Source organism: Amphibalanus amphitrite, unplaced genomic scaffold (genome assembly GCF_019059575.1).
Source record: "Amphibalanus amphitrite isolate SeventyFive unplaced genomic scaffold, NRLGWU_Aamphi_draft 000203F_arrow, whole genome shotgun sequence".
NCBI classification, from domain to species: Eukaryota; Metazoa; Arthropoda; class Thecostraca; order Balanomorpha; family Balanidae; genus Amphibalanus; species Amphibalanus amphitrite.
The window spans coordinates 422870-482386 of NW_024881698.1; the positions used below are offsets into that span (position 1 = coordinate 422870).

Genomic DNA, 59517 nt, shown 5'->3' on the forward strand with positions numbered 1-59517 from the left:
CCCTCCTCACCATGAAAGTAGGAAAAAGAGGAAGCTACGTGACGTACTTGAAGGATCTGTGGAAGACATCACCGGACAGAGTCTTGCACAACACCTACCTGCAACCGGACAAAAACCGACCGTGACAACTGGTGGCTGTGACACTCAGTTCCCAAGCAGGGAAACGGCATACCAGACTGACACCTGGAAGAGCTGCCGTCGGATGATGGAAACGGGACCACAACGATCCGTCAGCAGACTGCACCGCCACAACATTGAGCCTGACTAATCTGACGTCTCATCAAACTAGTCATACGGAGACTAGTAGCACGATTCATCTTTACCGACATTTTTCACAGCACTCGCCATTCACCACGGCATCACCACCAGCATATGCATCATGAGCACAAACTTCTTCTTGGCCTTATCTGCCTTTGTTATAGCCCCACGCTTACTACTGTGTGATCTGTGTGTTTGGTTGTGTGCGTGTGTGGATGTGTCTGTGCTCTGCCCGTACATCATACTCACGATGAATTTAACTCTGCCATCAGAACGTTGACCTCATCAACATTTTCAACCAAGAGATGGAGGAAACCCAGTCCTGGTTCCGCCGGATGGCGGTGAGGCGTCGGTGAGGACCCGCAGTACCGGCTCGCCAGACGCCGCCCGGTGTTCAGCGCCGACAGCCTGCGGTTCATCTCCGACTGGGCGACTCAGTGGCTTGAGACTCCCACATGAGCTTCCTCGCCAGTCGGGAGTAGGGTCGGCATTTTGAGCCGCCCTCGCCTTCCACTGGGGCTTCAGACTGCGAGCGCGCCGGTCATCTTCCAGTCGACGGTTTACCACGTCCCGACAATATGGGCGGCAACGAAACTTTGCGGTGCCGGCACATCAGATCAGACGCAACCGGCGCTCATTGTACCGACGACCTGCGGCGCGCCTCCTACCAAGCGACGCAGTGACCTAGTGGGGTTAAGACTGACAGTGATTTGTGTGATTGTGGACATCGGCGTTTCGAAAACAAATGCGATTTGTTTTCGAGTGGGGAGTATGTTAAGTTTGTATTTATGTTATAGTCGCAATTATATTTTGTTACCTTGCGTCGCGTCGTATTATGTTACCGTGTTGTATTTATCGAGCGGGTCGACGGCGTTGCCCGACCTGGCCGCCCGCCGCGGGCCGGCGTGACCGCTATGGCGCATGCGCGCTGACCTGGAGCCGGTCACGTGATCGACAGTGACCTCGGCGCGGCGGTGCCTGGACGGGGGCAGTAGGCGAGCGGGAGGCGGAGCGGACGGTGGCCGGTATTCCGGATCGGCCACGGCTGTCCGTATCTGTCTCTCGGTCCCTGCTCCCCTCGGCCTTCCTCGCCAGTCGGGGTGGGGGTGGCATCCAGAGCTGCCCTCACCTTCCGCTGGGCGGTCGGCACCTACCCACCTTTTGTGTGCGCCTACCCACCGACCATTACCTGTGTAGTGCCCTGCCTACCCACGACCATTGCCTGTGTGATTATGTACCACCATCGCCAATACAGCCGCTTAAACGTATTTTAACTCTTTGGTCCTTAATTCATTTTTTTATGCGCCTGATTCTCCACTCTTAAACCACCACTTTTAACAGGCTTTTGGGAGCGCCTAGTGGGCATAACAAAGAAGAGTCAAGATAACACTTCACATGTGTCGCCTTTCTGACGAGGAGCTCGCTGTGACTCTGTATGAGTTGGCGTACCACTTGAACCTGCGTCCACTTACAACAGCTGATGATGAAGTTCTTACACCGGCTCACCTCCTCTTCGGTGTGACCTCCATCAAGGGTGTCGTGTCACCTTCGGGACAGCACCTGGATGACATCAACCGGTGCTGGAAGCACAGAAAGAGGGTGTGCACGCACCTCATCAGGAGATGGACAAGGGAGTACATAGCGATGCTACGCTCCTGGACCGTGTCCCCTCGCGGTCGTCCGATTCGCACACCACAGGTCGGGGACGTAGTGCTAGTGCACGGAGAAGGCCCTCGCGGCCACTGGCCATTGGCGATCGTTGAAGAGCTGATTACCGGATGCGATGGACACAGCAGAGCTGCCATCATCAAGATGAGAGGGAAGCGGACACGACGGCCCATCAACCGACTATACCATCTTGAGACTGACTGATCTCTTCTGACATAAAACTAGTCATGCGGAGACTAGCAACATGACTCTCCTTACCCACCACCACACTCACCCATCTCGTTACCAACCCCTGAATGTACTTTTTTAACAGAAACCTCGATGTGGCCCCACACACTTGTTACCCTACCCTCTTGCGTATGTGTGTGTTTGTACTTTGCCCAATGCCCATAAATCATACTCACGATTAATGTAACTCTGCCATCAGAATGCCGACCTCTTCAACATGTTGAGTCAGGAGACGGAGGAGGCTGAGTCTTGGTTCCGCCAGTTCGACTGCGACGGGGCACCAGCCAAGCCCTGCGGTACCGCCCTGCCGGACGCCGCCGGTGTTCGGCACCGGCGGCCTGCGGTCGACTGCGACGGAGCACCAGCCAAGCCCTGCGGTACCGCCCTGCCGGACGCCGCCGGTGTTCGGCACCGGCGGCCTGCGGTCGACTGCGACGAGGTACCAGCGAAGCCCTGCCGTGCCGCCCTGCCGAGCGCCGCCGGTGTTCGGCACCGGCGGCCTGCGGTCCACCTACTGCTGGGTGACTCCGTCGCTCGAGACTCTCGCATGGACTCGCGTCTTCCTGGCGACTGGCTGATAAACCGCGCTCGAGGAGGTGCCACCTGGGCGTCAATTCTGCAGCACCTTGATGAGGACCTTCTGCGCTGGGAACAGGGAGCATCCGCCTTCGGACTGGCCAGGGGATCGATAATCCTGTGGCTCAGTGGGAACGATGTCCATAGTCGACTTACTGGGCTAGGCAACATCGACGACAACAAGCTGATCCAAATAGGCCTAGACGTACGGGCTACAAAGAAGATGATAGATAGCCTGAAGACAGTGACGGCATGTCCCTTGTACTTTGTGCCCCTGGGTCGCGCGTTGACTCGGAAGCTCTTTAACCGACATTCCGTACGAGACGAATGCCGCGAGTGGTATCTCCCTGATGGAGTACACCTCAATGAGGCTGGCTACCAGAAGTTGACCGACCTCATACCGATCTGGCTGCGGACCTGTGGGTAGATACGCGATGCGAACCCCAAGCCCTGAGGGGATGCGCTAATCGCCCATATGAAGTCACTTGCGTGTTTCGAAAACAAGTGCGATTTGTTTTCGAGTGGGGAGTGTGTTAAGTTTGTATTCAAGTATGCATTTATGTTATCGTCCCAAGTTATATTTGTTTGCGTCGCGTCGTGTTATGTTACCGCGCTGTGTTATTGAGCGGCGACGCTGCCCCGCCCGGCCGCTCGCCGCGGCCCAGCCGGCCGGCGTGACACGGGGGGCGCATGCGCGCTGACCTGGCGCCGGTCACGTGATCGGTGGCGACCTCGGCCCGGCGGCGCCTGGACGGGGGCAGTAGGCGATCGGGAGGCGGGGCGGACGGTGGTCGGTATTCTGGATCGGTCACTTGTCCGCCTCTGTCTCTCGGTCCCTGCTCCCCCAGTCCTCCCGCCAGTCTGGAGTGGAGTGGCATATTGAGCCGCTTCCACCTTCCGCCGGAGTTAGGGCCGTCAACGGGCCGTCAATTTCCGGCCATTACCTACCCACTGACTATTACCTACCTGTGTGATTGTGCCACCTTTGCCAAATACAGCCACTGAACCGTATTTTATCTCTTTGGTCCTTAATTCATTTTTTTATGCGCCTGATTCTCAACTCTTCAACATCAATTTTAACATAACATAAAAATGAAACTAAAAACTAAAAAAATGAATTAAGGACCAAAGAGTTAAAATACGTTTAAGCGGCTGTATTGGCGATGGTGGTACATAATCACACAGGCAATGGTCGTGGGTAGGCAGGGCACTACACAGGTAATGGTCGGTGGGTAGGCGCACACAAAAGGTGGGTAGGTGCCGACCGCCCAGCGGAAGGTGAGGGCAGCTCTGGATGCCACCCCCACCCCGACTGGCGAGGAAGGCCGAAGGGAGCAGGGACCGAGAGACAGATACGGACAGCCGTGGCCGATCCGGAATACCGGCCACCGTCCGCTCCGCCTCCCGCTCGCCTACTGCCCCCGTCCAGGCACCGCCGCGCCGAGGTCATTGTCGATCACGTGACCGGCTCCAGGTCAGCGCGCATGCGCCATAGCGGTCACGCCGGCCCGCGGCGGGCGGCCAGGTCGGGCAACGCCGTCGACCCGCTCGATAAATACAACGCGGTAACATAATACGACGCGACGCAAGGTAACAAAATATAATTGCGACTATAACATAAATACAAACTTAACATACTCCCCACTCGAAAACAAATCGCATTTGTTTTCGAAACGCCGATGTCCACAATCACACAAATCACTGTCAGTCTATGTTAAGTTTGTATTTATGTTATAGTCGCAATTATATTTTGTTACCTTGCGTCGCGTCGTATTATGTTACCGCGTTGTATTTATCGAGCGGGTCGACGGCGTTGCCCGACCTGGCCGCCCGCCGCGGGCCGGCGTGACCGCTATGGCGCATGCGCGCTGACCTGGAGCCGGTCACGTGATCGACAGTGACCTCGGCGCGGCGGTGCCTGGACGGGGGCAGTAGGCGAGCGGGAGGCGGAGCGGACGGTGGCCGGTATTCCGGATCGGCCACGGCTGTCCGTATCTGTCTCTCGGTCCCTGCTCCCCTCGGCCTTCCCCGCCAGTCGGGGGTGGGGGTGGCATCCAGAGCTGCCCTCACCTTCCGCTGGGCGGTCGGCACCTACCCACCTTTTGTGTGCGCCTACCCACCGACCATTACCTGTGTAGTGCCCTGCCTACCCACGACCATTGCCTGTGTGATTATGTACCACCATCGCCAATACAGCCGCTTAAACGTATTTTAACTCTTTGGTCCTTAATTCATTTTTTATGCGCCTGATTCTCCACTCTTAAACCACCACTTTTAACATAGTCCTCCGCGGGCCGGATGCGCCCTTTTGGCTGAAATTTTTCACTTACCCAGAGGCATCTTGAAGTTTGAACCATGGAGGATCAGGTTAAATTAAGGACCAAACTCAGGACCAAAACCACTAAACTAGTCAATGACACAAAGGCATACCGAGCCAAAGACCATAAAGACATTGACATTGACTACCTGGCATACAAAGTTCAACAACTGAATGAACTGCGAGACGATTTGAAGGCTGTTCAAATTCTTCTAGACAAAGAAGGCCATCCCGATGATTCCCCACACAGTGAAATGCTGTCTGAGGAGATATTTATGGCGTCTCGTCTGCTGGCCCGACTCGAGGGAGCGGCGAGGGGAGCGACGCAGGCCGGAGCGCTTGAACATGACGTCAGCCTGAGTAGCGACCTCCGGTCCTCACTCGTTGTTAAGATACCTACCTTCAGCGGAGACCTGATGAAGTGGCGCTCGTTCTGGGAGCTGTTCGCCGTCTCCATACACAGCAACAGCCGGTACAGCAACATCGAGAAGTTTGTGGTCCTGAAGTCGCACCTCAGCGGCTCAGCCCAGAAGGCCATCGACGGCATCCCTGTGACTGGAGACGGATATCTTGCCGCCATCGACATCCTCAAGAGGAGGTTCCAGAGAGAGGACATCGAGAGGGAGACTCTGATGAGACGTCTCTTTGATGCACCTGCCGTCCACAACGGGAACGACCTGAGCGCCATGCGGAACCTCGTAGACCACCTGTCTGCCCACACGCGTGCTCTGGCCACCCTCGGAGTGAACCCCGACAGCTGTTCCATTCTGCTTCTTCCAGTCATGAAGGAGAAGCTTCCTCAGGACTGGCGACTGGAGTGGGTTCGACAGGAACAGCCCAGCTACGAGCACCTGCTGCTGTTTCTGGAAAGGGAGCTGGCACTCCGAGAAACCGTCCGAGCCCCCAGCCCACCCCCCAAGTCCAGCGACACCATCCTCATCTCCTTCCACAGCTTCTGCCCTGTCCATCCAGCGGCAGACACCGGCGAAACAGGCCAAATCATGGACCTGTGAAGCGTGTGGCCGAGGACAGCATGGACTGAACCAATGCCTGGCATACAGAGCCATGACAGTCGTTGACCGATGGAGGACAGTGGGCAAAACTGGTGTTTGCTACCAGTGCCTGGGCCCTCACAGGGTTCGGTCCTGTATGAGCCATCCATGTTCGTCCTGTGGGGAGCCTCACCACACATCGCTTCACCATCCGACCCAGCACCAACCGACAAGGCCTGCACCTGAGGCACCGAATCTGCCACCACCATTTACCGCGTCGTCAGGATACCGACCTGACTACGTGGGGAGTGCCACCACGCAACGACCATCACTTACCACCACATCAGGATACCGACCTGATGATGTGCCGACCCACCACACATTCCACAGTCGCAGAAGTGATGACATGTGTAGCCTCAACCCGATGGAGGTCTCAGACCAAGAAGCTGTGAACCGAGACGGCCTCCCAGTGACCGAACCCTCCTGTAACGACACCGCACAGCGGTGCAAGACGAATCTTGTGCAGGAGTTGTACTGCCAATCAGTAGCCAGCTCTGCCAACCGGTCCACTCACCAGATGATGATGCCGAAACGGAAGCTTGAAACCAGCCAGCCACCCAAATCCGAGACGCGGAGCGATGCTGTCATCGAAGAAACAGCAACCAAACCACCGAAACCGACATCGAATGTGGAGGATACCGCCCTCCAACCCACCTCTGAACATGGTGGAGGAGACCGCTCCATTGGCACACCGGCCATTGGATACTCCACCAACCTGAATGATGATGCCGCCCTCTTCCCTCCTCACCATGAAAGTAGGAAAAAGAGGAAGCTACGTGACGTACTTGAAGGATCTGTGGAAGACATCACCGGACAGAGTCTTGCACAACACCTACCTGCAACCGGACAAAAACCGACCGTGACAACTGGTGGCTGTGACACTCAGTTCCCAAGCAGGGAAACGGCATACCAGACTGACACCTGGAAGAGCTGCCGTCGGATGATGGAAACGGGACCACAACGATCCGTCAGCAGACTGCACCGCCACAACATTGAGCCTGACTAATCTGACGTCTCATCAAACTAGTCATACGGAGACTAGTAGCACGATTCATCTTTACCGACATTTTTCACAGCACTCGCCATTCACCACGGCATCACCGCCAGCATATGCATCATGAGCACAAACTTCTTCTTGGCCTTATCTGCCTTTGTTATAGCCCCACGCTTACTACTGTGTGATCTGTGTGTTTGGTTGTGTGCGTGTGTGGATGTGTCTGTGCTCTGCCCGTACATCATACTCACGATGAATTTAACTCTGCCATCAGAACGTTGGCCTCATCAACATTTTCAACCAAGAGATGGAGGAAACCCAGTCCTGGTTCCGCCGGATGGCGGTGAGGCGTCGGTGAGGACCCGCAGTACCGGCTCGCCAGACGCCGCCCGGTGTTCAGCGCCGACAGCCTGCGGTTCATCTCCGACTGGGCGACTCAGTGGCTTGAGACTCCCACATGAGCTTCCTCGCCAGTCGGGAGTAGGGTCGGCATTTTGAGCCGCCCTCGCCTTCCACTGGGGCTTCAGACTGCGAGCGCGCCGGTCATCTTCCAGTCGACGGTTTACCACGTCCCGACAATATGGGCGGCAACGAAACTTTGCGGTGCCGGCACATCAGATCAGACGCAACCGGCGCTCATTGTACCGACGACCTGCGGCGCGCCTCCTACCAAGCGACGCAGTGACCTAGTGGGGTTAAGACTATCCTAGTGGGGTGACCTAGTGGGGTTAAGAGTTTCCGAGCATCCTCCACGTAGCCTGTGTTCCAAAGACACGAACCATATTCAATAACTGGTCTGACGTGGGTCTTGAAAAGGAATGTCATAAAATCAGGATTGCGACACACTGTGGATTTGAGGAAGCTGTGGCAGAGTCCTGATGCTTTGTGAGCGACGGATTCAATGTGTAGGTGGAACTTCAAGGATATGTCCACTGTAACCCCTAAGTCAGGATGTGAGCTGACAAAGGGTAGCGGGTTCCCATTAAGGACATAGGGGGTGGGGGGCACCCGTTCTAGGTTCCGGGAGGATCTGGAGAATCTTAGCACGGCGCATTTACTGGCGTTCAGATGCAGTCCCCAGGATTCAGAGGTGCGCACCAGAACGTCCACATCAGATCGCAATGACTGCACAGGGTTGGTATCGTCTGCGTCAGTCAACCTGCTAGTGCATGCATAAATTTTTAAAAGGATTCTCCCACCAACATTAGATTTGAGTTGAGATAGCCAAAATGGGGTCCCTGGCTCACAATTACCGGTTTCGGCACTCACAACATCGAGAAATGCCTTAAATAGGAAATATTGAATTTCAAAATTGCAGCATTTTGATATTTTGATTCAGAGGGGCTAATGCATAGGAATACCCCTCTGAATGTGTGACGTCAGCGCAGATATCTAACGATTTTTAAATGTTTGACTAGAACGTTTTGTAGCACGCGGTGGTATATGCTGCTTTGCGCGCAACAAGTGCCGCACTTTCAGCTGCCAAACTATTGCTTCCAAATAAAGTCGCTAGGAACAGCGGAGATCCCAAAAAGTAAACAAAAGTAAAAGTCTAATATCTTGAAAACCGGTGAATATTTTTCGGTGAAATTTGGTAGATATTCGTTTTCGCTCTTTCTGAACCGAGCGACATCACTTTCATGCCAATTCATAAACTTTTTTGAAGGTGGGAGGGTCCCTTTACGTCATCAGCGAACACCTTATGCTTACAAGACAGTTGAGAGGCTATGTGGTTGATATACACAAGAAAAAGGAGAGGGCCGAGGACCGATCCCTGAGGGACACCACTTAAAGGGACCCTCCCACCTTCAAAAAAGTTCATGAATTGGCATGAAAGTGATGTTGCTCGGTTCAGAAAGAGCGAAAACGAATATCTACCAAATTTCATCGAAAAATATTCACCGGTTTTCAAGATATTAGACTTTTACTTTTGTTTATTTTTTGGGATCTCCGCTGTTCCTAGCGACTTTATTTGAAAGTGCGGCACTTAATGCGCGGAAAGCAGCGTATACCACCGCGTGCTACAAAACGTTTTAGTCAAACATTTAAAAATCGCTAGATATCTGCGCTGACGTCACACATTCAGAGGGGTATTCCAATGCATTAGCCCCTCTGAATCAAAACGCTGCAATTTTGAAATTCAATATTTCCGATTTAAGGCATTTCTCGATGTTGTGAGTGCCGAAACCGGTAATTGTGAGCCAGGGACCCCATTTTTGCTATCTCAACTCAAATCTAATGTTAAGGTGGGAGGGTCCCTTTAATATAGCCTTAGAGCTACTCAATATGTCCATCACGCCGACCTGTAACGTTCTGTGAGAGAGAAACGATGAGATCCAGTCAAGCAGCAAGCCCATGGGTGGAGAACCTGCCCCGGCCACCCCGGCCGTGGCCGGGGTAACTTTCAGCCTACCCCGGCGCGGCCGGGGTAACTTTTCTACTCTTGTAAATCCTAAAAGCTGTCTCCATACGAGAAAAGAAAACTCACGCTCTTCGAATGTTGACTTCCATGGGCGTAATATTGCAAATCAGGTAGGTATTTACCATTTACTTAACTTGCCATAATCTCCAACCCTAAGACCCGCGTGTGGTCGCCAATGCCAAGATTGCTCTCACATCCTGTTCAGTTTCGAAATTTTGGCGCGCTTTCGGCGCACTTTTTCAAAACTACTGCTTGACCTCATTGCCTTCAACTGACCTGCCACCAACCGCAACCACATCCGTTTAAGAGCGTACCCGTCAGGGTGCTCATAAACACCGAGCGGCCATCATGCTTCGAACTCGGACTGTTGTAACCGGGCCGCGTGCTCTCGCCACGCGGAATCCAACGCTCTAGCAACTGAGCTACGAGACCGGGACCGGTCGATATTCCTTGATCGACTCCCTGTTTGTATTATAAGAGCCGCCCAACATTGAAAAAGGCTACGCCCGTGGACGTCAGTGACCTATTTTAGTGCTTTGCTTGGTTCGATCTGTCAATTTCTCTGTAAAGCTTCTACTATGGTGAGTTGTCTTTTTGTAGCTATTTTGAGACACAATAAAAAGCTGAAAACGCAACATTTAGATTTTAGGTACTCAAAATGGCATAAGGTTTGGTTTGGGTTCGGTGTGAAATTGGAAGTTTAAGTAAAAAGAAATAATAATTTAAAAGGAAATTGCCTTTTCGATCATTCCAAAAATGTTATGAATAATACGGTGTCGGATACAACGCTCATCCTTGAGCAAACAGCATCCTATTCCATGCGTCAGAATAGGGGTTTGATGATGACCGTTGAGAACAACGTGAGTATATCGTCTTCCCGCGACTATGTGTCGCCGGCCGGGGTAGCTTTTTCAAACATTCTCCACCCATGAGCAAGCCATCAATCCCGATGAGGCGAAGTTTGGTCAATAGTATGCTGTGGTTCACAACATCAAAGGCCTAGCTGTAGTCAAACAGGATTACAGGTCGAGGCGCAGGTCATGTCAAACAACCGCAACACATCGGTCGGTATCTTGCTTGACCCTCCTTTCATATGTCCCTTGCCTGCATGCACTTTTGTCCTCCACTGGAGTGAGTTCCTAACCGAATCTCTCCGCCTGGAAGGCCGAGGATGACTGGTTGTCACCAGTCGTCACTTCCACGAAACCGAAAAGAGAGGACGAGAGTTTCGTGGCTATGTGCTGTGGCAGAGATGCGCACTTGGAATGATTGATACTCGATGGTTTATTTGAATATCGGTTTGAGTAACTCAAAGTCCTGCTTTGCTCAATCATAAAGAATGATCAGCAATCGGCGGCCAATAATTATCAACTAGTTTCAATTCGGAGACGTGTGCTACCACTTAGCAAAACGTGTCAGTATGAGCAATGATACCATTTCCTAGTTTCAGCCGTACTTTTATGCCGGGGAAATTCCAGTTCATCAATCCAATGCACTCAGTCAGCCCAAGTGGCTTCCAGCAATTCATTTGGTAGAAATTGATTAGCAACATGTACAGAGACGGAAGAATTGTCAAAAGTTTCAATTTGAAGGCATATGGTAGCATTTGGCAGCACGTTCTAGTCCATGTTATACTAGATTCCGTTTCTATGTAGTACTAGGCAATGTCCAGCCCTGGTCATCAACTCATAAGTACGTATGAAAATAAATCATACATTGTGGACACGACACATTACCCAAACTGTGGATATAGCACATCACCTACCTACTCAGCAAATGTCGGGCCCAAGAAAAAAACAACACTGTTTAATTTTTGATTTAAAAATGCACGTCTCTAGACGAGCATTATTACAGAAAACCAATGCTGCCATTCGACCCCCCCCCCCCCCCCCAAGGCGGTTACCGGCCCGGCACCGCGACCGCCTGGTAGAAAAAAAAATTGACTTAGAAAAAGAGGCAATTTTTCGATTTTTATTTTTGACATAAAAATGCATTTTTCTAGATGAAGTTTGTCCCAGGAATCTTATGCTGCCATTTGTTTTCACATGCGATGTTCAGAAGTGCCTAAATATCCAGAAAATGCTTATGACGTCAACATGCCCTATACATGTTGTAGCTATTTTTTTACAATTTGGGGGTCAAAAATCAAGATAGAAAGTTGAAATTTGGCACATCAAATGTTCTAATCGAGGTCTATAACATATATTCCGTTTTTTAAATCTGGAAAATTTTGGATTTTGATTATTTGTCAAAAAACTACAGTTTGTTTGAAATTTTAAGGGTGAAAAACACATTTTTCGGAAAATCTGAGATAGCCATTTTAAAGACCTTCTTAATCCGCATCTTTTGGTTTCTTTGATTTACATTTTGCTTGAAACCTTGATTTTTAGCGATTTTTCAAACATTTACCATTTTTTGACGAAAAATGCCATGTAGTCTTATCAGTAAAATGGATATATCTAAAAAAAAATTGTCAAAAATGACCAAAATTTTCACACAAGACGTAAAATTGATGGGGCAGAAGGTATACGAAGATTTAAGGTGATAGCGTTAACGGTTCATGAGTTTTTCAAGAAAAACGGAGGGGGTCGGATCCGACCCCCCCAGGCGGTCGCGGGTCTTTGGTCGTCAAAATGTTTTTTAAAGTTGTAATCCAGACGATTTTAGCCATCAAATCGCTTATTTATTTACAAACAAGTCAATGTTCGGTTCTAGTAGCCCACCTTCCGACTATGAGGGATCAAATCAGCTTGCAGGCTGATTTGATAGTTATAGGATAGGGTAGGGTAGGCTATAGGGTAGGGTATATGGTATATAGTTGCCATGGCAACTATATACCCGGTTTCCGTTTCATCGGCCCGACGACGGAGCGAACGAGAGGGTGAGCCTTGCACGTGCGAAATTTCGAGCGGGTACCTCCAACTGACTTGTGCACGGTACCCTACTGACTGGTCTCTAGCGATGTGCCAAATTTGAGCACAATCGGCCCAGCCGTTCTCGAGATCTGGGAGCGGCACCCTGCACGTGCGCACGTGCAAAATGGGTCCCAACTGACTTCTGTACGGCACCCTACTAACTGGTCCCTAACCGTGTACAATTTTCAAAAAAGGCCATCGATCGATTTTGATAAAAATAACATTTTCGGATTCAACGCATCGTCAGCTTTCGAATGGTATGTATCGTTTCTTTTGAGCCTGAGATGACCTTCCGACGAACTGTGTATAAGCAGTTGCTCAATCATTATCAGTTTACTGTGCAAGAGAGTAAAATGAATGCTACACCTGCCAGCGTTGAGAGTGCAGAAATATGCCGCCAATTTCGAGCTACAGCGCTTCCTAAAAAAAAACGGCCAAATTACCCCATCCTCTCCTATAGTTCGTTTTTCTTAAGTTTGCCCCTCACTGTAAACGTCTTTTTGAACACAGCACGAGAATTGCTAGCTGAATTACTGAGAAAAATGGTTGGCGCACATTGATTTCACCAGATTTCACAGACGATCAATTTCATCAAATTTATTTTCTTTTTCACAGACTCTTAGCACGTATTTGCCAATACCTACAGCCCCACAGGGATAGACGGCTTCTCAGGAATTATGTCTGAACTAATAAATAAATTGCACGGCGCTTAACATAACGTTAAATCGTCGGTGTTCAAAACTTATTTTGAAAATATTATATGATTCATATCTACAATACAATGTGCGATAACCAGTTTTCTCAGTAATTCAGCTAGCAATCCTCGTGGCTCGTGCTGTGTTCAAAAAGACGTTTACAGTGAGGGGCAAACTTAAGAAAAAGAAACTATAGTCCTAGTCCATGATAGTTAAGTAATGGTGGCTATATGTTTTGGCCTATGATTAGGCCTATGTATCTGAAGACGAGCCGTGCTCGAAATATTATACAACTCTTCTCTAAAATATATATTTCATATAGCTTACTCATGAGCATCAGACTACTATATTTATCTAACTTCACCATAATCTTAATCATGCTCATTTGCCTGAAACAATCATTTGCCCGTTGCAAAGCCTTGCATTGCAAACACGCTCTAGAAATAACATGCAGAATAAAAAGCAGGAGTCTTCTGCCTTTTTCGCTGAAAACACTCACCCAAAACAGGCAGATGGCCTTTTTTTCGACAAAATCGGATTTCGAAAGGTAAACGTACCTAGTATCACCAAGCCAACAGGTGCAGGGCATGACATTGAGCCATGCAGTGTCATGTTCAACATGTATGCTCAACTCCAACTCCGGAATCGGCAAGATTTTGGCGACTTCGGCTCCGACTCTGGGCAGAACTGTCGACTTCGACCGACTCAGACTCCGACTCCGCAGCCTTGGTATAAACGCCGTGCCATTCATCATTCCTGTAGCATGCTTCATTAAATACACCGACTACCCACTTGCATCTTCCCTATCTACGTTTAGTAGGCGGCTCAGTTATCTATGGCCTGTCCGTTGCTGGTCCGTTGCGCCGCTGACATCCGGACCAGCGCCGCGGCGTACGGGATCTGGTCTGGCTGAGGGTCGTTCACTGGGGGCTCGGACGGCTCCGGCTGTCCGACGTCGGCGGGGGAACGCCGCCCATCGGGTGATGCCGTCCACCGCATTATTTCGTAAAATAAACATCCTTGATCATTTTACAAAGTCATTTCTTGGTGACTTGGTGACATCGGCGGCAATCGTCTGTGCAAGGTGATTTGGGTGATTTTGCGCGTCATCTCCTTGAGTTTGCACAATCTTGCTGGCAAACGACTTCTTGTCACTTTCTTTATTCACTATTGTTGGTTGTAGTGTCATTTACGAGGTCCAAATGTAATTACACATAATATAAGTAATTCATGACCGGCGCAACCACCCCGCTGTTTGTCTATGCATCCAGCGAATGATGCATTCCACTAGGGCCAGAGTGACGACATAGGTGTGCTCGCTCAGCTCATCACGGCGAACCACACGATCCTGCCAAGGCACTGGTCCTTCAGCTGTTGCGAAGAGATGCGAAATGATCTCTAAGCCCCTTGGCATCCGTCGAAGCGTTGTTTGTGCTGAACTGCCCAGCGTGCCCGAATGCGCCAGCTGCCTCGTGTTGAGCCCGCCGTGCGCCTCTTCGCAGATGATCGCCGTCCTGTACGTCCACGTCGTCCGGGTTGATGTATGCAGCTCGTTGGAGACGCCGTCTCGTCGTCGTAGGAAGTTGTGGAGCGCAGTGGCCGCCTTGTCGATGACGTCCACTGTTCCCATGTCGGCAATGATCGGCTGACGGAAAATTCGCCACTTGAGCACGAGGATGCCGAATGCATCCTCTCACGGCTGAGCGATAGTTAAATATTTGCTTCGTGTGACGATTGGCGTCCGTCATGATTCTTCCTGGATTCGGCCGCTGGCTCTTTTATTTCGGTCGGGCTCAGCTCCTACCACGAAGCAGAGCTTACCTTCTTTTTTATTTTGATGGTGGTGGCACGTCCCAAGATTCTTACAGATAAGGTTGGGACGCTTGTCACGCGATCCTTTTCCCAACCCTACTCACGATTTTCATAAGCCTTGATTTACTCTTGAAACGCTTTGCACAGAGGCGTTTGTAGTTAATTTATTTACAAAAACTAATTCAATGATATTTGAAATCAACACACATTTTTACTCGCAATCTCAAACAATCAGCCGGCAACCATCGGGGGCGACACGGCTATTCGCGCAATGTATTCGTTTATGGGCCGCGCGGGGCCTCACGATGACGCGGCTGGAGGCAACTGCTCAGCGCGCTAGGATACTTCTGGCGGGGCCGGGCGCTGAACGGTGTGCAATGAATGGGTTATGGTCGGGCAGACAGAGATGAGGCATTGAATTTGAATTGACATCAGCAATCGGGTGGGGAAGGAGAACGTTTCTAATCGAGCTTGGGATGGGGAAAGCCGAAAATATCACGATCGGCTCATAGCTCCGACAGGGCCGGGTGCTGTACCATGTGTAGTATATTTAGGCGGGCAGACAGAGATGAGTTATTGGATTTCAATTCACCTTACCATCGGTTTCTGGTGAGGTTTGAAGACGTCTTTAGTCAAGCTCGGAGTGGGGCAACGGCCACTGGCGGATCCAGGGGAAGGCATTTGGGGCAAATGTCTTCCCCAACAACCAGGGCAGCGCCCGAAATCGATTTTCGAGAGTAAATGAAAACTTCACAACTTTTCTGAGGAAATGTTGGTTAATCACACCGCACAGCAGTGCGCAAGGAATCGAAATCAGAGTTTTTTAAATTAATTCCGAGAAACCTTTTTGGGGTAAGCCCCCGCAGTGTCCAATACCGCTTCCTGGATCCGCCAGTTGTGAATAAGTCACGGTCGATACCGAGCTTCGGCGGGACCAGGCGCTGTACACGTTGTTCTTTGAATGAAGAGGTGGACAGACACCTAGCCCCACATCCTACTGCTATGCCCGTGCTTCTGTGGGTGAAGCACTAAAGCATCACGGAATCCCAGAGGACCTGCGAGTCGACGAGGTGGCCGCTTTGGCCGCCGGGTACTGCAGCTCCCTGGAGTTGCCTGGGACCGATGGCAAAACAACAGCTCCGGCGGTGCCCCTATGGGCCGTAGTAATTAGTGAATTCCCGTAATGTAGAGATCATATCCTCAATGATCTCCATTACCATTTTATATTCCTAAACAATATGACAGACCAATTATGCTTGCCTACGTTCAGGCATTACCTCTGATGGTCATACGCCCAGTACAACATGTGTTGTCTGTCAAACAACAATCGACGACGGGATCCCTTCTCATCATCTCTTAAGCCATCGGTTGTCAATTCACCCACCCCGTTTCTCTAAAAATAGACGGTCAGATTCGGCCTGGGTCCTTACGACCCCTCTAAATTCGCCAGAGACGGGATCGGATCGCCGTTATTGCACCCGTCTTAGTGTCTTAAAGCTTCGACCACGGACGTCGGACGGGGTGATCGTTCCACGAATGTACGCACCATCCAGGCCTAGGATGCATCGAGGTTTAAAAGGATGCAGTCTGTACATCAATCAACAAACAATGGTGGTGTGCAACCACTTTAAAATATCTCCCTGGCTCCCGCAACGCCCCTCCGTTATGCATTCGCCCTGTGTGTCCGCCGAGCCGGCTTGCCTCCAATGACGTCATCGGCCGGCCGGCGGCGTTCAAGGTCAAACGGCTGGTGTCCTTACCTGGAGTTCTATAGCCTTGGACTTCTTGTCACTTTCTTTATTCACTATTGTTGGTTGTAGTGTCATTTACGAGGTCCAAATGTAATTACACATAATATAAGTAATTCATGACCGGCGCAACCACCCCGCTGTTTGTCTATGCATCCAGCGAATGATGCATTCCACTAGGGCCAGAGTGACGACATAGGTGTGCTCGCTCAGCTCATCACGGCGAACCACACGATCCTGCCAAGGCACTGGTCCTTCAGCTGTTGCGAAGAGATGCGAAATGATCTCTCAGCCCCTTGGCATCCGTCGAAGCGTTGTTTGTGCTGAACTGCCACTGGCGGTCGCAGCCGCTAGCAAAAGGGGGGGCCAAAGTCACACTCGCGGGACATAACATTTATCCGTCACCGGGAGGGGGGGGGGGGTGATCGGCTAATGTTTTACGTCCACGAGGCGCCGCACAGTTGGCCTTACTTATGCTTCATCCATCTCATTCTTGCGTGAAATCTTTGAGCTCAATTTAAGGCAAAATCACCAGTTCCATTTACCGTCTCACGGTGTGCCCACCGGTCGGGCCGCTGCACCGTCCATGACGACGGATCGGTGTAGCATAGGTATACTGGAAAGTGGAAGGTCAGGCACGCGGATTCATGACCTTACCACTATAAAACAATTCGGAAAAGTACAGATACATCTTGCTAAAAAGTACAGATACCTCTTGCTTTGAACAAGCATGTGAAACCCAGAGAGCATTTTTAGACTATGACATTTACCCATATAGGTAGGTACCTAGTTGTGTGGCGGCGGGAGAGAGTAGGTACACCGGCCTCTGGAGACCCCCAGGCCCCACAGGTTCCGAGCTTTCAGAATTGGCATCTGAGGGTCGCGCGCGACTCCTGCGGGGCTTCGCAACGGCTCTGTTGGGGCTCACTCAACCTGCCTAGTCCTACTGCTAAAAAGACTGGCCCTGAGCCCTAAGGACTTCATCAGTCTCTGCCAGCCCCAGGACACACACCGGCTCATGGGGTCCCGACCTCGAAATATGAGGGAATCAGCGCGGGACCATCAGGACGTAAAGCAATCTCGATCAGGACCAACGTAAGGCTGTGCCGGAGACTGCGTGAGCCCTCTGATCTTCAGAAACCCACCCATGTATGTTTTCATATAGAGGCTAGTTTAGGGCCCTCAGAGACCAGTACAGGGCCTGCAAACTACAAAGGCCAGTAGTTTGAGACCATCAGAGACCGAGTTGGGCTCTCAGAGGCTAATGTGGGTCCTTACTCATTACAGGCCAGCATGGGCCCTCAGAGGTCAGCGTGGGGCCCTAAAAGACCGGCATGAGCCGTCGTTGGACCCCAGAGGCCAGCAGAGGGCCCTCAAAAGCCAAGATGGGCCCTCCTCAGAGGCCAATGCAGACCCTTAGAGGCCGGCATCGGGTCTTCAGCAGCCAGTGCGGGGCCCTTATCGGCACCTAAAGGTTCGTCGTAGGACACCAGAGACAGAAATAAGGCCACCAGAGACCGGTGTGAGACCCTCAGACGCCGGTTGGGACCCCTGAGGCCGGTTAGGGGCCCTCATAGGCCAGATATGGGGCCTCAGAGGTTGATGTAGGCTCTAAGCGGTCAGCGTGGGCGCTTGACCGCCACTGAAGTTCCCTCAGTCAGAGGTCAGTGTAGGACGTTCAAAGACCGGTGTGGGAGCTATATTAATAGCTGGGCGTGTTTTTTTTTTTTTAGCCTCGTGACGATCGAATAATTGCCAGGGCCCCATACACCTATATGGGGGCCCATTGGTTGTTTGAGGGGGGGGGCAAATGATATGATGACCCCCTTTATTGACCTTTAGGGGCATGACCCTGATGCCCCCCCCGGCCCCCCGCGACCGCCACTGTGTACACATTACACACATGCCTCTGAGCTTACACACAGAAAAATATTAACACCGTTAGCGGTGTAATTGCACAGTACATATCTGAGCACTTGAGGAAAGTTAATTTAGTCCCTTCCCCGCTTAAATTACTCGCGCTTCCAAATGAACACCAGGAAGAAGGTAATAGAACACTGTTAGGAGGGTTCGGTGTTTTGCTACATGTAGTAAAACACCCAACCCTCCTAACAGTGTTCTATTACCTTCTTCCTGGTGTTCATTTGGAAGCGCGAGTAATTTAAGCGGGGAAGGGACTAAATTAACTTTCCTCAAGTGCTCAGATATGTACTGTGCAATTACACCGCTAACGGTGTCAATATTTTTCTGTGTGTACATACTAGCTCATGCAAACTCTATGCAGGCCCCGGAGGTCCCACGCTAATCCTTAAGAAACCAAGCCGGCATACGGCGTCACCACCGGGCTTCTGAGGTGCACAGCACCAACCCATGAGGTCTTACTTTAGTGTCTTGGAGCCAATCTCCTTTAGCAGGGCCCACCCGCCACTGCCGAAGAGGGTCTCATGCCAGCCATTGCTGAATGCTGGGCCTACGAGAGCCTCAAGTAAACCCACGCTGATATTCCATATAAGATCCGGCCATACTCGTGAACCGGTGCCAGCGACGCTGACCGCCAAATTGACAGAATGCGAAACTGAGCCCACTCATGAGTGAAATTTACGTCCTTTGATGGCGCAAGAAAGAAAATGAAACATACGAAAAGCTTTTCTAGGACTTTTGTTCGATCTGAAAGGTGGGGCCAAAAGATAGTATGGCCCCACCTTTCAGCACCAAAGGGGGGGCCATGGCCCCCGTGGCCCCCCCCCTGCGACCGCCAGTGTGAACTGCCCAGCGTGCCCGAATGCGCCAGCTGCCTCGTGTTGAGCCCGCCGTGCGCCTCTTCGCAGATGATCGCCGTCCTGTACGTCCACGTCGTCCGGGTTGATGTATGCAGCTCGTTGGAGACGCCGTCTCGTCGTCGTAGGAAGTTGTGGAGCGCAGTGGCCGCCTTGTCGATGACGTCCACTGTTCCCATGTCGGCAATGATCGGCTGACGGAAAATTCGCCACTTGATCACGAGGATGCCGAATGCATCCTCTCACGGCTGAGCGATAGTTAAATATTTGCTTCGTGTGACGATTGGCGTCCGTCATGATTCTTCCTGGATTCGGCCGCTGGCTCTTTTATTTCGGTCGGGCTCAGCTCCTACCACGAAGCAGAGCTTACCTTCTTTTTTATTTTGATGGTGGTGGCACGTCCCAAGATTCTTACAGATAAGGTTGGGACGCTTGTCACGCGATCCTTTTCCCAACCCTACTCACGATTTTCATAAGCCTTGATTTACTCTTGAAACGCTTTGCACAGAGGCGTTTGTAGTTAATTTATTTACAAAAACTAATTCAATGATATTTGAAATCAACACACATTTTTACTCGCAATCTCAAACAATCAGCCGGCAACCATCACCCATCGTCCTCGGATGTAGTCGAACCTGGCGTACTCGGATAGTGTTCGAAATTTGTGACGCTTACTTGTTGCTATGGCGACCGCGCAGTACATACGCTTTTCATTCGTCAACAAGTGCTTGCGGAGCTGCCGCTCACACTTTTGAACAGTCTTTATTGCGTCAGTTTGTGTGACTCATATCTGAAACATGTTTCGTGAGGCTCCAAAACCGTTCAACTTATATTCTTCAAAAGAATTGTTTTGTAACATTTTCGATATGTTTTTTGGGCTTACCTAATTGCTAGTTTCATTCATCTTATCTTGCGTGAGGATAGTCATCACTCGGGGACCAGTCGTTGAAAGCAAGAACAACCAAGATTCCTTTACTACTCAGGTTGGTTCACTAGGGAAATATAGGCGCCGTGGTGACGTCATCCAAGGAAATCCTTCACGTTCAAATGAAGGGGTCATTTGAATTGCTGATTTTGGCTCGTTATAGTCCTATTTTTTATAGTTTCAGCCCCATTTATTGTAATGAGGCGAACTCATTGTTACATTGGTAGAACGTTTGATGACACATAATCCTTGTTTTTTTTTATCCAGTTCGCTCGAAAGATGATGAAATTTGCATGCATGCCTATGGGTGAAGGGAGATTCTACCACCGTGGTGACGTCACGATAAAGGAATTCTGGAGCTCGTGAACGGGGCTGAGAAACAACGACGAGGAGAAGGTCTTGTAAAAAGTCGGAGCGATTGCATTGAGCATTAAAGGAAATAGTTCACTTTCACGAAATTCAATCTTTCCAATTTCATAGCGTCAGGCTCCACTGAGCTTACCAACGCCTCCTACAAACTGTTAGAAGTAGCTGGAAGGGCACGGGCCGTAACCACATCTCCTAAAATACCGTTGCCTGTCACCAGTTTATCGTGCTTCTCTGGCTGCGGAGAAGGTCCAGTGTGCGCTGAGCGCGCCCGTTCCACCTGGCATGACAGCCGGCCACTCCACCGTGCGCCGTTCGCCGTTCAGCGGAGTGAGTCTGCTGCCGGGAGGTGGTTGCACCGTGAGCCGGCACCGGCCCGGGGGCGCCGCGCCGGTTCAGTGGCCGGCCGCCGCACCGCGAGACGACTGCCGCGCAGTGCATGCAGGGACGCTCCTCCCTCAGTGGTGGCTGTGCACCGTGCACCGTTCAGCGTACAGTGGATCCGTACCCCCGACCGGCAGGGAGCCGCTGCTAGGGGATGACACCGGATTGAGGACTGTGGGAGCCGGGTGCGATGGGGCCCCTCCTGGCCTGGCAGGTGAGCGAAGGTCACCCTTTCGCCGAATTTAAGGTAGAACAAAGGCGGAACTCCCGGTAGAACAGGAACCACTTTTTGAAGTAGGTCAGTGTAATTTTTTGAAGATTGAGGGACCTTTTCATGGGTGAATAATCTTTGGGGGTGCTCAAGATTGCTACTGCCTATATCTACCAAAGTCAAGGTAGCCATGACTCTGCTTGTCTCATCGGATTTGGGCCGATAATCTTGGTCATCGACCTGATAAACTAAATCGAATGCAATTTTGCATACTTCGTAATTCGTATGTGTAATACGCTTGATATGATACAATTTCGTAGTATACCTATCAACCCCTCGCTATGCCGGGTTTGATGCAATTTTCCCGTTTTTTTACGGAAAACTCTTGGGAAAATTTCGAGTTAATCGGACATGGTCTGAAAGCATGTCTAGATATTCGGTAGCCGGCAAGTATATTGGGAGATATCCGGTTTGTTTCATTAATTTTGCGTTGTATTAGGTACCTTATTCAGGCATCAATGCATGCTAAGATTGTTTGCTTATCCCTCGCCGGCCTAATTGGTTTTCTACCTGCATACCTACACATTATACATACCGTAAACGGGGGTGACTGCCATGTTTTCAGCTTTAGACGCTTGCATTCTTTAAAGTTGTTAACTTATTGGGATGATATGTTCAAAACACGAATGAAGATAAGCTCTTTGGGTTTTGCTATTATCGTATTTTATCTTTCCTTAAGATATATATATTTTTTAAAGAAAATGAGTCGTGGCGAAACTGGTAGTTCCCTGGTGGGGCTATCGTATGTTGATTGAGTTATGAAAATGGATCGCTAAGTTTTCGAGATCTTGGGGGGGAAGCCCCCCCCCCCACACACACACGGGTGGTAGGGTCCGCCAATAGGCCGTGGGGGGGGGGGGGTACGACCCCCCTCGCCGTTTCGCCCCTGGTGGAGCTAGCGCCGTCGAGGAAAAAAGGAGCGTGTGCGCCGTTACAAGACGCAGAGATTGATACCCGATTTAAGATCCTCAAGGTGTTTCACTAAAAGTGGGGAGTCTAATGGTGGTCGTTGTTTTGCGCTACGCGGTCTATAATTGCTTAAAAATGAGTTTAAAATTTGACGTCATCAATTTTGAACAGTTTTTTCCTATAACTTGGCAAAAAAGACATATTGATCTCAAATTTGGTACCTATGTGGATAGAAGGCGATAGGGACTATCATATATATTCCGTTTTTTTCGAAATTCAAAAAACTGTTTGGATTTTTTGGCTATTATATTTAAAAATCTATTTTTTGATTTTTGGGAGTCAAAATCCAAATATTAAAAAAAAATCCGAGAAAATATTTTTGTAGCCCTGTTCATTCTACACCTTTTATGTTGAAACATTTTTCTGTGTCACTAAAGCTGAAGGCCTGACAGCTCTTCCCGCGAAACCTTTTTTGGGTCGGAAATGGCAAAAATGACGTCACTGCGACGTCATTAGCGGCCAACCTATCATAGCTTTTGGAAAATTTTTGGTCAGAATGTGTAAAAGCTATTCACGGGAGGGTACTGAAAGTTTGGTGACGATCAGCGCAACGGTTCTGGAGATATATTTGAAGAAAAACTAAGGGGGGGGGGCAAAAAATGCCCCCCACCGCCTGGAAGGTTAACACACAATTTAGGAAATTTTGAGAAATTTAGCGTTATACATATTTGCAAGGTATGTATAATCAGGCATCGGTAGGATTGTGATTGCAGGATTGCAAAATCCTGATTGCATTCCTTTTTGGTGGATTGCACCTGGATTTGAAATCCATTCCAAAAAACAGGATTTGATTGCGGATTGGATTGCATCATATTTCCAATTTTTGCAATCCAATCCGGATTGTGTTTGATAAGTGCTTTGAAATGGTTTGTTGCGATTGAAAACTATGAGATCGGCTTCATCGGCTTAATGTATTTTGCTATCAAGGGCTCGCACGACCAGGCCATTTCTCATAACACGAACGACCAGGGGGGGGGGGTTGTTACGACCCCCCCCCTGGCGTTTCGAAACGGAAGGTCGTAGAGCTTAGCGGAAAAAACCAACGGATTGCTCTCAACGAGATCTCGCGATCGGTGGTATATTTTTTGGTCCTAGGTCAACATTTGACCTACTTTTGACCGGTCAAAGGTCAAATTTTCGGAAAAATAGACTTTTTCAACTTTCGGCGGCGATTGCGGCAAAACGGTGGGAGATATCGACTTGAAACCTTCACTATCGTGTTCCTTGATCAATCCTCTATTGTTTGGTATGTATTTCGTTTCCCTAGCTCTAAAAATGGCGCGTTGGGAGCGCCGGAAGTCGGCAAGGTCACAGTCGGCGGCAGAAATTCGAAAAATCAAAATTTAAATTTTTGAAATCTGATTGTATTTTTGGATTTGGGAGGTCCATTTGCTCCCTATAGAAGCTAATATTGCTGCATATTCCCATTGAGGTGACAAGAATTAGCAAAATAGTGGTTCGGGCGCTTTTCAAAAATAGTACCGGACGCTGTTCCTCTTGTGACGTCAGAGCTCCGTGACCTGACCTGACCCGGTCAAATTTCTTATACCATATGATAGCCAATACTTGCCCCAACATGCATGGGAAGTTTCATCATGATCCATCAACCGATGTCCGTACGACCGGCAGGAAACCTCGGGCGTTGGCACTCAGTTTGTGAAAATCCGGCCGGAGGCTGTACCTCTTATGACGTCATAACTCCGTGACCTGACATGACCCGATCAATTTTTTTCGGCAAAAGATGCGCAAAGGTTGCCCCAGAGGGTATTGAAAATTTCAGCCCGCTACGACAAGCCGTTTAGCGTGCACTTCGAAAAAACCTCAGGGGGGGGGGGGGGTTGATACAACCCCCCCCTAGGCGTTCTAGGGTTTAAACGCTCAAAATAATATACGCTGATGAACTACATAGGCAGGCGCGTAACCACGAGTCTGAAGTTACTGGGGACCATGCATGGAGGGCCGCGAAGACCAAATATGATATTTCAGGATCAGCCTTCGCCGGAGTGTGTGTGTGGGGGGGGGGGGAGGGGGGGGGGGGCGTTTTTGGCCACACCTGCCAGCTTTTTTTGCGCGTGTAAGGAAAACCGCGGCGCGCACCGCTGTGAAACTTGGTATAACTTATTATGCCTCAATTTCGCATCGTGTGTGAAAGTTTTGACCCCAGGTCACCTAAGGTCACGTCACTAGGGCAAGTAAAGTAAGCATGCCTCTAAAAACTTTGTGACTCTTTCATTCCTATAGTTTACCCCCCAGAAGTTTGAAACTCGAGCTTTTACTTGAGGAAATCAGTATGAAAAATTCGTATACGTATCTCAAAGTTTTCACATCGGTGACCTAATGTCAGGTCAGTTTTACGACCTCTCCATTAGGGGAGAGTGGGGTAAGATGCCCAGGGTGGGAAAGACGCCCCACCCCCTCTAGCGGGGAAACAAAGAATCGAACCTGGAAATTAATGTTCTTAGCGTAAAGCAGAAGCCTGCCTTGTTAACTGCACAAAAATTTGCGAAGCTCAGTTGGGCAACGGCTGGCTGGTGATTGCATGTTTTTTATTTGCTGCTTTCAAAAAATATTCTGGCGTCAAAACATTGTAAATATCAAAAAAGGTAGATAATTTTTGCGTCCCTTGTTATAGTCGTGATACATTAACATGCGTGTACTGTGTCCCAAACAGTTTGTTTCAGGGTGTAGTTTTATGGCTAACAAATTGTGCTGATTTAATGTTACTTCGGTACCTTGGGGTAAGATGCCCCCTGTCCTGATGGGGAAAGACGCCCCCCTAAATCCGTAGGCTGTCCTTCAAGCAGCCCGTCAAATCATGTATTACATACTTGTGATGAGAGACAAAAGCCGATCTGGGACTATTGAGAGTCCGGTACGGTCGGGTGCTCCCCATGCCGGTCTCTCGGCCCACACAGCGACTTTTTGGGCGTCATCTGACTCTGAGAGTCCTCACGACGGCCTCTGTGGGCCCCATATATTGGTTCTATGGCCCCTCACGACATCCTTTGAGGGCTCCCACGTTGGCTCCACGGGCCGCGCTGGCATCTGAGGTCCCCACGATGGGCTCGAGGGCCCTCAAGCATCATGAAGACCTATAAGGGCCCCACAGTGGTCTCCGAACGCCACCACGGAGGCTTGTTTGGCCACGCTGGACTATGATGGCCCTAACGATGACCTCTGAAGCCCCTTACGACTACTTTTGAGGGCCCTTACGATGACGTTTGGTGTCTACTGCAGGCTCGAAGGGACTACTGATTCGTTCAGGCGATTCACGTGCCTATTTATGTCACTTTTAGTGCAGGGGGCATCTTACCCAGCGCCAGGGGGGCGTCTTTTCCACCCTGTGGGGTAAGATGCCCCCTTTCACTTCTTCAGGAAAATGCTTGATAGCAAAAAAAGTTATCATATTTCAGGCACGAAAGTGTGATATTTTTGGAGAAAAATGATGTCGGCTTCCGTTGAAACTCCAAGTTTTGGCTTTCCGATCGTCACTTTCGAATAATATATGACATAATCAAACCCTGGGCATCTTTCCCCACTCTCCCCTATAGGTCATTGGGAGAAAATTAAAATGCTCTTCTTTTGGCCGAAAACACATTCAAACACCGTGATTCAGGTAAACATGACACACTGCACCGGAAAATTGCACCTGTGACCCCTCTATGCCCCTCAGCTCATCTTAGGTCATGAAACATCTCCAACAGTTTTTTACCACAATTTTAGGTAGAAACATGCTATGGCGCTGAAAACATCATGACTGTGTTCAGCTCAACAATACCAATCAAATGGCATGCAACATAACCTTTTCCGTGACCTGGACCAGGGGTCGAATTTTAAAGTTGACCTTTTCAGGTCAGGTTCATTCGACGCGTCTCGACGAGACAAACGCGATGCCGGTAAAATCAGCGTCATACAAGTTTTAAGTCCAAAGCTGTGATGCAAAAACATTTTCCGCAAAACGCCAGCCTGGAAGCCAAAACGTTGACCTTAGGTCAAATCTGAGGGCATTACTCAGAAAGGCATTTGAAAGCGCTATCGAATGCGCTTTCCCGCAGCATTGCAGCTCTATTGATTCCTGACTTATGCGCCGATTTGTGTAAAGTTGTCAAAATTGGGAACAGAATTTCGTGAAATCTTACATTTGGTGACCTGCAGTGACCTCAGCGATGACCTGATCAAAATATGATGTAGGTAATTCTGAAAGATACGAGTACTGTAGCGAGCTATCTGTTGCTTTTTACCTCGTCTTTCTAGCTTGCTTACTTTCCGAGATAACCTGGTTGGCCAAAAAGCCCCCCCCCCCCCACCATGGCGAAGTTGGCTGAGAGGCCCACCCGGGCGCTGGTTAAACAAAACATCCATAGTTTTGTCTTACTTTGACTACATTTGACTCTTCACGTCGATTTAGAGACAATATTTCGCTAATAAGCAAATTGAGATGGTCAGTTTTACTGGGGACCGGTCCCCAGTGTCCCCAGTGGTGGTTACGCGCCTGTACATAGGAAGGGCAAAATTACGTATTTGAGGGCGAGTTTTAAAAAATATAAAACACTGGTTGGGTAGAGGTTTAAATGTGGGGGTGTTTGACGCAAAAAATATTTCCCATAAAATACCTGTGCCTTAGATAGGAATTACTCGCAAGACTAGGTACTAGAAATGGGTGATTTGGGGATGGAGGCACGGCCATATGCCCCCCTCCCTCCCTAGACTAGGTACTAGAAATGGGTGATTTGGGGATGGAGGCACGGCCATATGCCACCCTCCCTCCCCCAGATCCACTAGTGCACATAATGATACAACAGGATTGCAAAAAAGGATTGCGGATTTGATCACAATCCAAGTGAAAAAAGGGGATTGCGGGTAGGAATGCAATCCACTTCGGCACAAGGAATGTGGATTGGGAATGCAATCCTTTCAAAAAGGATTTTCCCGATGCCTGTGTATAATATATGATGTATATAATGTACATATATACAATATATACTGTAACATATGTGCATAACATACACTACATAACAATACAACTGTAACATATATACAATGTATGAAGTTTGAGAATTGAGCGTGACATCTGCCATACTTACTTACTGGTCTTACTGGTCGAGCGGCAGCGTCGTTAGCCGGCGGAGGCCCAATAGTTGGCCCCAAGCAGCCTCTACTCCTCCTAGCTGGAACACCCTGGTCAGCGCCGCTCGGGAGAGAGTACCAGTGGCCAGCTGGCACATCGTGTGGGCAGCGCGGCCACGGGAGGTGGATTTCGCCACCCAACCCCGCTGCAGGCCTCTCTCGCTCATCCTCCTCTCCTCCCACGACCCGTCGTCGCGGCTGCTCAGCTGTCGATCCCGTATGATGAGTTGGATGTCCTGCGTCCCGAGCTCCAGGTAGTCGGAAGCAGACCCGCTGCCAGCCAGGTGATCGGCTCTATCGTTCAGTTGGACTCCGGCGTGCCCTGGGCAGTATACCCATACGACTTGTTGAGGGAGGTCGTGCCACTCCGGAGGAGCCGATCCGCTCTCTAGTTTGCGCAGGAGAGACTGAGAGTCGGTGCAGATGATGCACGCGGCTAGATCAGGGTGGGCGCTTCTGGCAAGATCCAGACCGCGGAAGATGGCCTCCAGCTCAGCCCTCATGCTAGAGAGGCGAAGGTTACAGCCTCCACGGTGGGTCTGCAGGCTGCCGTCTGACTCCCTCATCACACACCCCCATCCCGATCTTGGGGCGCTTGTGGTGACAGAACCGTCAGTGGCCAGGACGACGAGGGGCTGTGGGAGCTCACTGCTGGTGTCGGCCAGGACCTCCTCAAACATGGCGTTCACTACGTGTGGTGGTAGCTCACGGTCGGTGCGGCTGAAGAGGTCGATCTTGAAGGTCCATCGGCATCTGGTGGCGGGAGGCGTCGCAGACCACAGGTGAGATCTGCGGATCTTGTGCCGACCGCAGAGACCGCGCAGAGCGTTGGTCCCATCGCGCAGCCAGCCCGTGCGCTGCAGACGTGCCAGTGGAGCGCGTGCCAGGGCTTGGTCGACGAAGCCGTGCAAGGGATGGCCGCAGTCGGAGGCGACGATGCACACCGCTCTGGCTCGTAGGACTTCGTGTAGGTCGACGATGGAGGGCAGGTCAAACATGTACCTCAGCGCAGTGACCGGCGTCTGTCTGGGGCACCCGGTGGCGAGTCGGAGAGCGCTGTTCTGGATCCGCTCGAGCTTGTCCATCGTTGTCTTCAGCGGATTGATGATCTCGAGTCCGTAGGTGATTCGAGAGAGGACAAGCGAGCGATAGAGATGACTGATCCGTCTCAAGTCAACTCCCCTGCTGTAGGCCGCTTTCAGCGTTGACAGAGCGCGAACGCATCTGCTGCGCACTGAGTCGGCGTGGGCGTTAAAGGTGAGAGCCGGGTCCAGCGTCACGCCCAGCAGCTTTACTTGATCAGAGTAGGAGATGGGCTCACCCCCGTAGACCACCGCTTCCAACGGTTGGGTGGGGCGGCGCTTCCCAAAGACAGTGACGGATGCCTTCTGAGGGTTGATGACCATGTCGAGATGGTCGCATGCGGCCTTCACATTGTTGACCACCTCCTGAGCGGTGCCGATTGCTGAGGAGATGTCCCTGTGCCACGCGACGATGGTGATGACATCTGCGTAGCACAAAAGGATTGCGTTGTCAGGCGTGATGATGGAGGCGATGGGCTGCAAGTAGGCGTTGAAGCAGATGGGCGAGAGGGGTGACCCCTGGGGCAGTGCGGTGGGAACGTCCGTCCAGTCGGACATCCACCTGCCACACTTCATGGAGCATCTCCGGGATCGCAGCGCTGCCATGATCCATCTGGTCAGCCGCACGTCCGTGTCGAGGACGAGGAGACGATGGGCCAGCTTGGGGAGAGACACCATGTTGTAAGCGTCCTGAAGATCGAAGGCGACCAGGACGCCATACTGCCATACTGCTCCGGACATTCAAATCGTAAGAAATTTCGGCAGCACTAAATGTGTCATTTATATCTCGCAAACGTAAAGAAATGGGTACACCGTGACGGGAGAGGTGTTTCGCCTAAGTTTCGCCCAACCTGGCAATCACCCAAAAAGTAGTCGGCGAAATGGGTGCCGCTGAAACAGCCTTCGCTCACATTGATAATCGTTATATTTGATAGGGGAGAGTGGGGAAAGATGCCCAGGGTTTTGTTATGTCATAGATTATTCGAAAATGACCATCGGGAAGCAAAAACTTGTAGTTTCAACGGAAGCCGACATCATTTTTCTCCATAAAATATCACTTTCGTGCTTGAAATATGATAATCTTTTTGCTATTAAGCATTTTCTTGAAGAACTGAAAGGGGCATCTTACCCCAAAGGGTGGGAAAGACGCCCCCTGGCGTTGGGTAAGATGCCCCCGGCCCCCTGCACTATAAGTGACATAAATGGGCACGTGAATTGCCAGAACGAATCAGTAGTCCTTTCGAGCCTGCAGTAAACACTAAACGCCATCGTAAGGGCCCTCAAAAGTAGTCGTGAGGGGCTTCAGAGGTCATCGTTAGGGCCACCAGAGTCCAGCGCGACCAAACAAGCCTCCGTGGTGGCATTCGGAGAACGTTGTGGGCCCTTATAGGTCTTCATGAGTCTTGAGGGCCCTCAAGCCCATCGTGGGGACCTAAGATGCCAGCGTGGGAGCCCTCAAAGGGTGTCGTGAGGGGCCTTGGAGTTAACCCTCGCCGGCCGAGGGGGGGGGGGCGGGTGCCGCCCCCCCATAGGGTTTTTTCGCGATAGCTCCGAACACGCTGGCGATAGAGAGCTGAAACTTGGCATACCTGACCTTTGATCCAAGCCGGATCTTTTGACACCAACCTCATTTTTGGGTCAGGTCAGGTCACTGACCTATGACGTCATAAGTGAACCTCTGCACGGTCTTCAGATGTCGCAACTTCGCAACGCCCTCACTGCCAGAGGAGATGTCGCAGGGAAATGAAACTAGCAGGATCTAGTATCCATTATGAGTCCCACAACTTGTATATCTCGGATTTTTCCTAAAGGTCATATGAGGTCAGGTCATTTTCGTGACCTCACCATTATAAGTCAATGGGGAAAAATGAAAACTGCTATTCTGGCGCCGGGAACGATCTCCAACTATCTCAAGCACACAGAATCGTGATTTGATGCACTCCTTGCAAGGTTAGATGCGTCACTTTTGCAATGTTGACCTTGCGTGACGTCATTTATGACGTCATCAAGGTCATATTAGTTTTTCGTCAATAACTCTTAATCAAATTGAGCTAGCGAGTCGGGAAAGCCACTTATGGACTCAGGAAGGCCTGCCGAATCGAATGATATGCGACATGACCTCTTTCGACCAACTTCGTGACCTGGGGGTGCTGACCTGACCTTGACCTGAGGTTAACACCCCAAGTTGACCTGACCCGGACAAAAAGTATATCATTCGACGCGCCTGAGCGAGGCGAACACGATGCTGCCAAAATCGGCGCTCTGCGGCCGTTTTTTGCGAAGTTATTCACCAAAAACTGAACCGTACCTTGGGGCACTTGACCTGACCTCAGAGGTCACTGGTTGATCTAGGACCTTAAAATCGGGTACCAATCTCTGCGTCTCGTAGCGGCGCACACGCTCGTTTTTTCCGCGTCGCGCTAGCTCCACCAGGGGCGAAACGGCGAGGGGGGTCGTACCCCTCCCCCCCTCGGCCGGCGTGTATGTGGAAAACCAATAGGTCCGGCGAGGGTTAATAATAGGGCCCACAGAGGCCGTCTCGAGGGCTATATTTAGCTGATATTTACAATGTTTTAACACCAAAATATTTTTTGAAAGCAGCAAATATAAAACATGCAATCACCAGCCAACCGTTGTCTGACTGACATTGGCAAATTTTGGTGCAGTTAGCAAGGCAGGCTTCCGCTTTACGCCAAGAATGTTAATTTCTAGGTTCGATTCTTTGTTTTGCCGCTAGAGGGGGTGGGGCGTCTTTCCCACCCTGGGCATCTTACCCCACTCTCCCCTAATCGCTTGAACAGACAAGCACTGAAATGTCAGTCACTGAAACCGATTCGCTCGAATGACGCTCGCTCAAATGCCACTCGTTAGTCGCTCGCACCGGTGCCGTGGCGGTGTGGCCGGCGCCGTTCGGCTGTCCTGTAACGGTGTGGCCGTGCGCGCGGCGCGGCGGACCGCAGTCCTGCCCGTGAGCGGCCAGTGTTCGGGAGCTGTGCTGGCGCGCCGTCCCTCTGCTGCACGTTCGTCGCCAGGCGGTCAGACAGGCCGCCGAGACACCCAGAGACAAAGGTGACCACGCCGACGAGTCGGACGCTGCACGCCGCTCCTTGGACTTTAGTGCTTGTCTGCGGCCGATGACCATGCGGCAATACCTATGGGAGCTTTTTGTGTATTTTCGCTTGCTGGTTAGTGGTTACCCTTGTGCCGGCGCTCACTTCCCCCGCTCGACACTTCTTCGTTGACTTCGTTGACACTTCCCCGTTCTTCGTTGACCGGGTCCTAAAACGCCTTTACTTGTCAATAATTCATTATAACTCAAGGAGTGCGATCGAACGCGTAGTGCCGATTGTTCCACTTATTGTCTTATAATCTCTCGGATGTCTACCTCGTCAAATGTTGTATTCAGCGAGCGTAGTAGCTACAGTCAGCAGTCAGCTGCCAGTTGATCAGTGATTATATATTCCTGGACGATGCCGTGGAAACGAAATATTCCTTTCTAGAGTTTTCAAAGAGTTTCATGCACGACAGCACGAGGCCTTGGCCGGGTGCATGATATTCTTTGAAAACTTAAGATATAGAGGATTCTTCATGGCTCCGAGGAATTGGCTCCGAGGAACTGGCTTCATGGAAATTCCCATTGGTGGGTGGCTGAAAAACAAGTTCGGCTGAGCCTGTTTGTCAGTAGGGTAAGGGCGGGTAAGAGGACGCGGGCGATAAAAGTACGCATCAGCTGTTTCGGTTGCCTAGCAACGCGGGTGGTTTGTCGAGTTCATGAAGTGACATGAAGCCGCCAGTGCGTGTTTGTCACCAACGGAACGTATGATATTATTATGGTAGGTATGGTACAATATTTTTGATAATTGGCAGTTGAGATGAGGTACATTTTTGTGATTGTTGTGAGAAACTTGAGAGGTTTTCTGGGGAAATACTGTGCAGCAGTGTTGCCAGGTTTAGAGGTAAACCTCCAGATCTAGAGGTTTTAGGGGAGCGTTTTGGGGCTCCTGGAGGTTTTTGAAAAAATACCGGATTCTGGAGTTTTTTTTTAGAGGTAATTTGAAAATGCGAGAAGTAGCATCAATATCTCTTGGGAACTATTTAGACACTTTATTTCATGTTATTATTTTAAAGTATTGCATGCTAAAACACCCTTTTTTACAGATTGATGGAAACGGAAAACCTAATGTAATTGATTAACCCGCGACTGACAGGTATTTTCCATAACGTGGCCATCTGATTAGGCACGTTGCACCGCATATTTTTGCTATCTGGATCTTGGTACGTCGTCTTTGGCTGGCTGCTCGATTTTCCTATTCGAATCTGATGATGACCCGAGGTCGAAATATTATTCTCTCTGTCTATTTCGTTTAAAACTTAACTAATATATGACAAGCATGAGGCTACATTTAAAAATAGTTCTTATATACATACTAATAAATATGCTCAGCAATAGCATCTCCATTCTAAAAAACAAAATGTTAAAAATCAGCCTTTTGGCCGAGTTATAACATGGCGCGACCCTAATCGGTGCCGCTTTACTCCCTGTTCTCCACTACCTGCGGCGCCCGTCCTGTGCCGCCCCTTCTAAAATGCCGCCCCTCCTGTGCCGCCCCTTCTATAATGCCGCCCCTGACTCCCCTCCTGTGCCGCCCCTTTTATAATGCCGCCCCTGGCTCCCCTCCTGTGCCGCCCATTCTATAATGCCGCCCCTGGCTCCCCTCCTGTGCCGCCCCTTCTATAACGCCGCCCCTGGCTCCCCTCCTGTGCCGCCCCTTTTATAATGCCGCCCCTGGCTCCCCTCCTGTGCCGCCCCTTCTATAATGCCGCCGCTGGCTCCGCTCCTGTGCCGCCCCTTCTATAACGCCGCCCCTGGCTGTGCCGCCCCTTCTATAATGCCGCCGCTGGCTGTGCCGGCAGATGGTGGTGCCGCCGCTGTGGTGGGCCTATCGGAAGGCGGCCCGGCAGCGCTCGGCGCTGCTGCTGGTGTCGCTGATGAGCCTGCTGCTGGTCTCGGTGTACCACCGGCGCGCAGAGTGGGCTCTGGACGCGACGCTCGGACAGCCCGCCGAGGGACGGTAGGTATACCTACAGGCAGATGATCACAGCTACCGAGCCACTCACATCTACAGCTGCTCACAGCTACCGAACCACTCACATCTACAGCTGCTCACAACCGAGCCACTCACATCTACAGCTGCTCACAGTTACCGAGACACTATCATCTACACGGTCGTCAAGTTAGATGTAAGTGAATCCTAATCTATAATCTAAGATTCGGAATCAGTTGAGCCCCTACGATTTGGACCAAACTTGGTCAGTAGATAGTACGTAACGTCCTGATTACGATGCACCCAAAATCTAAGCTCGGCCCGCCATATTTACGAAGTTACGGATGTTTGAATTTCAAGGTCATTCGGGAGAGCCCCTACGATTTCCGTCAAAATTTGTGTACGGACACTCTAGATGCTCCTCATTACGAATATCACAAAATTTAAGCTCGGCCCGCCATATTTACGAAGTTACGGAGGTTTGAATTTCAAGGTCATTTGGGTGAGCCCCTGCGATTTCCGTCAAAATTGGTATACGGACATATTACATCCTCCTCATTGCAAATATCATAAAAGTTAAGCTCGGCCCGCCATATTTTTCAAGTTACGGAGTCACAAAGTTACGGAATTTCAAGGTCATTCGGAGAGCCCCTCCGATTTTCGTCAAAATTTGTATGCGGACACATTACATGCTCCTCATTACGAATATCGTAAAAGCTAAGCTCGGCCTGCACTATTTCAAAAGTTACTGACGTTTGAAACTCACTGAAATTCAAACATCTCTAACTTTTGAAATAGTGCGGGCCGAGCTTAGCTTTTACGGTATTCGTAATGAGGAGCATGTAATGTGTCCGCATACAAATTTTGACGAAAATCGGAGGGGCTCTCCGAATGACCTTGAAATTCCGTAACTTTGTGACTCCGTAACTTGAAAAATATGGCGGGCCGAGCTTAACTTTTATGGTATTTGTAATGAGGAGGATGTAATATGTCCGTATACCAATTTTGACGGAAATCGCAGGGGCTCACCCAAATGACCTTGAAATTCAAACCTCCGTAACTTTGTAAATATGGCGGGCCGAGCTTAAATTTTGTGATATTCGTAATGAGGAGCATCTAGAGTGTCCATAAAAATTTTGACGGAAATCGTAGGGGCTCTCCCGAATGACCTTGAAATTCAAACATCCGTAACTTCGTAAATATGGCGGGCCGAGCTTAGATTTTGGGTGCATCGTAATCAGGACGTTACGTTCTATCTACTGACCAAGTTTGGTCCAAATCGTAGGGGCTCACCTGATTCCGAATCTTAGATTATAGATTAGGATTCACTTACATCTAACTTGACGACCGTATCATCTACAGCTGCTAACAGCTACCGAGCCACTCACATCTACAGCTGCTCACAGCTACCGAGCTACTCAGATCTACAGCTGCTCACAGCAGCTACCGAGCCACCGGCTGTCCACTCAGTGCTGACTTCGTAGGGTATAGTCTGAATTATTCCGAACTGACCTATGTACCTACTTGCTCTTGACACCATGGTCATTGAAATACATATGTACTAATTGAGTGCCTGCTTGGTTACCGTGTCTTTTCGTGTGCACTGCTCAATGTGCATATCCCCGTTAAACTCACCCAGGTTAGTACCTACATACTTACTCAGTACACTTATAATATATATGTAGTGTACCTAAATAGGCTAAACCCTGATTGTAACGATATAACCCTGATTCCGATAACCCAGAACCCTGATTTTAGTGGGATGATTCTGAACGGGTACTGGTACGGCCGACGGGAGAGATGACGGCTGACGAGTACGCCTCTCTGTCTGTCTGCCAGGGCGGCGGCGGCGCCGTGCCAGCCGTGCACGCCGTGGCGCGCGGCGGCGCTCGTGGAGCGGCTGCCGCACTCGGCGGTGCGCAGCGGCCTGGCCGACGCGCTGTCCGAGGCCGGCCTGTCGACACACTGCGGCCAGTTGCAGCTGCTCGAGCCGCCGCTCTGCCGCGACCAGGACCTGCTGCCGCCGCGCGGCCCGTGCCTGGTCTACTCGGCCGCGCCCAGCGCCCGCCGGACGCTGGAGGTCGAGCTGGCGCGCTGGCCCGGCTGCGAGGTGCACCTGCTGGGCGGCGCACTGCTGCCGGCCGACCGGCTGCCGGCCAACGTCAGCCAGCACCAGGTGGAGCTGGCGGCCGGCGCCGGCCACCGGCGCGCCGCCGACGGCCGGCGGCTGGCGCTCATGACACTAGAGCAGGTGACGGCGCTGCTGGGACACGGGCAGCGGCCCATCCACTACCTGCGCCTGTCGGACGGCACGGCGGCCGGCACGGTGCTGGAGCAGCAGCTGTCGGCCGCCGGCGCCGCGCTCGACAGGGTGCTCCAGCTCAGCGTGCCGTTGCCGCTGGGCGAGGCAGCGCCGGCGGCCGAGCAGCGGCGGGCGCTGCGCACGCTCACCGCTCTGCGCGCACACGGACTGCGGCTGGCACACGCGGCGCGCCTCGCCCACCTCTCGGCCTCGTACGAGACGCTGTGGGTGCGCTGGGAGGCGCCTCCATGCGGCGCCGTCACAGGTGATGACGGCCGACCATGCTGCGGCCGCGCAGCCCGGCCCTGTGACGAACTGGCACTGTGACACATTGTGATAGACCAGCCCCTGACGGACTGGTGGACTGTGACGGGCTCTGTGACGGACTTTAACTGTGATTGGCCTGTGACGGACTCTGACTGGCGGACCGTGACGACTGAAGGGACTGTGATTGTGACCCGGCCCTGTAATAAAAACACAGGAAAATGTGATCGCGGCTAGCGGAAGTGAAATGCGATGCGATCTCGACCCCCGGAGCTGAGGTGTGCCTGCGTTTGACGGAAGTGGGTCGTGTAGTAGGGTCACGCTGAGAATGTCGCGGCAGTATGCTATGGCCACAGTTAGATGCCGAGAGTGTGCCGTGACATGTTATCACTTTTGTCAAGGAGTTGTTGCAGTGTGAAAGCTTGCAATGCGTTGTCACAATATTCTCGCTGTCGGCAGCATGTTATTGTTACAGTGAGGATGTTACTAGTTAACAGTATGTTTCTGTTATGAGGCTGTCAACAGTACGCTATTGACACAGTGAGAATGTCAGCAGTGTTTTATTGTCAAAGTGAGGATGTCGGCTTATATGTTAATGCTACAGTGAGGATGTCGGTATCTGTGCTGCTGTTTCGGTGAGATGAGTAAGAGTTTATATTCTTCGTTGACACCTATTTATCATGTGATAAAACAACATCGGTTGTCGTCTACCCGTAACAGTCCCATCGGGAATATAATTACTTGTCGACAGACACTGCTTGTGTAGCCAATAAACACGCTAATTTCCTCACTTTGACCGACCAGTAGATAATTGTCTAGATCAAAATGGATGCCAGATTCGGAATCAACATTTACGAATATGTCACAAATGATCGGCTGTGTATTAGCTTCAATGCTTAATAGGGTGTGTCACTAATCGCAATGCAAGGTGCTCCATCGATTTTATTGTGCTCCACTCATGTGGAAAGGGCGTGGCATTGTTAATTTCCCGCAAATTTTAACCCCCAGGCGGCGCCGAGCGAGAGAAGTTTGCCCTATCTCACAACATAGGCGACCCTAGCGCCCCTGGCGGCTGTTTGCGAAACTAACAGGCCGTTGACTGTATGGGCTTATCCCTGCTCTCTGTAAGCGCGTCTAGGGACAAATAATAGTATGGGCAGATTGCAGAGAGTGCAAGCTAATGACGAATACCTATAATGAATCCAATATATTGTCACAGGGGCCCAGGAACATTCTTCAAGTTGGGGTGCAAGCCCAAAATACCTGACATGACGCATATGAAATAGTAGCGTAGTCAGGGGGTACCAGGAGGCACGTGCCATCTAGTCCCCCCCCCCCCCTATCGCATTCAGAGGACCCCTCGGGTCGGAGGGGCTCTGTGGCACCAGTTACCGCTCAGGGTCTATGCTGGCCATATTTCGATTCAGAAAGAATAGGGCTCGTAACAGCACCTCGTGAGTCCAAAGAAGCCTCACTAAATTGTCCATGAGGGTTACACGCCGGCTTCTGAAGGCTACTGGCGGCCTCTGAGGGCCCTTTACCGGCCTCTTATGGCCGCTAGCGTGCCTCTGAGAGTCCTTGCCGGCCCAAGAGGGGCCATATCTAGGGCCTTACGCCAACCTGTAATCAGTAATGGCCTCACACCAATGTCTCTGACGGCCCCATTACGACGACTGTGAGACTGAGGGCCCTCACTGGTGCTTCTGAGAGCCCACCCGGCCATAAAGACCCCTGCGGTACCAACTGACCTCTGAGGGTCCGCGCTGACTATATTTCAGCTGAGAAAGACCTCACAGGTCTCGTAAGAGCACCTCATGAGCCCCTAAGTAGCCACACTAAGATCTCCGTCAGGGTCTACGCCGGCTTCTGAGGATCCCATAACGGAGACCGTGAGGGCCCTCAGCAGGGCCTCTGAGGGTTCACAACCAGCACCTCTGAGAGACCCACACCAGTGGTTCTAAGGGCCCATAAGGACACCACTGAGGGTCCCCCAAGCCAGTGCCACACCATTTATGCAACCCTTTATTGGTGGCTCTGAGGTACCCACACCTGCGCCCCTGTGAGGGTTCGGCAAAAGCATATCTGACGGCCACCTACCTGCAACTCTGAGGGCCCTACACCAGAGACTGAGGGCCGCACTGGCGTCTCAGAGTACCTTGTCGGTATCTAAGGACCCCACAGGGCTTCTGAAAATGCCGCCGGCCTCTGTGGGCCCCTTGCCGGTCTGAGGTCCCCCTCCCCGGTCGTTGTGGGCCCCCTGCCGACTTTTAAAGGGTTCGCACCAGCAGCTCTAAGGACCACACACCCACATGTAACGGACCCACACCAGTGTCTCTGAGGGTCCACAACGGCGTCTGTATTCTGTGAGGACCCTCACCGGCGCTTATGAGGGATTCACACTAGCACCTCTGAGGGGCCACACGGGCGTCTGTGAGGACCCCACACCAGTGCCTCTAAAGGCCCCTAATTGGAGGCTCTGAAGGCCCTGCATCGGTGATATATACTGAGGGTCCTACCAAAGGCACAACACAAGCCATTGGTCTCCTTCTGAGTCCCACACGCCTCCCTCCCACCATAGGCGGCGGAACGGGGAGGGCACCGGGGCACCGTGCCCCCTCTGATTTGGGCATTTTAACATTAGCCCTATGGGCGTTGCATGGAAAGAATGGGACCAAAAGTCGGCAGTGTCCCCCCCCCCTCCACTTAATTGAAGGTGTTCCGCCGCTACTGCCTCCCACCGGAGCGAGTAAACCTGTATCAATCAACGACTTTACCACCGTTGTACGTCATAATGTTCTCATCACGCCAAATCAAATACCATCTGGAACCAAAATGGTCCAGTATAAAATCTGACCTACCAAAGTTATGATCAAGTTCAGATAAAATCAAAGTGGGATGACAATAGCAGGTGTTCTTAAATCGATGCCGAATCAGCAGAAACCATTCACATGCAAGAGAAATACCTTGTGCTGATGTTTATATAAAAACAGACATGTAGGTCCATAAAAGGGAGCAGAGATCCTTCATCGTTGCATCAATGTTGAGGGGGCGGCGCCCACTCGGCTCTCAAGTTGGGGGGGGGGGTAAGCGCCCCCACCGCCCCCCCCCTGTTCCCCGGAGTCTATGCAGTGAACGACGCTACAAAAAAAAACGTGTGACACCTTATAGCAGGCACTATAAACATGCGCTCGTACGCATCCCGTCAGACCAGGACGAGGATCGGGGGTAGTACTATGCAATATACATTAACACAGAACTATTTCGTGCTTTAAGATGCATAACATCACATTTTCACCAACATTCTGAGTGCCAGACAAGCCAACAGCAAGGCGTCATTTCGGTAAAATGCATTTAATGATGATCGTAAGCTCACAAAGCATAGCGAGCGTGTTAGTTCAAAACATTGCCGCTAGGGGCGCTGAGGTCGCTAATGCTGAGAGATAGACCAAAGTGTCGGCGGTCGGCGCCGCATGGGTGTTAATATTTGGGGGAAATAAAAAATGTCACACGGTTTCTACGTGTCTGGGGCACGATAAAATCAGTGGAGCACCATGTTTTGCGAAAAAAGTGCCCAAAATGACACACCCTAATGCTTAACACCATCTGAGGCCCAGGGTTTCTAGTTTTATGACCTTGAATTTCTCTCAGCTGAAGTTTATCCACCCAACGCATCCTGACAAGGTCAATGTGTTGAACGATTATACTTTTTTGTGACCGTTTTTCCGAAGCTATTTATTAATCGTAAGCAAAAACGCGATTTTTCGTCGTTGTCCTGACTTAGATGTCACAAAACAGCATCAGGCCTAAGAATCAGGTTTCGTCTTTTGAGGAACAGTATGTCATTTGATGTTTTCTCGAAGAGGGAACGAACGTTGCTCACAAACTGTTCATGAACAACTATGCAAATAATGAGCCCTGAAAATTAGGAGCCGAGCGCTAGGGCGGCCGCGCCACCTTCTGAAGGACCCCAGATGCTGTCAGATGGTGCAGAACCCCGAAGTGAGGTGTAATGCCGGCGAGACTACCCTAGCAAAATGAAGATTGGCAAATGTGTCGAGCTAGAGGAACGCTAAAAAAGTAGGACAAATGATCGCGCTAGAATGCGAGGTGCACGTGCTAGGCGGTGAGCGGTGGGGTGGCCTTGCGAACAGTGGATCCCGGCTGGCCCCTGTCCCAGCGCCTGTGCCTCAAAAGGGGCGCCCGGTCAATACGGCGGCAGCGCGCCGGCTGTTTATCCTGTTGCCGTGACAGTGGCTGGGCCGGCCGACCAGCCGACCAGCCGCCGCCGGCCCAGCCAGTCGCTCTCACACTGTGACCGTGAACCGTAGCGGCCCGCGCCGAAACGGGGTCGCCGGTCGCCGCGCCGCGCCAGAGGACGGCAGATTGAGGACGGCCAGCCACCAGCGGAAGGCTGCGGACTCAGCCCCGTTATATGACCACCTAGCTACAGCCGTCTCTCCAGCCGTGTGATCATGCGCGAATACACAGCGGCGTGGTACTGGACGCGGCGCTAGGCAGCCGGTCGGCAGCCGCTGCTGGTCGCGCCCGCGGCTCCCCGGACAGGCCGGACAGACCCCGGACCGGACCGGACCGGACCCGAGTGGCGGCGTGCCGGCGATGTCCGCCGATCGCGGCGGGCGCCGAGGCCGGAGGCGCGGCCAGACCCTGCACGCGGCTGTGAGCCACTGCTGCTACCGGGACGAGCAGCTGGGGCCGCAGGTGTTTCTCTGCTCCCAGTTTCACGAGGTGGAGAACGGCACGGCCTCCTCGCCGGTGGTGGGCGGCGCCTACTGCTGTCGGCCGTCGCGCGACTGGGCCTTCTGCTGCAACAAGGCAGAGTTCGAGCGCGGCGTGGCCAACGGCAACGACCCGAGCCCGCAGTGCGGCCGCCTGCAAGCGGGGCGCCGCTTCCACCGCAGGTTCATGGTGTGAGTAATAACGGGCGAAAGGGCAGGCACCGAGCACGGTTCGGTACGGTCACGATCACATGGTCAATGAACACAGAGTAAGGCACAGTCACAGCCATAGGCTGAGCAGAGAGTGAGACACGGCGCCACGGACCTACTTATTTAGTCACGTCTACCAGGCGAGTAAAAACTTCTAGTCTTCTAGTGGAATTCAAGGTGGAGGGGGGGGGGGACATCTCAAGACCATCGATAAGTATCAAATCAATGATCTCCGCAACACTTAACCCGCGAACCCACAGGGGTCCACGCACCGACGGGGGTCCGGATATCCCCCCCCCCCCGCCCCCTGAGATACAGGGCAGGGGCAGCGGTTACACAACAAGGGGCAAACGGCATCTGGTAGACACGGACAAGGTTAACAATTTTTATTGAGGTCATTTTCCGTCGAAAAAAAAAAACACCGAAAATCCATCAACTTCGCAGCCATTCAGAGTCTGCCGAGTCTGAGTCGGAGTTGGATTTGATCGGAGTCGACAGTCGGAGCCCGGAGTTGGAGTTGAAGCTGTTTTTTTTAACCAGAGTCGGGGTCGGCATTGGGAGCGTCGAAAAGGCATAGACTTCGCAGCCCTGACGCAGGCAGTGAATTTTGTGGGGGGTGGCGTCATACCCTCAACACCAAATGTCTTTCAGCTCCTTTTTTCAAGAGTTTCAATTTTGAGGCACAAACTCGCTGTAACACGTAAAGCGCCTCTGTGAGTTATGGGCAAAATGCATATGCAACATAATTTAAAGGCCATCTCCCAGTTATAAGATGGAAAACGATGAGACAAAATTATACCAGAACAAGTCAAAACATAAAAGTGCTCACCGCCTGCAAACGACATCAGGCCTCGGAACCGAAAATCTTACCCCTACAAACAAAACGCAGAAACAAACGTTGCAAGAACTTAAAAATATCATATATTGAACAGTTTTCTTGTTATATCGATAAGGCGTCTTACCCCACTCTCCCCTGCTTCTCTTTATAGAGAAGTTTGTACGTCATGCACTTTGTTCTCTATTTTGCTTAACTCTAGTTAAAAACAAAGCTGCACGATTGACCTCACGGACGTATAAATAAACTGGACTGACAATCTCAATGGACCTCCTATGGAAGATAGTGAAGCCGACAAGGCGCCATTTTTCGTTGCCAAAAAACCGTGCTCTGGAAGGTCATCGAGCCAATACAATTAGAATTGCGTCCAAACGGATGATCGGATCGAGATGCTGGTGGTACCGTTCGACGGGTAATTCCTTGAGGCAGGTGATGATGGATGTCACATGTCACCCGGTGTCACATGGCGCGTGCCACGTGCCGACAAACTTATAAAGGGCAAAAACCTTTAAGCGACGCTTCAAATCAAACGAAGGGCGGCACAGGTGCCAAACTCACAGGTCACATGTCCCAGTGTTCGACCACTAACATATGGTATGCTCGGCATCAGGGGGTGCCGAATGCACGCGCTAGTGGCGAAAAACATGTTTTGAGGAGGCATCCTCCGATTCCGGAAAACCTTGACCTAGGCACACCAAATTTGGCACACTGACACTACTGGACACGCACTTTAAGATGCTGTACAAATAGGTGTGCTGGGGTACACGGTGCACGTGCTGTGCACGTGCAAACCTTTTGATGTTGCACTCCAGGTGTCACATATGCGGGTAGGGCGGGTAGCGCTGGCAAGCTCAAAGTGCCAAATTTACACAGGCCACCCATAATGTATTCCAGCATAGTTATTGAGCATATCCATCTCCTGGTGGCCCCCAAAGGTGCGCTCTGCACGTGCAAAAAAATTATCCGCGCCGGGCGGTGGGGATGCTTAGACACCCTATGTGGATTTATGTGAATATCTCGAAAACGGCGTTGTGTAGCGCCGCCGTTTTCGGCACACCTTTTCATACATATTTTTCACAAATGCTGCATAACTTTCAGACTTAGGTCGCTCAAGGTTAGGTCACCAGGTTACGTCCAAGTGGCCTTACCTTAGGAAAAAATTATAATGCCCGTCATAGCTACACAGACTATACAATCGGCTTAAAACGTGCAGCAATTGATAAGATCAACAGTATATACGTAGAGTACCTACCTCTACCTCGAAATTTCAATATCACTGACCTAGGGTTCTGTTGATTTTGCGACCTCAGACCACCAGCACGGCAAATCATTTATTTTGTCGAATTCGGGCTCCTAAACTTTTTGCTACCCAGCAACGCAAATTTACGCCTCAATCGCCGGCCAGCGCAGCATAGGCATCTTTGTTATCTACGTTGTTTGCGCCTGCAGTAATACTGTACCGCAATAACCATTATCTTCATCTTTCACCCATAGATGGCAGTAGCAAAGCGCCTGCATCTATGCTGTGCCGCAGTGCTCTTACAATACGAGCTGAGCAATGAGCATTGAGCAAGCAAGTGATATTGAAATCATAGGCGGCGGAACGAGGGGGCACCGTGCCCCCCTTTGATTTTGGCATTTTAACATAGCCCGGGAGTTGCATGGAAAGAATGGGACCAAAAGTCGGCAGTGTCCCACTTTAATTGAAGGTGTTCCGCCGCCACTGATTGAAATTCCGAGGTAGAGGTACTCTACGTATATACTGTTGCTCTTATCAATCGGTGCACGTTTTAAACCGATTGTTCAGTCTGTGTAGCTATGACGGGCACTATAACTTTTCCTAAGGTAAGGTCACTTGCACGTAACCTGATGACCTAACCTTGAGTGACCTAAGTCTGAAAGTTATGCAGCATATGTGAAAAAGATGTATGAAAAGGTGTGCGAAAAACGGCGGCGCTACACAACGCCGTTTTCGAGATATTTACATAAATCCACATAGGGTGTCCAAGCAGGGTGGGACTAAATGCTTACTTCGAAATCTAAGCTACGTTGCGGCATTGGCGGTTATGTGCGGCGTGTATGCCGCATGATTAGTAAGAGGCGACCACTAAATTAAAGACTCAAACGCTCCGACCGGTTCTCAATGAATAACACTGCATACCAAAAATGCCAACCGCTCTCGTCATAAGATATTCAGCTTTAACCCTATTAGTGGCAGGGGGGGTTGTTTTTATCCACCCCTCAGGTTTTTCGGGAATATCTCCGAAACCGCTGAAGCTACGATGCTGAAATTTTCTGACTTTTCCTAAAACTAAATTGGGCACATTCCCTGAAAATCTCAAGTTCATAACTTTACCAGTGGCGGCTCCAGAGCACTGGGAATTGGGGGGTCCTATTCGTGAAGCGAGTCATTTGGGCGAAGATCACGATGCTGCACCAGTTTTACGAACAGTGAATACAAGGTATCATGTGATAACATATACAGTTATTGTGCATCCTCTTTTGACACGTTTTTGCTATAATAGGCGGATCCAGGCGTCCAAAAAGGGGGGTTATGTTTTACCTCCCAACATAGGTGCCCTGACACCGCCTATGCATTACCAATACAATTTTAGTCGTTCTCTCATAAGAAAATTATAACATAACAAGACCATAATAGTAGAAAATGTAAAAAATGTAAAAACATGACCTTATTTCCTCGATAATTGCCAAAACTAATGCTGTACAAATATATACTTTATTTGAAAGATGTAATATTTCGACCACAGGTCTTTTTCAAACAGTTTCAAATTAGAAAAGATAGCATTTCCATTTGCCGCATTTCCAACTGCCTTTCAACAAAAATTTATGGTTGAATCGTGCCCACTAGCTCACTCGCACCACTCATGAAATATTTGGCTAGCAAAAATAGCATCACATAGGTCACCTATTTTTCAAAATACATAGTTTCAGCCGTACGAGATAAGTAAGTATTAACATACCGACTGACCATAACACAAAACATCCTACAGGCCTTCGCCATTATTTCTCACAATTTCGTCCAAAGTCACCCAGCTGTCTACAAGGCATAACAGATGCAGCATGCCAGCAACTATCATATGCTGTCCAGTGTCCAGGCTTTTACACATTTACGTGTCTATCCGTCCAGTATTCACATAACACCGTAACACCAGAATGGAATACAAAGAAAGCAAAGATGGGCATAATTGGCATAATCGCATTAACATACCTATAGCGTTCAATGCCATAACATATAGCGTTCGATGCCCATAATCAAAAACACACATAGTCTGCACCCTCCCCCCCCCCTCCCACACACACACAAACACTATCTAGCTTTGAACGCGTGAACATACGCAGTACCTAGTGCACAGTACATATACAGTACACATTTACACATACATCGGCGTTGTTCCTAGCATTGTTTACCTTACAAAATAGGCCAAGACGATACATTACTGTTGAGTTCCGGACGGTTCTTTCTTATCAGCAGCGATTCAGCTATTTTACGGTCTGGATGGTCTTTAGACTTGTACAATATTTTAATTTTGAGCGGAGCAGACGTCCCATCTACGATACTGTCACCGTGTTTCTCCGTAAAGTGATCACCCAACGGAGTGTCAGGGGTCCTGTTGGTCATGTCGCGCACGTGTTCATTGAACCTGAGGCGCAATGGCCGTTTTGTCTCTCCGATATAAACACCTTCCCTGTCATTTCCCCCGCAGATCCCACACCTGATTTCATATACCACATTTTTCTGAGTGCAATCCCCCGTAAACCCCATTCTACATGCATGGCATCGTTGACCGCCCGGACATGCTAGGAACAACGCCGATGTATGTGTAAATGTGTACTGTATATGTACTGTGCACTAGGTACTGCGTATGTTCACGCGTTCAAAGCTAGATAGTGTTTGTGTGTGTGTGGGAGGGGGGGGGGGAGGGTGCAGACTATGTGTGTTTTTGATTATGGGCATCGAACGCTATATGTTATGGCATTGAACGCTATAGGTATGTTAATGCGATTATGCCAATTATGCCCATCTTTGCTTTCTTTGTATTCCATTCTGGTGTTACGGTGTTATGTGAATACTGGACGGATAGACACGTAAATGTGTAAAAGCCTGGACACTGGACAGCATATGATAGTTGCTGGCATGCTGCATCTGTTATGCCTTGTAGACAGCTGGGTGACTTTGGCCGAAATTGTGAGAAATAATGGCGAAGGCCTGTAGGATGTTTTGTGTTATGGTCAGTCGGTATGTTAATACTTACTTATCTCGTACGGCTGAAACTATGTATTTTGAAAAATAGGTGACCTATGTGATGCTATTTTTGCTAGCCAAATATTTCATGAGTGGTGCGAGTGAGCTAGTGGGCACGATTCAACCATAAATTTTTGTTGAAAGGCAGTTGGAAATGCGGCAAATGGAAATGCTATCTTTTCTAATTTGAAACTGTTTGAAAAAGACCTGTGGTCGAAATATTACATCTTTCAAATAAAGTATATATTTGTACAGCATTAGTTTTGGCAATTATCGAGGAAATAAGGTCATGTTTTTACATTTTTTACATTTTCTACTATTATTGAACATGTTCCTCGCACAAGCACTAACCTCATAACAAGACCATTACCACCCTTTTTAGAAACAGTACCAACAAAAACCTTATTTACTATACTTTTGTGTACCCCCAATCTCAATGATCTGTATCCGCCTATGATTTTTGAAAATGCATATTTTTAGGATCCATGTGAATTCCTGGTTCATTCTCTATCGATCGGCAAAAGTTGCGTTAAGATTGGTCCAGAAACCTGGCCGTGATAAACAGTCTAAAATGTATCTGCAATTTGCCCGTTTTTACCCCCCTCTAACCCCCCTATTGACATTTTTTAATTTTTATTTTTTAGAAATGTAGATCACGTTGAGCGAAATCGAATGCCGTTTGAATTTTGAAAATCGGCCCGTTAGATCTCGAGATATCAAGGGGGGTCGTAAACAGCCCCCCCCCTGCCACTAATAGGGGGGAGCCAGGAGCCTGCCACTAATAGGGTTAAATAACTAGGTTATCTACATCATCATTTTGAACCAAATTAATACTTTCAACTTAACTCACTCATTCCTTCCTTTGTTGTCTCCAAACAGTCGTTCGATTGTCTGGAAATCGTATGCTAAATCCCGTACCTGTATGCGACTGGTGCATATAAAGGCCGATAAAAGAATTTGAATAGGCTCTGGCATGCGATTTCCTGGCTACCCAAAAAAGTCTGTTTCAGTCTTGCTATCAAAACATGACCTCGCCCGCACAGGGGGGGGGTTGATGCAACCCCCCTAAGGTTTTTCGCGAATAACTTGCTTAAAAAGCGGCTGATCGCGACGAAACTTTCAGTACCCTCGCATTGATCAATTTAACACCCATCCTGAAAATTTCATGACCCTGACCCAAATGACCTTTGACCTGTGACCTACTTTTCGAGACCATGTTTGGCCGGAACCGCGATTCAGCGTATGTCGGCTCGCATTAGCAGCGCGTTTGCAGTCTTTTCGTGGTTTCAAGCGTTCAAACATGTGATATGATGTTGCCCCCATGCATTAGGGTGGGTGTCAAGGTCACCTGAAGGTCAGGTCAGGTCATTGACCTTTGGTGACCTCGGTTCACTTTTTCGAGTTTGACATGTTTCTAGGTCAGTTTTTTCGAGCTGAATTCGAATTAAAGGAAGGGTGCCACCTTTTGGACACAACGCAGTTTTTACAAGATTAGCCTCACATGAACCTAAAAACCGGCTTCACTTACCTATGCTCGAGACGGTCAGCATTGAATCCGCACGTGAAGTTATCATTTGCCAGTTTTGCTGCCAGCATTTGGGCAGGCAAAAATCTTCAGCACTATTTCCTCGTCGTGTTAAGGGTATTTTATAAAACATGAAATCAGCAAAGGTATGTATAAAAGTTATACTTTTGAAGCATGTTTTATCATTTTGAAAGGGTATATTTTTTCTTTATGGTATACACTTAAGTTTTAAAATTTTAATTGGGAAGTTTTTCTAGTAAGTTGCATGAAGGGTGAAGGGTTCCATAGATCTCTTAAGCATTGTAAAGGAAAAACCTTTACTCGACTTATTTGATGTTCTTTTCTGATGTTCTTTCTGATGTTCTTTTGATGAAACCTTTAGTTCAAATCATGTTATCTTCTTTCTTTTTATTTGTTCATCTTTTTGTCTCAGTTGCGCCATCAATGCAAATGGCAGAATGATATGTTGCCATGACAACAGGATATGCCAGCCGTCCTAGCTGCCACATCAAACGACCTTGAGTTGTAGTGGTGATATAAACAACGATCTTTTTTTTTTGGCCAATGTATTAAATGCAATGTTTCGGTTTTTTGTATATTGTGGACGCGCTAACCACGTCTAAAAATTCAAATAAGTAAAATAGATTCATAGAACAAAAATTTCGGAAGGTGGCACCCTTCCTTTAAGCAACCACATGAACGTTTACAAAGTAGTTTTGGTGCCTTCGTAACATGTTACGAGGCTGTCAGAGGCGGTTGACACCTACTACAAATACCTGGCAGGACCTCTACTGGTTGACCTGACCTGACCTAACCCGACCTGGCCTAAATGAATGAAGACATCATCTGTGATCAAAACTAGCATGATATTCGTGATCAGCACCCCGAAAAACCCCATAGCAGCCACACTACGACGTTCTAACAGGTCCCAATTTTCCCGCCTTTTGGGTCATTGACCTGACCTGGAAGGTCAACCGATAACCTAGGACCTTAAAATTGGGTATCATCGGCTTTCTCTCGTCACGGGCAACACGCTCGTTTTTTCCGCGAAGCTCTAGCTTGATCAGGAGCGAAACGGCAAGGGGTTATACCTTATACGTTCGCGGCTGAGTATTAATTTGGTTCAAAACAATGATGTAGATAAGTTAGTTATTTAAATCTAAATATCCTATGACGAGAGCGATGGACATTTTTGGTATGCAGTGTTATCCATTGAAAACAGGTCGAAGCTATTGAATTTTTAATTTAGTGGTCGCCGCTTACTAATCATGCGGCATACACGCCGCACATAACCGCCAATGCCGCAACGCAGCTTAGATTTCGAAGTAAGCATTTAGTCTCACCCGTCCAAGCATCCCCACCGCCCGGCGCGGATAATTTTTTGCACGTGCAGAGCGCACCTTTGGGGGCCACCAGGAGATGGATATGCTCAATAACTATGCTGGAATGCATTCTGGGTGGCCTGTGTAAATTTGGCACTTTGAGCTTGCCAGCGCTATCCGCCCTACCCGCATATGTGACACCTGGAGTGCAACATCAAAAGGTTTGCACGTGCGTTTGCACGTGCACAGCACGTGCACCGTGTACCCCAGCACGCCCATTTGTACAGCACCTTAAAGTGCGTGTCCAGTAGTGTCAGTGTGCCAAATTTGGTGTGCCTAGGTCAAGGTTTTCCGGAATCGGAGGATGCCTCCTCAAAACATGTTTTTCGCCACTAGCGCGTGCATTCGGCAACCCCTGATGCCGAGCATACCATATGTTAGTGGTCGAACACTGGGACATGTGACCTGTGAGTTTGGCACCTGTGCCGCCCTTCGTTTGATTTGAAGCGTCGCTTAAAGGTTTTTGCCCTTTGTAAGTTTGTCGGCACGTGGCACGCGCCATGTGACACCGGGTGACATGTGACATCCATCATCACCTGCCTCAAGGAATTACCCGTCGAACGGTACCACCAGCATCTCGATCCGATCATCCGTTTGGACGCAATTCTAATTACGGAGCGAGCGAAGCGAGCGTAGTCTTTCCTTAGATTAACGGAAATTTCTGAGTATGAGCGGCCGGCCGGCCGGCCGGCCGTGGTCACGCTTTTGCGAGGCTTATATCTCAGCAACCACTTGACCGATTTACACGCGGTAATTTTTGTAGGGTAGCTTCATTCCTTCTACCAAGTATTAATGTTTGCCAGTGCTCTGGCGAGGAACATGATAGATACAATTATATGAAAGAAAAACATTGACCTTTTTCCTCGAATCTATAGCAAAATTAATGAAAAATCACCTTTTTATTTACGTGATATTTCGGCCAACAGACCATTATCAAACGAAAGAAAGAACAATGTAGAAGACAAAAACGGTTACAGCAGACAGACGGCAGCCTATTTTCATATTTCGAAATTCATCTCGCGGTATTTGTTTACATAAGACTTCAATGGAAGAACATCCTTGGTTATGCTAAGATGTTTCCGATGTACCGTACACACATACATAAAACGAGCGATAAAAAACGAGACAAAATCAGGACATATAACTCATCATAACACTTTTTGACATTCGATACGATCGATGACTCGAATTCACACGCTGCATACGCTATCTTACACACTTATATGATAGGCCAAGACACAAGACGTTCGTTCAGGGAGGGCTCCGAATCTCTGATAGTGATGGACTCTGCTATCTTTCTGTCTGGGTAGTCCAGAGCCTGGTGCAGTATCTCCACCGTAAGTGGTAGATCCGCCCCTCTGTCTAATGACAGCTGACCGTGAGCCACTCTAAAGTGGTCTCCGAGGGGGGTGTCGGGAGTCGCACTCAGCATGTTCCTCACATGCTCGTTAAAACGCAGTCTGACAGGACGTTTGCTCTCTCCCACATACACCGCCGGCTGTTCCTTGCAGAGAGTACACGTGATCCTGTAAACCACATTTTTGGTCGTGCATCTCCCTGCTAAGCCACACTTACAGCAGTAGCACCCGCGACTGGCACCCGGACAGAGAGGAGGTGAGAAGGCTGACCTGACTAGCGCGTTTTTCAGTTTGTTTTTGTTTCGCCAAGCAAGTCGGATGTTCATTCCCGACCTGCGCACCACACCTTTCACCCGGCTCAATAATTCCTCGTCCACATATGGTAGAGTCAAGAAGCCATCTACATCCTCTTTTGTAGAACCCCGTTTAGTGCCCCCAGCTTTCGCTTCCCTTAGAGTTCTCCTAAGCACGTTTTCAGGGTACCCGTTGCTAGAAAGGAGATTCCACATTTTTGTCACGCTCTTTTCTTCCCTGTCCTTATTCGACGATACTGCTATGGCCCTTCTAAACTGGTTCCTAGCCATGCTAATTTTGGTCGACGACGGATGAGCTGAAGAGAAATGAAGCACTATGCCCGAGTTGGTAGGCTTAATGTACAGTTCAGTGGCCAGAAATGTGATGTCATTGTCAGAAACGACAGAGACCAGGGTATCTAGGTATGGGACCCCCGAGTCCTGCTTCGTGAACTCCATCGTGAATTTTACTGTAGGATGAAGTGAGTTCAAATACGCTAGGAAATCTTTCAGGGCTTCCTCCCCGTGGGGGTACCTACGGACTGAATCTGGGGAATTCAGCCAAATGAAATTTGGCATGCCAAATCTGTGGGCGTGGGCGGCCTTTGTATTAAAATTTGGGCGTGATCGGACCAGGGGTGCGCCGTCAGCACGCGCTCGCGTGCGCCATAGGGTTAACACGGGAAACGGTCAAATCGAAGATCGGGCGAAAACCGGCCTGCGGCGCCCACTTCCCGGGCCCAAAACTTGGCGACAGATTGCCGTAGCGAGGTGGGGTTGCCACCACTGGATAGAGGAGAGATGGACCTAGCGTATTGACATGGTTTCATAGTATAGCACGCGCCACGTGCAAGACAGGACCGCCGGTTGTGAAAAAATGACCGATTTCGTGCATTGTGGGAAGAAAACCGATGCCGCTGGAAAACGGCTTGACGGAATGAAATTGGTGTGGTACCATTTTACAGACAAATGTACATGTTATCAGAGGATAGCAGATAAAAAGTGATGATCCGTAGCATTTCTTTAATAATGAAACATTAATTGGAAAATTTGATTCGCGCTGAGCGCGAAGTCCTTTACAACATCAAAACGTATTGAAAACGCTGACCAACGGCTATGAAACCTACATATTCGGAAAGAGCATTCTTTTCTGACCAATATCCACCCAAAATATTATCGAAAAGTCAATAAACTTTTGTGAAAATGACTGAAACACCCGACCGTGTTTTGTTAACGTTACGGGTATTTTTCGGCAAAATCCGATCGATGGCTTATTTTTTTTTTTTTTTTTTTTTTTTTTTGAATTTTGCTCCCGACAGGCCGAGGCCCTGGTCGGGGTAGGGGGAAGTTACTAGCTGGCAATTAGCCAGATCTTCCGTTTTACTTTACTTTAATGCCGGCTATGTTATTCCGGCCCAAGGCAATATCAAGAGCAAAGTTTACGTTAGACCGGCTCATGTGACGTCCGGTGGGAGCAAGTGCAAGGGAAAGCCAGAAAGGGTGCCAGAGTGGCAGTGCCGAGAGGGATTTTGAGTACTTACATTTCTTGCTGCTGAATCTTGATGCTGAAATGTGGTAGTGTTGTAATGTGTGCTGTTGTTGTGTTGCGAGTTCCACCAGGAAAGTCCTAACTAGAAAAACCTGGTGCCTATCTTAGAGGGCAAAACCTGTGCGCTTTTGCCAAATTGCACAGGAAAAATCCCTTTGCTTTGATATTACGTTACGTTATATCGCTAATGTGTAAGTGTGTTTGTGGGGCTATGTGTCTCGAGTGGGCCTCAACCTTTAAGAGGGATCCCTGTCGAGAACCGCGAGAGGGATGGGCAGGTGCCGATTGCCGCCGCCGCCGCCGGAGGGACGCAAACGCGCGCGCTCGCAAACATAGACGAAATCACGGCGCAACAAGAACAATGGAAACAAAAACAATTACGATGAAATCACGAGAGAAACCAAGAGAAACCAAGAAAAACCAAGAGAAAATCATGTGTCCAAGGAGTTGGGGGAGGAGCCCACCGCCGCGTGCCAGTGGTCCCCGCGGCGGCGGCTGGTGCCCGTAAGCTCGGGGCTCCTACAAAACCCCCACCAAGTGCTGATTGGTATGATTAGATGGCCGTCAGGTCATTCCACTTTTCACAATAGTTATCAAAGCATGGGCTGCAATGCACCGCCCGCAAAGGAGAATTCCAAACACTGAAAATAGCGCCTACCAGTAAACAGCACATTATTGTACTCGGAATAACTCAGCTACTAATGGGCCGATTGCGCTGAAACTTGGACTGTGGGTGGAGGGGGCACTCTCCTGGCGATGTATGGTCATTTGTGACAGGTAGGGTGGATCGACTGCACGTGCGCACGTGAGGGGTCTTCTTATACGTCTCAAGGAGGAAAGGAGCAGTTTCCTATCTCAAGAACGGCTGGGCCAATTTCTCTCAAACTTGGTACACACTACAGAACCCGTAAAATCAATTAAATACCATACAGTTATCGCGCAAACATGGCCATTCAGGGGAATCTGGACCCACGGGGAGGAAGCCCTGAAAGATTTCCTAGCGTATTTGAACTCACTTCATCCTACAGTAAAATTCACGATGGAGTTCACGAAGCAGGACTCGGGGGTCCCATACCTAGATACCCTGGTCTCTGTCGTTTCTGACAATGACATCACATTTCTGGCCACTGAACTGTACATTAAGCCTACCAACTCGGGCATAGTGCTTCATTTCTCTTCAGCTCATCCGTCGTCGACCAAAATTAGCATGGCTAGGAACCAGTTTAGAAGGGCCATAGCAGTATCGTCGAATAAGGACAGGGAAGAAAAGAGCGTGACAAAAATGTGGAATCTCCTTTCTAGCAACGGGTACCCTGAAAACGTGCTTAGGAGAACTCTAAGGGAAGCGAAAGCTGGGGGCACTAAACGGGGTTCTACAAAAGAGGATGTAGATGGCTTCTTGACTCTACCATATGTGGACGAGGAATTATTGAGCCGGGTGAAAGGTGTGGTGCGCAGGTCGGGAATGAACATCCGACTTGCTTGGCGAAACAAAAACAAACTGAAAAACGCGCTAGTCAGGTCAGCCTTCTCACCTCCTCTCTGTCCGGGTGCCAGTCGCGGGTGCTACTGCTGTAAGTGTGGCTTAGCAGGGAGATGCACGACCAAAAATGTGGTTTACAGGATCACGTGTACTCTCTGCAAGGAACAGCCGGCGGTGTATGTGGGAGAGAGCAAACGTCCTGTCAGACTGCGTTTTAACGAGCATGTGAGGAACATGCTGAGTGCGACTCCCGACGCCCCTCGGAGACCACTTTAGAGTGGCTCACGGTCAGCTGTCATTAGACAGAGGGGCGGATCTACCACTTACGGTGGAGATACTGCACCAGGCTCTGGACTACCCAGACAGAAAGATAGCAGAGTCCATCACTATCAGAGATTCGGAGCCCTCCCTGAACGAACGTCTTGTGTCTTGGCCTATCATATAAGTGTGTAAGATAGCGTATGCAGCGTGTGAATTCGAGTCATCGATCGTATCGAATGTCAAAAAGTGTTATGATGAGTTATATGTCCTGATTTTGTCTCGTTTTTTTATCGCTCGTTTTATGTATGTGTGTACGGTACATCGGAAACATCTTAGCATAACCAAGGATGTTCTTCCATTGAAGTCTTATGTAAACAAATACCGCGAGATGAATTTCGAAATATGAAAATAGGCTGCCGTCTGTCTGCTGTAACCGTTTTTGTCTTCTACATTGTTCTTTCTTTCGTTTGATAATGGTCTGTTGGCCGAAATATCACGTAAATAAAAAGGTGATTTTTCATTAATTTTGCTATAGATTCGAGGAAAAAGGTCAATGTTTTTCTTTCATATAATTCCTTCTACCAAGTATTGGACTATTCCTGATGCATGTGGGTGACCCCTTATGCACGTGCCACGTGCAAAAAGAAGAGGTGTCCGTTTTGTAATTGTTGCAATATCTCGGTAACTTCTTGGCCGATTGCGCTGAAAGTTGGCATGTAGGTAGGCACCCACTTGGCACTGCATATCCATGTGCCAGAGTTGGGGTGCTGCTGCGCGTGCGCACGTGCAGGGGTCGTTTCCAGATCTCGAGAACGGCTCGACCGATTGCGCTCAAATTTGGTACACAGTTAGGGACCGGTTAGTAGGGTGCCGTGCACAAGTCAGTTGGGACCCATTTTGCACGTGCGCACGTGCAGGGTGCCGCTTCCAGATCTCGAGAACGGCTGGGCCGATTGTGCCCAAATTTGGCACGTCGCTAGAGACCAGTTAGTAGGGTGCCGTGCACAAGTCAGTTGGAGGTACCCCCTCGCAATTTCGCACGTGCAAGGCCCACCCTCTCGCTCGCTCTGTTAGTCGCCCCAAAAGGCGTTATACTGGTTTATACGTCCGTGATTGACCTGGTTCGAAAATTTTAGAGGCATTGATGCTTGGCCTATAACCTCAGCTTAACCCTCGCCCTGGCAGGGCATTTTTCATAGCACGGCCCGGCAGGGGGGGGGGGTCGATGCGACCCCCCTCGTGATTGGCTCCTATGGCACCTAGAAACACTAAATTTGGTAGGCAGGTGGGCCCCCTGGAGTTCTCGCCCCTGTGCAAACTTGGTTGCTCTAGGTCAATATTTAGGGGGTATTGGGGGATATGAATGTAAAAATTTCGCTAAAAACAGGTCAAAGGTTTCTCGCTTATAACTTTTGATCTAATTAAGATAGAGCAAAAAGAAAAGCACCAGTGAGCTCAGCACGTCAAGGCGCGTCGAATTTTATACTTTTATGCTTGCTTAATTGTACTTAAAAAGTTAAGCACATCTTAAGTACAACTAAAGTCTTAAGAATGGTCGAAATGCTTAACCCGCGCCCTGCTGGGGGGGGGGGGGTGTTTGAACACCCCCCCTTGTGGTTTTTTGGTACACCTTATCATACATCAATTCTACACATGTTGTGAAAATTTCAGACCAAGGTCATTCAAGGTCAGGTCACCAGGTCACTTGAAGTGACCTCACCTCATAAAAAGTTTCAATGTCTGTCATAGCTACACCGAGTGACCGATTGCTTTGAAACTTTCAGCGATTGATAAGGGTAACAGTATCTATAAAATGTATATCTCGGAATTTTGATATCGGTGACCTAAGGTCAGGTCAATTTTGCGACCTCCCCATTATAAGTCAATGGGAGAAAATTGAAATGCGCCTCTTTTGGACTAAACACATTATAAACACTCCCAAACACTGAATTACAAGTGGTTTAGACACACTGAACATGAAAATGGTGTCCGTGACCCTTGTTTATGCCCTGAGGTCATCTTAGGTCACGAATGGTATCTAACAGTTTTTCGCAAATAACTTTTGATAGAGGCATGCTAGAGCGATGAAAACGCCTTAGATGTGTTCAGCTCGACGATACGGATCGACTGATATGCAACATGACCCTTTCCGGTCAGGTCATGACCTTGACCTGAGGTCAAATTTTCAAGTTGACCTTTCAAGGTCAAGTTATAGTTCATTCGATGCGTCTTGACGAGAGGAACACGATGCCGGTAAAAGTAAGCTCGTACAAGGCTTGGGTCAAAAGTTATTGCCGCAAAACTGTTTCCGAAAAAATCGGCTATTTTTGCAGTTTTTGCCCCCTGCAGGCAAAACCGTTGACGTTAGGTCAAATCTGAGAGAATTACTCAGAAAGGGCGTTAATAGGGCTATCGAATGCGCTTTTCCGCGGCGCTGTAGCTCTATTGGTTCCTGAGTTATGCGTTGGCTTCTTGGAAATTTTCGATATTCGACCTGGAAATCGGCGAAATTTTGCCTTCAATGACCTCTGGTGACCTGACCTTTGACCTGACCAAAAAATTGACCGAAGTGATTTCGTCATTATTTTTGGCGCTCTTTCGAACGCCGCCTTCCGCGTATCGCTACGTGGCCCAGGAGCCGAGTTACAAGGGGGGGGGTGTTCAAACACCCCCCAGCAGGGCGTGGAAATCCAGGACCCCCAGCCGGGCGCGGGTTAATGTTGCATATCATTCAACTCGGCTCTTCGAGAGCTGGAACAGAATGATACCAATTACCAACCATTTTGAAAGCCGTATCTTTATTATGTGACAAGTTATTGGCACAAACGTCATTTGACCTCAGTTGACCTCATTTGACCTGACCCATGGATGAGTACACCAAACAAAGAAGCACCAAGTGATATAATGTTAAGTACTGAGGTTTCAAACCACAAAAGTGATAGAACGAGACGGATATCTCCAGTATTTTCCTAATTGAATATTTTCCCATAGGCTTAACATTACGAGTACGACGTAATGACTTCTAACTGGCCTCAGGTCAGTGACATAAAAAAACGAACTTTATGTTATACAACTAGCTCATCCTGAAAGTTTGAAGGAAATCAGTCCAAAACTGTGAGTTGGGCATAAAGAAAATTGAATTTTGACCATGACCTTGTACCGGTTTTTCTGACCTGGTGACCTGATCCAAGGTCACCTGGACCTGAATTTTTTAGATTATATGCAAAAAGTTTGCCCCATAGGCTGTGCAAAATCTGGCGGCGCTGCGCGCCGTCGTTTTTAGGCTATCTTCGAAAAACCTTACGGTGGGGGGTCGCATCGACCCCCTTGCCAGGGCGAGGATTAACCCTCGCCCGCACATGCCATTTTCCCATCCTAGAACGCACATGGGGGGGGGGGGGTGGCGCCACCCCCCCGCGCCATTTCGTTCCTGTTGGTGAGCTTAGCGCTAAACCAAAAAGATTCTTTGGGAAGAGACGAATCCAATGATACCCAGTTTTACCTTCTCAGGTCAGTCATTGACCTTCCAGGTCAGGTCAAACTAAAAAATGTTGCTGTTTTGGGTCACCGTTGGATATCAAGTGCGCTGCTTATCATATACCGATGACGATGCCGTTTTCTGGTGCCAAGCCAGCTAGAACCTCTTTGTCACACTACCCGACCAGGTTTTCGCTGCCAAGGTCATTTCAGGTCAAGTTAGGTCAAGGTCAGTTATGTGTGTTCGTATGTCTGTGTGTGTCTGTGTGTATACTGATGTGTGCACCGATTGCTTATGTGTCCATATTACATGAAATCATGATCTGAGAAGCTTTTACCAAAAATGCAGTCAAAAAACTTCACAAAAAGTAAATTCCGCTTGCCTAAAACGCAATTATATTAGATGACCTAGGTTGACCTTGACCTTGACCTTGCAAGATGTTGAGAATTGGCCATTTGGGTCATGACATGACCTGAAAAACAAGGTCATATCTCCGAAACCAAAAACCACAGAAACTTGAAATTTTCAGTGAACATCAAGAAAGGATAGAGGAGCAGCTATACGAAAAATCAGCCTTCTAGCTCTAGAAATGTTGAGTGCAGAGCAGAAAGACTACCTGGGGGGTGGCACCCCCCCCCCCATGTGCGGGCGAGGGTTAAAAGACCTTGAGTTGAAATTCAACACGTGACGCAACAGCCGTGTGCTATAAGCTACAATGCCTAGTTTTGGGACGCCAGCGCCGCGGTTTTTCACAAAAAAGTAAATATGAACTGGAGATTTAAGCCCTCCCACTATACTCAAGCGTGAAGGATTGACGTCTCTTTCCATAATGTTATAGGAACGGGTTGCATATTATATCCTCGTATTAAGAAAGAAATGTTCTAAGCGGTACATGTTTAAGGATTTTTTATATTCATATTTCTATAACGAGGTAAATAACGGATCGAGATAGTGCTCGCTCATAATAATATGAGGTCTCTATGTATGCCTTAGTCAACCGAAAACGAAACGAGTGAGCTGTTAGCTAATCTGAGTAAGATTTCGTCTCATTGTCATGAGGACATGCAGCTGAGTGCCTACTGCCTATGTTTGGCTTTTTCTCTGAGGTCGATGCGCTCTTGCTCCGGACAGCCTTGGCTAACGGCAACATGTATGTACAGTCCTCAGCAGACTGCGTGGTAGGTATTCTTTTTTCGACAAAACCAGTAATAACTCAAAGACTATGTTGTCAGTCGGTCGGAACTCACTGAAAACAGAGGCGCCATGCTCTACTCCTTCGATTGGGTACATCACGAAACAAAGTATATGCCCTGTGTGGCAACAAAATGCAAAAATTTGTTTTGGGGCAAGTATTAACTTTTGGGTTTTGTTGCCAAACTGGATGGAAATGAATGCGATGGTAATGCCAATCTAAGGTGCGGAGTCTCGCGCATCTTGCTGCTATGATTTCCGGGCGACCGATAGCATAGTATCCGCGTTATTCTCGGTTTTGTCGAAGAAAGAATACCTACCACGCAGTTTGCAGAGGGCTGTACATACCTACCTATATATTTGTGTCATATTCATCACGACTTCAACTACTAAAAAGCCAAAACGTATGCGCAATGTGAAATGTGCATGATGTGGGGATGCTTCTGTTGTACTTCTAAATAGATAAATACTGAACAAGCATATACGGCGCGCGTTCAACAGGCCCCGCGTGGCGCTGACGGTCGGCTCCATCCTCGTGCTGCTCATCATCGCCATCTTCATCTACTTCTGCTTCAAGAAGCGCCTCCTGGCCAAAAAGCGCGAGAACCGCATACACGGCTGGATCGTGCCCAACGGTGAGTGCTTGCGGCGTTCTTCACTTACACATCCGCTCGATCTTAAAACGTTAGTTCTATGGACGTTAGACGTGCAGATACCTAACGGCGGAGGGCGATAGACCGCACGAACACGACAGC

The 59517-nt window shown here is 49.5% G+C and overlaps 2 protein-coding genes and 1 long non-coding RNA gene across 3 annotated transcripts in view; all 3 read left to right on the forward strand.

The window, feature by feature from the left end:
- The first annotated feature begins 563 nt into the window (after nucleotides 1-563).
- On the forward strand, nucleotides 564-6060 carry LOC122384920. The gene is made up of 3 exons (XM_043372753.1): nucleotides 564-599; nucleotides 2354-2593; nucleotides 5440-6060. The coding sequence occupies exons 1-3, from the start codon at nucleotides 564-566 to the stop codon at nucleotides 6058-6060; spliced, it is 897 nt and encodes a 298-aa protein (XP_043228688.1).
- A 15147-nt stretch (nucleotides 6061-21207) lies between these two features.
- LOC122384928 lies at nucleotides 21208-36961 on the forward strand. Its single transcript, XM_043372765.1, has 3 exons — nucleotides 21208-21351; nucleotides 33501-33658; nucleotides 35471-36961. The coding sequence occupies exons 1-3, from the start codon at nucleotides 21328-21330 to the stop codon at nucleotides 36258-36260; spliced, it is 972 nt and encodes a 323-aa protein (XP_043228700.1). The 5' UTR covers nucleotides 21208-21327; the 3' UTR covers nucleotides 36261-36961.
- Nucleotides 36962-59263: 22302 nt separating this feature from the next.
- Nucleotides 59264-59517, forward strand: part of LOC122384931 — a 14688-nt gene continuing 14434 nt past the window's right edge. The window contains exon 1 of the long non-coding RNA XR_006257122.1: nucleotides 59264-59397. This is a non-coding gene — a long non-coding RNA (uncharacterized LOC122384931). The remainder of the gene's footprint in view (nucleotides 59398-59517) is intronic.

What these genes read in the sequence shown, in the direction of transcription:
- LOC122384928 (XM_043372765.1), top strand. Translation starts at nt 21,328, where the DNA reads ATGGGGCCCCTCCTGGCCTGGCAG. An exon ending in GGCCCCTCCTGGCCTGGCAG is followed by an intron (nt 21,352 to 33,500) that starts GTGAGCGAAGGT and finishes CTGTGCCGGCAG; the next exon opens with ATGGTGGTGCCGCCGCTGTG. An exon ending in GGACAGCCCGCCGAGGGACG is followed by an intron (nt 33,659 to 35,470) that starts GTAGGTATACCT and finishes TCTGTCTGCCAG; the next exon opens with GGCGGCGGCGGCGCCGTGCC.
- LOC122384920 (XM_043372753.1), top strand. Translation starts at nt 564, where the DNA reads ATGGAGGAAACCCAGTCCTGGTTCCGCCGGATGGCG. An exon ending in CCTGGTTCCGCCGGATGGCG is followed by an intron (nt 600 to 2,353) that starts GTGAGGCGTCGG and finishes CTCTGCCATCAG; the next exon opens with AATGCCGACCTCTTCAACAT. An exon ending in CTGCGGTCGACTGCGACGAG is followed by an intron (nt 2,594 to 5,439) that starts GTACCAGCGAAG and finishes CTCGTTGTTAAG; the next exon opens with ATACCTACCTTCAGCGGAGA.